The sequence below is a fragment of the Lepisma saccharinum genome, chromosome 5 (assembly GCF_977018435.1).
Source record: "Lepisma saccharinum chromosome 5, izLepSacc3.1, whole genome shotgun sequence".
Classification (NCBI taxonomy): domain Eukaryota; kingdom Metazoa; phylum Arthropoda; class Insecta; order Zygentoma; family Lepismatidae; genus Lepisma; species Lepisma saccharinum.
The window spans coordinates 21,590,188-21,662,276 of NC_139233.1; the positions used below are offsets into that span (position 1 = coordinate 21,590,188).

At 39.3% G+C, this 72,089-nt stretch overlaps 2 protein-coding genes across 3 annotated transcripts in view; one reads left to right on the top strand and one right to left on the bottom strand.

Annotated features, from left to right (window-relative positions):
- The first annotated feature begins 13,645 nt into the window (after positions 1-13,645).
- Positions 13,646-56,348, top strand: LOC145988255 (uncharacterized). Its single transcript, XM_083123120.1, has 8 exons — positions 13,646-13,898; positions 15,670-15,858; positions 20,150-20,320; positions 27,927-28,214; positions 34,878-34,935; positions 39,847-41,588; positions 50,846-50,980; positions 56,180-56,348. The coding sequence occupies exons 1-8, from the start codon at positions 13,692-13,694 to the stop codon at positions 56,237-56,239; spliced, it is 2,850 nt and encodes a 949-aa protein (XP_082979246.1). The 5' UTR covers positions 13,646-13,691; the 3' UTR covers positions 56,240-56,348.
- Positions 56,349-62,250: 5,902 nt separating this feature from the next.
- Positions 62,251-72,089, bottom strand: part of LOC145988256 (uncharacterized) — a 22,413-nt gene continuing 12,574 nt past the window's right edge. For both annotated transcript variants that reach the window (XM_083123122.1, XM_083123123.1), the window contains exons 5-6: positions 70,953-71,111; positions 62,251-62,400 (exon numbers count right to left, since the gene is read on the bottom strand). In XM_083123122.1, coding sequence (XP_082979248.1) covers positions 62,359-62,400; positions 70,953-71,111 — 201 coding nt within the window. In that variant the 3' untranslated portion in view covers positions 62,251-62,358. The remainder of the gene's footprint in view (positions 62,401-70,952; positions 71,112-72,089) is intronic.

Genomic DNA, 72,089 nt, shown 5'->3' on the forward strand with positions numbered 1-72,089 from the left:
AGGGTGAGTAAAAAGGTCCTGACCACCCCTTATAAAATGAAAGGGAGTGTAGATTGCAGCAATTGTTCATGGTAGTAATATGTTAGGCCTAGGGGAAAACTTTTTGGTGCATGTCATTACAACGTCCGCCATCTTGGATCCAACTTAATTTCTTTAAATTGGAAGGGGGCATATGAGGTATGTTTTTGGGCTAGAATTTTACCAGGAATTCAGTGGTGAAGTTAGATTTACGAAAACTTTCATGATAAGGAAGTTATGGGCACATGAAAGTTACACAATGTGTTCAATATGCTGTCTTTCTTGTACTACGCACACGTTGAGACGGTTCTCCCATGCTATGTGGACATGGAGCAATATCTCAGGTGTGATTTGTGCACAGGCTTCCAGTATCCGTTGCTCCAAGTAACCCACATCCTGAATCTTTTCGGCATACACGATTGACTTCAAATGACCCCACTGGTAAAAATCGAGTGGGGTCAAAACTGGTGACCGGGGAAGACATTCCACTGACCCACGTCGACCAATCCATCGACCAGGGAACTGGAGGTCCAGATAGTGACGAACCTGTCGCCCATAATGAGGTGGTGCCTCATTCTGCTGAAAATATGAGGGGAAGCTGCCATCCTCCGTCAAAACTGACGGTAAAATGTGTTCTTATAACAACTGCAAGTAGCCCTCTGCATTTAAATTGTCATGAATGACGAATGGACCAATGAAGCGTGTCCCCCAGATCCCGGCCCACACCATAACCTTCCCAGCACCAACCATATTCCTCGGATCTCTCCGCAACGAGTTCTCGGAGGACCAATACCGCATGTTCTGTTCATTCACTTCCCCAGTCACATAAAAATTTGTTTCATCAGAATGTAGAATATGCAGTACAAAGTGTGTGTCCTGGAGAATGTGTGCCACAGTCCATTCACAAAACTGCATTCTCCTATCCGGGCCGTCCTCAGAGAGATGATGCTTCAACTGCAGCTTGTACGGGTGCCGCTTAAACATCTTCAACACCCTGCAAACGGAACTCTGGCCGACACCGCATTGCACAGACATTCGACGTGTGCTGCGCTGCGGAGACTTATCAAACGATGCTAGCACTGCCATAGCTGTTCCTTCATCAGTGGCAGTTCTGGGCCTACCAGATCGTGGCCTATCCTGGACTGTACCGCTCTCTTCGAACCTGGTCAATAATTGGGACACTGTAACTTGCGACACTATGTTCCGTTCGTTGAACTCACAAGCTACAGCATGGGCACTTCTGCCCCCACCACCACAACAGCTTGATGATTTGGATTCGTTTGGCCTTGGTCAATGGCATGGTTCAGCCAGCACCTGCAAATGATACGTAATTATCACTTCCATATGCCCATAACTTCCTTATCATTAATGTTTTCATAAATCTGACCTCATCACTGAATTCCTGGTGAAATTCTAGCCCAAAACCATACCCCACAAGCCCCCCTTCCCATTTAAAGAAATGAAGTTGGATCCAAGATGGCGGTCACAAAGATGGAGGATGTTGTTATGAAATGCACCAAAATGTTTCCCCCTAGGCCTAACAGGGGCGTGCCGTGACCTTTCGTGATAGGCAAGCGATGGGTGATTTTTTTGTTTCGGTTAATTATAACAATTTCAAATTTAATATAGGCCTACACACATCCTTACTTACAATAATGTGCATAATGGTGACGTATCGGGCTTGAGTGTGTGAAGTAAATCAAATCTTCGCTGCACGGTTTTTAAAGAAGGAAAACAGCCTTTCGATATAACTTTTAAATTCCAACCATGAATAAAATTATGATTTACCTGATATTTGAGGGCAACTGTAAATTAAATTACGTTCTTCTTTAACCCTGAAAATAAGAAACATCCTATTAGCATAAAGTTTCGATATTAAATAAACGGACGGATTTCGGTTTCTTACTTGGCTAGAATTATGAATCATGATTTGTCTTCAGTTGGATGCAAGCGCAGATGTGATTCTGCGAACGTTCATGTCTTTGCATTGCATTATAAAAATTGCTCAAGTTATTCACCGTAGCCTGTATAGTTCCATCAGTGGCGTGCTCAGGATTTTCGAAAGGGAGGGGTTATGTATAGGCTTGGTAGTCAGCCCTCATTTTGTGATATTTTCCTACCTTTGACGTTCTTTTTTAGGAATTCTTGGCGAAAGGGGTTTTATAACCCACAGCAACCCCCCCTTGGGCATGCCACTAAGTTCCATGATCCTAAATTTGTATTGAATAAAACGCATGGCCAACAAAATAATTTATTAAGATCATTGCTGACACATAACCACATAATATTGTTGTACCTAGATGTTTTAAACTGCCTAATGAAAACTTTCCCATCTTTCTTAGTTGGTTTGGTTATGAACAATTCAGGACACGGTCGCTCATGGTTCACAAGCTCCAACCTTTCACCTTATGTTCTCGAACTGAATGGTTTTGAAAGAAGGCCCCTAATAATCAAGTCCTTACCTGCAACACTGCAAATCGATGGCTCGTCTGGTATCTCAACCATGGCGAAATTTTCAATGTAGAATCATACTTTTACATCAGGTAGAAAAACATTACACAAAGAACAGAAAAACACAGCACAATATCACAGTAAAAAACAACACGCATCCGCAGCACCCACGCTTCTTCCATTTCACCCTACCTGCAGTTGCAGTGTTACATACCCTCCATATTTCAGCGTAACTGACTACATGACGGTTCAAGTACCGGCTGTGATTTCATTTCTTATAAATAGCACACGACTGGTGATCACTGGCTACCTTCATAATGTAATTTGTTAATTACTACAGAGTTTCAAACATGAAAATCGTACCGCGTGAGGTGGTGCTACGGACGCACAGAAAATTCTGGAAGTTAGCAATCTTGTGTCCAGTGTGGACGAATTCTTTCCAACACCCTTGCCAAAGACAGATGCGGTCTTCGGGTTGCTTGCCCTCGGTCTTTTTTCATCGTGAACGGAGATCGACAGTGACCATGCAAGAACTGCATAAGTCACTCGAAAAGCGGGGAGAAAGGCAAGCAGCCCTCTTCTTCTAACGCGGTCAATCGTGCCGCATCGCCCAGGGTCGTCAAGGGTGCAGCCGGTTTATGTTTCAAGCCAATAGAATAGGAAATAAGGGAAATTAAAATTCTGTAATGTAAATATGTTATAGTAAATAAATTCCATTCTAAGGTGTATAAAGGCATTGAAAAACACGTACTTAAGATATCAAAAGTGTTTTAATAAACAACGCAAGCGGCGCTTGCCCCGCCTTTCCTTACCGCACGCTTCTGAGGCCTAACATATTACTACCATGACCAATTGTTGCAATCTGCACTCCATTTCATTTTATAAGAGATGGTCAGGGACTTTGTAGATATTTAGTTATGTTCCAAGTTTTCCAGCTTCCTTCATCCTGGCTTATCTTTATCAAAAAATTCTAACATAAAATGAAAAGGAAATCCGCGGAACAAATATGGCTAGATACAGGGTCATATTAATGTCTCAATTGTAAGCACATATTCTGTGTTAGTATTACCTTCCTCAGGTTCGATTCCCCGTGGAGGCACATAGTGGTTCGGATCCCACTTTAAACTGTAGGTCCAGTACCGATTAGCCTCTCTGTGCATAAAGTGGACTTAAAACATCAAATCAATCAATCAATTAATTAGTATTACCTTCCTGCGTTGATTTCATCGGCATATTCATCCAGATCGATGTCATTTCACTTAGGGCTACCAAACGTCCTCTTTTACACGGACGTGTCCTCTTTTTTCGGGTCTAAAAATGGTCCGGTTGGGTTTTTAGGAAAATGTGGAAATGTCCTCTTTAGACAATTGCTTCAACTTCAAGATTCGTAACAAAATTTTATATTTGTAAATGATTGTTAATATTGTTCCGTGTTCAATTTCAAAGTAAGGAAATACAACACTTTCAGTTGCAAGTGCAAAGACAAGAAACTTTCCTTCCAGCAAAGAGTGAATATAGTTTATGTAGTTCATTATTATGTAATATTCTTCACTTCCGTGTTTTTTCATCTCTGTTAGGTCCAAACATTCTCCGAAGTTCTTAATTTTCAAATCAATTTATGTTCTTTTGAACTTATTGGCCAAGTTCCACAACCTTATAATAGTACCGGCATAGTAAATATATATGAGGCATTTGCCTGTATTGTTAGTTACACTGAAACGGTATAAAATTATTCTACAGGGGTGTGTGATCTACAGCTCACAAAATCTGTAGTAAACACACAACTTATGTTCGAAGGACTGCATCTAAAAATTTTCTCTTTTTTAGATTATGAAATCTGAAAGTGTCCTCTTCTTTAAAGTTTGTCATCTGGCAACCTTACATTACACTTAGAAGAAATTCACTTCCCAGTTGTCCCCTTCTGTTTACCTCCAGAGAGGCAGGGGCAAACCCCTCCCAGTTGACAAGTCCACCACCCTTCACTGTCCACCAGGAAACAAGCATCCCTTTAACGAAATATCTATGTTTCTATGCCATTTTAGAGTATCTTATACCGGAGTTGTTGTAGTTTCCGTGCATATTTACTTAGGCTGTTTCGCCTCTTGAGGAATTAGGCGACGAGATTGGTCAAACGTGAGGTCGCCTCTTCTGCGCCTCACAGCAAGCACTGAGAACAGTTAATCAAAGTAACATTATCGGGAGATCTACCCATACTCTTAGTCTATTTAGAAAAAAATGTTCGTATTAAGAATGTAGCTTTGACGGGTACGGTTCTATATACTCCGTCCCAGCTAACTGTGGAGCAGGCAAACGGAAAGAAGTCTCTGCGCAAGTAGTGATGCGAGACGGCTCCACCAATGAACAAGAGGGACGGAATTGCGTGGAGAGGGGGGAAGCAACTGAAGTTACCAGCCTCTACTGCTTCTCTGACTCTATCCGCGGCCTTGCTCCACAGTTAGCTGGGACAGGGTATAGCTCTTGTCTAGTCTTACGGCGGACTGCCTACATTCTGGCAAGGGAAGTGGAGAGAGGGGAATACGCTGCAGACCAACCAGACAACAGCGGTGGCGCCGAGAGTTATGACGTCTCGGAAAGAGCTGGTGCGCGGACAGGTTGCTGTGTTTCTTATCGCTCTGGATTGGTCGCTTCCCAGCTCCCCACTTCCCTTGTCAGCATGTAGGGTGCCCGCCGTAATACCAGACAAGAGCTAAGGCACTTCGGTGGTCACTGGGCAGATCTGGATGTGGAGAAGGGTCTCAGCTGAGATAAAGTTGCTTGCAAAGGATCATCATACACATACGGACAGAATTTGTTATTTGAAATGGGATAAAATCTTTAAAAACATAACCATCTGACATAACTTAGTCTAAAAGTTAAAAATGAAATTGTATGTGGAACCTTACGATGTTGTTAGGCTAAGCATGTATAACATTTTTGTGGGTGACGGGGTGGGGTGGAGGGAGGACACAATATTCATGAGTAAAGAGTATCCATGTGTGAATGTTTCGATTTGTTCATTTTCTCCAACTTGAAACACATTGAGGACGTGCTCTGAACGAAAGACCAATTGATCTGAAGTACACACCTTTTCCTCATATGCCTTCTCTTTCCACCTTACGCTACAGGGTGGTTTAAAAGAAATATGTTATCTTACTCTGTCACGGGAATGTCTGGAGCGAGAGGACGAAAACAAGTCTCTACGTAAGTAGTGACTCGAGAAGGCTCGACCAATGAACACGTGCAAGGGCACGGGATTCCGTGGAGGGGGAAATGCGACTGCTGCTACCAGCCTTTGCAACAGTATATACTGTTTTGCTCCTCCCACTCGCTTTCTCCTTTTCTCTACCGTTATGCGCGGCCTTGCTCCAGAGATTCCCGGGATATAATTCTTGCATATTTTAGTATGCATTTCTGGTAGGAACATCTATGCATTTTAAAATAACATGTAATAATCCCTTCTGGTGTTCAAAAAGTTAAATGTTAGAAATATCCCTAATTTTAACTTTTTCTTTACAGGGATAAGTGATAATGAGCAGGTTACGACGGAAGTAGCCAGAAGGGAACTACCAAAAGCTGGGAATCAAGAATTGCAGAATGGAAAGAGTGGTAAGTTGAACCGATTCAAAATGTACTCGTTCTTCAAAGACACTGTTGTGTTTTGAATGGACAGTGCTGAGATTTGAAATTCAGGTATAGATCGACCACAAGGAGAAAAACCTTGGACGGAAAGTCCCCGCACAGCTTTCCCTTCTTCCGTTCAGGTCGGGCCATAAGGAAACATGGTCCACTCTCCCCCTCCCCTCCTCGCGGGGGTACGGTGCACAGGAGTCTCGGGTCTGCGCAGGTTGTTTTGCTCGTGGTTCCACTATAGCTAGTTGTTCTCTGTTCCATGATTATATTATGGAGTGTGCGGGCGAGTTAAATATTCATAGACGTGCGCACGAAGAAGAGAGGACAATAGGGGGAAATTGCCCCCCCCCCCTAGTACTCTCTCACTTAGAAATTTAGTGTTGAGCAATCTTATCACCATTATTAATCAATGTAATGTTCTTTAAAAAATTGAGATCTGCTAAGAGGGAGAGGGTGCATATTTCCTATGTAACTGAACTCTCCAACTTCGTTCTCTAGCAAATTTCTTCAAAACACTACCTCGCACTTTATTTATTATTTGTATTCCCAGTAAGGTAAAGTTCCTCGTGCATATAGCACCGTGTCATGACTCCGGTCCCCTCCCCCCTCCCCCTCCCCCAAGGTTTACATTGAGGCTATATTGACGCGCGATTAATTATATAACAACGGGCGAAATTTTTGCCTTAACTTTGTGGGAAGGGACCAGAATTGAACTTGAGGCTTAACTTTGAGAGAGCAGAATCAAAGTTTTCTATCCCACAAAAGCAGCATCCAGGACGGTATTGATAAATAACTGTTACAGGATGTAAACGTGAGTACCACTAAGTTGAACATTTTAATAGACCTGAAAATAGGGGGGGGGGCAAGAGCCCCTATGCCTGGCAAGTTACGCCTATGCATACAACAAAATTGCGGATGCAATGTAGCTTTCCGTGGGTTCTGGTGATGACATTGTTAAAAACTCTTTGGGTTACAGGAAAGGTGCAGCAAAGTGGATGGATACCTTATGTGCTTAGTGGTGAGCACTTGACCAATCGCTTCATGCTGCTGTCGCCAACGCGACTATCGACGAATAGGGCTTTTCACCATGGCCAACTCACCCACCCTACTCACCTGATCTCGCTTGTTCGATATTTACCTATCCACTCAGGAGGAAAAAGACGCTTCGTGAAAGTATATTTACTGAACAATGCTGTGACATGGATTTAAAATAATCTCTCAGAAAATAGGGATAAAAGCAGTACTTTAAATATAATTATTTTCCTGTAGTTTACGGTTATTACAAGCATAAGAAAACAGTTTTTTCTTTGTGACGTTAAGTGTGGTGAGTAAGCCACCATCTTTAAAATTTAATGTAACAGAAAACATCAAGAGACTTTGTGAAAACAATGATGAATTTGAATTACCTGATGATATTTGGGATTCATAATTTAAAAAATTCTAAAATAAAAATAAAATAGACTGCTTTTTTCACAGTTAAGTTGCTATATTACAGCAATGTAACATTGACAACATCCATTATATAACAGATTCTTTTTGTTTAAAAATTACTAACCATTGTTATAACTGTATCTTTAGTCAAAATGAAAATAAATGTCTGATGAAAGGAGCGTGTGTTCTCCTGAAACGTCACAAAGAAAAAACTGTTTTCTTATGCTTGTAATAACCGTAAACTACAGGAAAATAATTCTATCATGCAAGCAATGCGTACATACAAGAAAAACTTTAAATATAGGTGGGCAGATGTCACAAGTGCATTCAAATCCAAGGAGAGTACTTAGAAGGATACTAAGTGATATTAACCTTGTGCATTTACTGTGTTTCGTGTGTGTATATTTTTTGAACGATCCTCGCATATTATCTTTCTTTCTTCTCAACTTGTCTCACTCTGTTTCCATTTCTGTCACTCTCTCACTCCCTTTTTATGTCTTTTCTCTTTCTATCACTCGAATTCTTCCACTGTTTTCTCCTTTCTATATTTCCTTCATCCCACACTTATATATCTCTTTCTATCTCTCTCTTTCTTCCTTCCTAATCTTAACTTCGTCTGTTTCTCTCAATCACTTTCACTCTCAATTTCATTCTCTTCTTCTCTCTTCTGATTTTTCATCATCTCTTCTCTCTTCCTTCTCCACAGCGAGGAAAAGTTTCCCAGGGCAATTAAGAAGCCTGGACATGGGTTTTCTTTGTGAGCGTCCCTTCATCAATTTCATCATATCACCATTCACCCTCATCTTCGAGTATAGCCAAAAGTTGCCACAAGAACGAAGGAAAATAAGTCAAATCATCAATTAATGATTCTAACACTGACTGATTCACGTCAATTTTCTTTATAATAAACTTGCTTTCACATTTACTTAGCAGAGATGACACAAAGACAGGATGTGACGAAGGGTGCAGATGCAGATGGAGAAAGCGAACAATCCGGTGCAGACACTGAATCGGGAGCAGAAGACAGTGACAATGAGAGTGAACGTGGTGGAAGGAAGAGGAGCTTCCTCTCGTTTTTGTGGGGATTGTTTGTCAGGAAATAGAAGATGTAGTATAAATAGAGAACATTTCGCAGAATATTTTGTTGTAAGTAGGAAGGTGGAAAAAATATGCTATTAAAGAATGACATTTTCCTGGGAAAACGCTATTTTTTATAAATTTAACTTCAGAACACAGGCGCAAATTCATTTTAATTCAGTTTACATTGCCTTCGTTGGCCATGTAAACTACAAGCCAACGTAGTCAACAAGTAAATTACGTGTAGATAACACGCCTAGGCGTAAACTCCTAGTCTACCCCATTTCACTGGTTATTGAAACAGACACATCTGGGTTTTCAATTGGATTGGTAGAACCAACATATGTCTGAGGCTGTACAAGCAGGGAAGATTTACCATTAGGTTATCTTAAGCTATAATCTAGGCGGGACACAAGTTCACGGACACTGAAGGAGCAGAAGTGACCAAAGCATCGACTGAATGCAAGTCTCTATGGCAGACTGCAAAGGTCACGAAACAGTGCTTGAATATAAACAGTTGTTCCTCGGAGAAACGAATGTAAACATTTTGTATGCCAACAACTGAAAATTAGCGTCGTCGCATTGTAATCAAAGGGTCATGGGTTCGTTCTCGGTGGAGGCACATCGTGGTTCGTATCACTCTGTAGGTCCAGTCCTGATTAACCTTTCTCAGACAACTGAAAGTCAAATACAGGGATATTACCGGTTTAAATCAACAATATTTTTTTTCAGTTCGGGGCCATTGTGGCTACCGTAATGTAGTGTCGGTGTCTTTTCTTTTGGTGAGTGTGCGGTTATAGTGTTGTGTGAAAGTGAAGTACCATGTTAACAAATACAACTGTTAATAATGATGATGATGATGATGTCGGTGGGGCCCAAAACAAAGGGTAACCTATAGAGGGTTTAAATCCCCTCCGTGTACAGTGGGATCCACTAGTATTGCTCGGCAAATTGTCCACGAATGTTTTAATTAATTTTTCTCTTACATCATATGTGTTTTTAAGCGATGGATTTTTATGTATGCTGGTGCAGAAATTGTTTTGAGTTTTCCTTTAATTCTTGAAGCTCTTATTGGGTCAAATAAAGTGCACGAACATGATGATGGACAATTTTCACGGTAATACTCATGGAACCGACTGTACAAGAGCACTTCTACGCAGCCACCTTATGTTGTGGCTACAGAGGTTAGTGTAAGTTTTTAAAGCTGCCAGTAAACGAAGGATGAAGTCACACAGCATTTGCCCCTTAAGTGTGAGCACTCCAACATGAGGCAATATGTAGCGTACTACTCTGATTTGATAGTTGTATAGAAAATACTGACATTAAAAATATAAGTGCAATACATCAGTAAATACGAGGGAGGTACAGGATGAATTCAGGGGGTGGCCCGTTAGAAACCCCTCCGGAAATTTAAAAAAAAACCTCCCCGAAAATTTCAATAACCTGGCAGAGCATTCGGACAATATCTAAGAAATGTGTCATGTTCACTTTCATTAACTTAAATTTAACGTAAAACGTACTTTTGGCTATTTTTCGTATTAATAAGAATTGATTCAGCTCTCTTTATTGTTAAAAGTGCAAATGACTTAATAAATAATTATTAATAGATAAAAAATCAATAAATTTAAAATATTTCGTTGCATATCAGAAGTAAGAAAATTTCTTTAAAATTTTAGTATTGTTTTAGCAGTATTATAATTTGATGACATATTCCCTCCGTGATGTTTGATTTTGATAAAAATAAGCGGGTTTCTTGTGGCGTCTTGGTGCGCACAGCCGTGATGTTTGCGACCAATTTTGTTTGTCGTGTGCAAGGAATTATCGTGAAATAACGTGAGTTTCTGTTTGAAACATCGACTACTACACAACGTACCATCGTAAACAACTAAACATGGTTCAAATCTTCCGCCTGCCCACTTGAATTCCGTATGTTTACAAGAACTGACCTCCAGCATGGCTGCTTGAAGCCACAATTCAGCAGTTTTTGACGTAGGTGGAACATGCCTTAGTTGGACTCAACACTGTTTAGATAACTGATTGAAGGCAAGAAGTCATTTCCCCGGGCGAAAACATTTAAGCCGAATACTAATTATCACACATTGACCATGACATCAGGTGAAGTAGGTTACGGGATCGACTTCTGACCTGAGCATCATCAATTCTTAACTCATCATTCATCTCTACCGTCGCGATTTGCCAAAAGTGGCGGAAAATCGACTGAAGAAGCTATGTTAGTGCACGAAGAACGAGCGAAGACTCCTAAAAAAACAGGTAGGAAAGCGATTTGGTTAGAAAATGAACCAATCAACTTTTCTCGGCGAATACAAAATCATTCATATTTTTAATTTTCATAAACGGGAGAATGAATTAAAAGGAAAGAAAAGCAAGAAACGTAATTGATGAAAATGGTTTTAATATTGAATTAGAATACATAATAGTCACCTTTAAAACTACAGGCTTGGGCACATAAAGGCAAGGAGACAGTTGCCTCACACCCTCAGTGTAGAGATCTTATGGGCATTATTAAACAATCTTACGCCAGCTTTAGACGAAAGCATTTCCTTTGGCATTTTTGCTAGCATTAATGCTATATAAATGCTTCCAAAAATTTTATAGCAGATAGCACTTTTACACGCAAACATTTCATGTAACTTTTAGGCTAGCTTTTGCGATTACAATGTATAACATATACAGCATGAAAGGCAAGTCGAGTTACACCATCTATGCTGAGTGTACTGTGTTTACATTTGAAACAACCAAAATATTCTTCCATACGTGTACAGTAAACGTTGGAAAGTATGTATTTAAGCACCGCCATTGTCTTGTACCTAATAACGTTTTATACGAAAAGTTATTCCTCTCGGTTGAATAGTTATCGGCTTTTAAAATTGTGAAGTGATACATTGTTTACATCTCACGCGGCCGCCATTACAACTGTGCACGTGACCTGGAGGTCGCTTCTGATTGGTTACGCTACGAAAAATGCTACGGACCGAGCCTATCCTTGAGAAATGGCATGAAATATTCCATGGCATCAGAAATGCCATAACATTTTACACTTTACACGGTAGAATTTTGGTCATGGCGTAAATGCTAAGGAAAATGCTTTCGTCTAAAGCGGGCCTTACACTTTTGAAAGAAAAATGAAGTGTTTTCTAGACGATAAAAGATCTAAGGAATAATGGGGCTAGGGGGGAGGGAGTTCATTATTTCCTATGAAATTGAATTGTCCTACTTCTCCTCTCTGCTCGAGTAGATGATACGTGGCAAAATAAAGTCCAGTTCAAATCAAAAGAGGAATCATTTGAAGTACATAAACTTTACCTCCTTGACTCACTCATATGTAAGTTTCAGTCGGTAAACTGTCAAATCCTGTAAATGCCGTGGACAGGCTTTTTTACATGAAGACCAAAAGAAGAAGATTGATTGCTTGGGTTTATTTTACTTCACTCTTGGCCACTTTTGGCTAATGGAGGAGATGATGATGAGTGATGATAGGATGAAATTGATGAAAGGACACTCACAATGTATGTCCATGTCCAAACCGGGATTCGAACACCTGGGGTTGTAGCGCACTGTGCTAAACCCTCCGCCGCGGATAATGAACATCTCAGGCTTATTTCTGCTAAGTTCAGTGTGTCCGAGATTGACCTACGTGCGAAGTCCGACTTGATGTAAACAGCTCTGCAAGTGAAAATCCATTTGCTGGGAAATGTCATAGTTGGTTGAGTGATTCTGATACTGCAACTTCCATTTCCACATTAGAGGTATGATTTAATTTCCGTTACTTATCGTCGAATTTCTGCCAGTTTTGGCTAATCGCGAAGATGAGTGATGATATAATGAAATTGATGAAGGCACACTCAGGAAGAACATCCATGCCCAGGCCTGGATTCGAGCCCGCCACCACCCATTCGAGGCCACTGTGCTGACCACTCCGCCACAGAGATCTGTTGCATGAGGGGTAATATACATATAATTACGCTTAAAGTTACAGTAATGAGATTTTCGGTGGATCCGGACACACGCTATATACGTCCTGTTTCGTTCCCATCAATACAATAAAACAGATGGAATGAGGTTTTCATTATCCCGACTGAACTTTCATCAAGGCTTTCGCCTCCCCCCCTTCTCTCTTTCTCCCCGAAAGTTGACCGAAGTTTAAAACTAGTGACAACTGGAGGCAGAGAAAGCAGGGAAGCAGAGCCTTGTGAATGATAGCGCACGCTTGCCTTCAAACTTAACTTACTACACGGACAATTTTAGTAGTGAATTTGTTAATATTGGTATCAATTGAAGATTATACTCAACTCTTGTTGGGATAATTTTTCAGATTATCATTCATCACGAAAATACAGTGCCAAAAATATAAAGTAAATTTTAAAATTTACATGTTTTACAGTTTGTCTTACTCAAAACCCATGGATGTATTAAAGACATCAAGAGGACCAAATTTGTAGAGCGTAATATGTAGATAGAAACTAACAAAGAACGTACCAATATGTCAACTGGTTTCAGAGATGCGCTCGTTTTCCTAAAACACTACATATTGAAAGTTGAGGACCTTCGGGTGAGGGGTCTAATAACAATAAAATTCAGTTCTCCCCCCCATCAATTACTTCCGACATAAGATCCGTTAAACCCAAGACATTTTAAAAAACAATCCGCTCTTTGGGTGGAATCACAAGTGCGGAATCTATCGAAATTCCACATTTAATGTCATTACTCGTGAACCAATGCTCATTCATTTCCATTTATGGACCGTTCTGTATGTATCAACCTTGAACATTTGCCACGAATTAAACAAATCTGAAGTTGCGAATTGCACACTGCTAGGAATCCATAGGCAAAGAAAAGAAAAGTTCTGTCAGAAAAAGTTAAGTAGTTTTCTCTTATCGTGCAAGATGAAAGTTGCTATTTCATAAAACTTGGCATATCTTGTCACTTTGCATAACAGAGACTGTACATAGTCGCAGAGAATGAAAATAGTTCGATGTTCTGCAAGTGGGCAAATAGTGGATAACAAGTAGGTGTTCTTCTTCGACATTCGACATAAAAGTAAACAAGCTTTTTCTTGTGTCAAAATGCCGAAGAAAGATAGTAGTAAGAAGCCGAGAAAGAGCCGCAAAAGTCGAGAACAACCTTCGGTAAAGAAGAGTAAGAAGTCAGCTGTTAAAGTTGTTAAAGTTGTTCAAACTCCTAAACGTAAAAGAGAAGTAGTTGAATCAAAGAAATTTTGGACAACGAGATTTGATTTGGCAGCAGCTATAATTCTTGATGGACTTCTCATTGTAAGTTTACTTTTTTCGATTCCACAGCTAAGTGTTCTTTCTAATAGTCTTAATACATAATGAAATTGATTGTTTTCAAGCAACGCATATGTGGAGGGAAGGATACATGCGGGGTGCGTCGGGGGCAGTATTGAAACAATTTATCAAGACTTGCATTTGTATCATGTGTGTATGGCATAAATATGTTCAATTTCCCATTGTACTAAAAAGGACGATAGCTTATCATAATTTTATTACTGGTCACTTCATCGACACGCAATTGTTTATACGTATACAGTATATTTCACTGTTTATTTGCTTCTCGTTATGTTATATCGCTGCGGGAAAATATTGCAAATATCAGGTTAGTTATGATTCTGCGTGTGTGTGTGTATGTATGTATATATACATATATATGTAGATTATGCATTCAAGTTATCAAATCTTCATTTTCAGGCTCTTTGTTAATATGAATTTCAAACTAGTTTTCTTCCAAACACTTTTTGGATTAGTCAACTGTTTTCGAAGAATGTGTTGAATTGACGGTCAACCATTGGGAGTAGAAAATAGAAAGGAGTTGATACATTATCTTTTTGGAATCAGAATAGAACCATTTCAGCCTACTATGCAAAGAAATGTGATATGAGTTGAGCGTTCATTCGAATACGGTGGCTCATTTAAAAATAAGGGTTTCCTACGCCCTGTCTCGGGATCTGCCGCGCATGACGGCAGAGAAGGGGAGAAAGCGAGTGGGCGAAGCAAAGTCGTGCGCGCTAAAGCAAAATGTAGTAGCTGCAGCCGCATTTTCACCTCCACGTACTCACGCGCTCATTGGTCGAGCCCTCTCGAGTCATTCCTTGCGCAGACAATTTGTTTCCGTTCTCTCGCTCCTGAGATACCCTGGACAGAGTGTACACAAGTTGCTGAAATTCAAGAGACCTATCAAGCAAGTTGCAATTCGATCATATGTGTTCTAGCTCGTGTCAAAGTAAGACAATATGCAGAATTGTAGTCATTCTTTCAAATTTTGACAGGGTCAGTTCAATTTGTGCACAACCTGTATCCAGTGATCACCGGCGGCGCCAGGATTAATCATCAAGGGGTGCTGAGGGTGTGCGATGTTGAAAATAAAGAAAACATGAAACATGCATGCATGCTTTAGCAACCATACCAATCAACTTTCTTCTATGAAAATATGCCAATCAAGCTGAAGACTGATTCATTCAACTTTTACAAAAGTTTGAAACTTGCTTCATTTTTGTTTGCTTTGTCCACAACAACCACACGCTTTGTAATTGAGAACGAACAAAGCTTGTTTAGGCAGGCCAATAACATGTGTTAAGAATATTTTTTTAACAACGGTAATAGCGAAAGAAAGACAACAGCCACTGACAATTGTAGACACTGCCCCCAGTAGACGAAAGTGATTTTTTTTTCAGATTAGATTCAATCAATGGTTTGTCTGTTGTAAACAATATCAGCGGTCTCACTTCAACACTAAACATTCTGCGCTCAATATGACATGGTTTTAGTAAGTCTGAACGTAATATGAGAATGCAAGAATTAATAATGTTTTGGTTTGAAAGTACCTTTTGAAAAGGGGGTGCGGAAGAAAATTGAGGAGGTGTGCAAGCAGCCCTTTGCACACCCCCCGGCGCCGCCCCTGCCAGTGATAGTCTTATCGCAAAATAGAAACTCAGTTTTGGATCAATTCAAGTAAAATAAAAAACATTATAATTGACTATCAGCCAATTGTAGACTGTAATTACCTAATTACTTTTCTTCCTTTCAGTTATTCGGATTTGTTTATTTTGCGTTAGCTGCTTACTGCCAGACTGAGCATGGAAATGAACTGCAGACCCTTAGTATTGGCATCTCCTACGTCTTTAAATTTCTGGTAATAACTGGCCTGCTGCTATTAGTAACCGGGTGTATTATTGGCTCTGCACTCTACTCTACAAACTTAGTAATGCTACAGATTGTGAGTACAAAAACAGATTTTTTCTTAAATTTGGGAAACAAGCAACAAAAATATTTTAATTTAATTGCAAATTAATATAGAACAATTCCACACGTAACAGACGGCCCTTCAGAAGCAGTTTCATTGATATTTTATTTCTTTGTGTGTGATTCATGAAACCTGAAATGAAAAAATATAACCCAAGAAATTTTCAAGTAGTAATCTTTCTCCTTGCATAGCAAATTTCTTCAAATGTAGTCTGCCAGCAATATATAAAAATAAATTGGAAGGTAACAAACTCACACAATTGGCAACCTATGAATCTGGATTTTCTGAATCGAAATTAGTGGAATGATTACTTGATGAGGCATTTATTTTTAAAGATAAATTTTAGAGTTTAGAAACACATGTATTTTACATTAGCAATCTTTAAGATGTTCTCCTTTATAAAAAATGTACAGCACATTGCTGTTCACTGATATACAGGGTGTTTCTAAAGGTCGTTTACAACGCTTGGGAGGTGATTCCTCACACGAAAACAAGCAAAAAGTCTAAGTTCCATTTTTACGACTGAGGCTTCGTTTCCGAGATAGGAGCCTCGCAAAAGGTGACAAAGTGAACGTCACACCAGGCTGGGACGAATACTATAACAGATAGAGAGGCGGTTCCAAGGGAATCATAAAGGAATCGTATGTGCTCAGTCCGGAAGTCACTATGAAAAGTTCACTGCACGCATGCGCAATGGAGTCCTCAAAGGAATTGGGGATTTCCAGCAAGAACAATGCATGGAAAAGGTATGTAACGCAGCAAGAAGGACCGTGACAATGAGAAATGCGTTCAAGACAACACATCCCGACCTCAAACATCAAAACATGAGCACCGAACACAAAATCCGAAAAGTTGAGCACGGTTGCATACCCCAGTTACACGCGAGGAATGAACGAATCATGTCATGTGGCATACGAGAGACACATTACTCCACCAGGAGGAGGGAAAGAAAAACACATTATCAGATGATTGCGACAACGTGTATTTTTACACGCGACAACTACGTAATATCCCCCCCCACACACACACACAACAAACAACAAATGCTACAATGTCTTATGCACAGACAGTGCGTGTCACTGTACACCAACTGAAGATGTCACTTTCACCACACAAAGGGGGTGGGTGTTCTCACTGGTATTTGCCGAGGGCAATAATCACAGACGGTTTTCAAAATGTCTGCCGTTTACTTCTACGCAGAGATGACAGCGACGAATCAAGGATTGTCGAGTACGAGCAAACAAGCCAGGTGTATCTGCTACCGTCGCGGCGGCAACGTTGATGCGAGCAACGAGGTCCTCAGCTGATGTGACAGGTGTGTCGTATACGAGGGTTTTCATTTCTCCCCAGAAGAAAAAATCGAGAGGGTTGAGATCTGGCGACCTCGGTGGCCAAGGCACAGGCTCATCCCTACCAATGAACCTATTGCGAAACACGTCATGCAGGAAATGTCGTACATTACAATCGAAATGAGCTGGTGCACCATCGTGTTGGTACCACATTTCTTGCCGCAGTGCCAAGGGTACGGTCTCCCACAGTTCAGGCAGAATCTCACTAAGAAATGCATGATACGTGCGACCATTCAGGCGAACAGGGAGAATGTATGGTCTAATTAAATGATCATGTACTATCCCGCACCACACATTCACTGAAAACCTGTGCTGGTGATGGGCCACAAAAAGTGCATGTGGGTTGTCAAAGTCCCATACATGACTGTTTATACTATTGAAGACATCCATCCTGGTGAAAATGGCTTCGTCTGTCCACAATACGTTTGCCCCGAAGTGAGGGTTTGTGTCCAGCTGATGCAACAACCATTGGCAAAACTCCATACGAGGGCGAAAGTCACGAGGTAACAGTTCTTGTACTTTCTGCAGTTTAAAAGGGTGCATTCCTTCCTCTCACAACACTCGCCAAACATTCACATGAGACGTGTTTCGTGCCCGAGCGAGCACTCGCGTACTGGTGCCAGGATGTTCTGCGACCGCTGTTAACACATCTTCTGCAAACTGATGTGTGCGTACACTTCGGGGTCTTCCAACTTCTTGCCGCGGTGGTAACACTGACCCTGTTTCACGCAGTCGACTGTCCACTACCTGAAAGAAGGTGTGAGACGGTAAACGTCTATGTGGAAAGCGTTCTCCATAAAGACGCCTTGCCTCACGGCCATTACCACGTTCCTCCCCATACATGAGATGCATGTCTGCTAGCTGCTGGGTCGTATACGCAGCCATCTGTGTAATAGGTAGCTGGAACTGGAATGTTATTGTTTTTGTTTAACACTGGCACACTGCACAAATTGGCCGTATCACCGTACGAACACCACAGACCAATTGTTGCGATACTTGACTTGCCCACTCCACCACGTCAACTTCTTTCAATACAACATACTAGTACTCTTCAATGCGTATGACAACCTAGAGCGAACTGCTGATCATATCCCAGCACCTGCAACACGACTGGAACGACTGCCGGAGAGAACCAACCCTTCGAGCTCCTCTCGCGGGAAGAGCAGTCATGAAGGTCAAACGTAGACTACGAGAGCCAGACTTGCCTGTGCAGCGCTTCCAAAACTGGTCTCTTTTACGTCACAATGATCGCGTGCGAACACTTTTGGTATTGCTCCCCAACCCCTTTGTGTGGTGAAAGTGACATCTTCAGTTGGTGTACAGTGACACGCACTGTCTGTGCATAAGACATTGTAGCATTTGTTGTTTGTTGTGTGTGGGGGGGGGGGATATTACGTAGTTGTCGCGTGTAAAAATACACGTTGTCGCAATCATCTGATAATGTGTTTTTCTTTCCCTCCTCCTGGTGGAGTAATGTGTCTCTCGTATGCCACATGACATGATTCGTTCATTCCTCGCGTGTAACTGGGGTATGCAACCGTGCTCAACTTTTCGGATTTTGTGTTCGGTGCTCATGTTTTGATGTTTGAGGTCGGGATGTGTTGTCTTGAACGCATTTCTCATTGTCACGGTCCTTCTTGCTGCGTTACATACCTTTTCCATGCATTGTTCTTGCTGGAAATCCCCAATTCCTTTGAGGACTCCATTGCGCATGCGTGCAGTGAACTTTTCATAGTGACTTCCGGACTGAGCACATACGATTCCTTTATGATTCCCTTGGAACCGCCTCTCTATCTGTTATAGTATTCGTCCCAGCCTGGTGTGACGTTCACTTTGTCACCTTTTGCGAGGCTCCTATCTCGGAAACGAAGCCTCAGTCGTAAAAATGGAACTTAGACTTTTTGCTTGTTTTCTGTGAGGAATCACCTCCCAAGCGTTGTAAACGACCTTTAGAAACACCCTGTATAATTTTGACCATCAAGGTTGGCATTTTTCTGGGATTGCTGTGTAAGAATAGTTGTAATCATACACTATGACTCTTGCCTGTCGCACAGTAGACTTGAGGAGATACTCGCCACTGGAGTAGTGGTAACGCTGTGTCTTCAAAAGAGTCCGCTAAGCTGTCACATTGTCCTCAAGATGAAAGGTCAACACAGAAAATTTCAAGCTCTTATCTTCGATCTTCCACACAAACGACCTGAGTTGAAACGTTGTGCACTTACGTGTTCGCATGTAAAGAAAAGATGACTTGATGTGAGCAATATATTTTACGGTTGTTATTTGTGTACAATCTGTATAACAATGTTGTGGACTTGGGAGACAAATTTAAAGTATTCTTATGCATATTATCTTCGCGTTCCAATAATATTACTGTCTTGATTATAGTGCAGATAGCTAATCGAATGCCTGAACTTTCCTGACATAACATGCACATGAAGGTCGGTCTCAAGAGTACACTCATTATGCATGTAAGGAGTGACGTTCAATAGACTTATATGACGTAAACTTTGAACAACTAGTCTCAACTTTCTTCCTCTGTACATATGTAGATTCTGACTTATCAACCTCCTGTAACAGATGACGAAAATTCCGCCTTGAACTTGAATACAGTGAATACTTGAGTGTCCCTTCATCAATTTCGTCAGATCACCTCTCATCCTCATCGTCGTGATTAGCCAAAAGTGGAAGAAAAGCGACGCTAAATAACAAGAATCAAACCTTCTGGAAAAGACATGCTGCTCAGGGTTGCAGACATTCCATGCATGCCAGTCCGCAAACTGTTGGCAACTTGTAGCATCAGAACGACCCTAGCATGATGATGCTTTGTAATTATCCAATTAATAATATTGGATCAACCTGTATATATTTAACTTCGGAAATCAAAATGAAGCGTTAAGAATTTTTTCTTTATTTAGGGCATTGGATGCTTGGCGTTCATTTTCATACTCGAACTTGTGATTGGAGGAATGGCTATTAACTACAAACTAAGTATTACAACACACGAAGAGACGATGTACCGCGAAATGAAGGCAAGATTCACTGACATAGAGACCAATCAAGTGGCCTGGGGTGCAATGGAAAGGAAGGTATGAATACGTTTCTAAGATCATTAGAATATATCCGCCAGTTTCATTGCAGACAGAGCCGGCCCTATTTGGGTTTGGAGCCTAAGGGATACTATATACACGGGGCCTATAACCAAAATTTATCTGTGGTCTGAAACAGAGATTTTTCCCCCTTAGCTCGAACTACGGGCGTGCTGTAGGATCACAAATTAAACATTATTAAAGAGATAAAAAAGAAAAGGTAAAAAAATTAAACATTATTACAAGTAATAAATAATTAATTTATATATTTTGTATTATCATCTAGTTGGTTGATTTGGTGTTTTAAGACTACTTTATGCACAGTAAGCCTAATCGGGTCTTGACCTAGAGTTTAAAGTGGGATCCGAACTACTATGTGCCTTCACCGGGTATCAAATCCGGGATCCCTTGATTACAAAACGATGACACTACCACTGCGCCCATATTATTATATAGATCAATAAGAAGGTTAAATCAAATAATTATGGGAGGTTAATAAAAGTTTTTAAATTAATAGAGGAAGGGGGACAAATATGGAATACCATTTTGTTTTTGACCATTCAATGGCACATTTTTTGAAGAATGTATGTGAGAAACTAGCCTCTTCTTCCTTAATTAGTTCTTTAATAGAATATAAGGTTTAGACTACGTAACATTATAGTAAGTATTTGCAAATAACATTTTCCTAAAAGTTGACATGATTGCTCCAAAAGAAAATGGGGTACAAATATGGAATACTGGCAACATTGTGCAGAAAATGAACATATAAACACTATAAACACAATTGTAGTGAAAACATGAAATAAATGAACACTGTAAAGTCACAAATATGAGAAAGTTTCTGACCTGTACATGTCTGTATCACTATGATTATGAGGGCACTATTTACCTACTTACAAAAATCGCAAATGTAAAGTCCATGATCATATCATGCACATTCAGTATTAACCCACATATCACACATTTCGCATTTAACCCATTCTTCTCCACGCTTATCATCAGAAAATTGTCCAGAACAGAAGAGACATTCAGCACCATCACTACTTGGTGTTCTGGCATCTGACATACTGAGATCAGAAGAGTCATCTCGCACGCTGAATACGCCGTCGCTGTCCGAGTCTAATGACTCGCAGTCTTTTGGTAATGGTGATTTCCCCTTTTTCCATTGTTTTTAACAGGCTTTTTCTTCTTAACAGCGGTGGACATTTCAATGGAAGTCTTATATGGTGATGAAGTCAGGATATGAGAGGTCCCTGCTTTCCTTCCCCTACTTCCTTGCCTCTTCTTACTTGCAGGAACAGGTGAGATGTCCCATGGGGCGGCCACTTCACTTCTAGCAGAAGGTCCTGCTCCATCTTCGGGTTTGGATCCAGATGCAAGTCCATTGCCAGCTACTGTCTCTAGGGTGGCGTCATGTGTGGTGGAATTAGTTGTGTTCTTGTTGTGGTCTCCTTGACTACATGCAAGGAAATCTGCATCTGTAAAAACATTAGGATTCACTGGGTACAGTCCTGTCACACGAAACCCATTCACAGCAATCTCACCGGTCTGTCATTTGAGGTATGCCTTACCAAAGAGTTCGGTGATGGCCATGTTTGTCAGTGGCCGAGCATTCAGCCTCATCCAAATACGCACTTCCTCGCTGTAGTACGCTTTCAAGGGACTCATGAATGTCCTGTCCAAGGGATGCATCTTGGAGTGCGGAGGTAGACATAACATGCCCACGTTGTTGTCACGAGCAAAATTTATGACATCCAAATTTCTCGAATGGGTGTAATGTCCATCTAAAATGAGGAGAACTGACGACTCGCCTGATGGTTGTACCTTCTCTATGAAATGATTGAACCACATGGTAAGCAGTTACTATGTATCCACCCTGAGGGAAGGCACGCAGCAATGGATCCTGGTGGAGCTCTCCTCATTAGCTGGCTGTTCATGTTTTTTCGAGAGAAAATTATCATTGGAGGTACAAAGATCCCACTTGCACTCATGCATGTTACAATTGTAACAAGTGATCCCCGCTCTGCAGAACTGATCGCTCCTATTTGTCGTTTCCCTTTTCAAAGCAACGACATGTGCTACCTTACTCTGCACAACACTCAGGCCAGTCTCATCAACATTGAAGATTCTGTCTGGTGGATAATTCTTCTTCTCCATCTCTTCTGAAAGAAGAGAAAATAACCTTATAACGTTCTCTCGACTGAAGCCGTTGGCTCGATGGAAAGATGTAGGTGTAGGCTTCCGGAAAGAAAACCTGTGTCTGTGCCTCGTCATAAAAAGACGCAGCCATCCTCTTCCTTCTCTGTTTCCCAGGAAAGGATTGGGAACGCCATTCCTTGCAGCTAACTGAAATGCCATATATTGTAAGTTTCTTCGCGTTAAGCCAAAAAACTTACTTTCCATTTCCATTTTCATTGCATATTGAAGCAATTGCTCTTCAAGATGCGGTGGCAAAACTGTCTTCCGACCGAGTTTCGCTTTTGTCGCTTCATGTGCTGGTAATTCGGATTTAACCAGCCTAAATAATGTAGACCGTGGAACTCCGAATGTTGTCGATGCTTGGAGGAAGCCCATCCTCTTCTCTCGCACCTCTTGAATAGCTTTCTGCATTGCAGTATCATCCCATTGCTTTCTACGTGGTGACATCTTTTGGGATTTGGTTAATGTCAAAACTATTTTGAGTTACATGGAAAATCATCGATCTGGTTAACAATAAACGATAGGCATGTGCAGTCAACGGTGTTGCGTACAGTAGGATTGGCAATGAAGCCAGTTGTAGTGCGCTGCGCGAAGGACTGTAAATCATTCTTTTGGCTAACAATAAACACACTCACAAGAAACAAACATACCAATCCGCTTTTCTTCCAGCGGATAGAGAAGACACTATTTTTGCCATGAAATCCTATGTACCGTTTGAGGTACTGGAATTTCTAATACAATTGACAATGTACGATGCAAATCCGATTCACTTAGAGCCATGTGATTCGTTTGAGAAACTTTTAGGAACAACAAACTCATTGCTTCCACGTTAATAATTTTTATACATAAATGGGGTATAAATATGTAATACTACTATTCCATATTTGAGCCACTGTTACCTTCGAGATCGAGGGCCAAAAGTGTATTCAAACTCACCTCAACATTATACGCAAAATGCCAGAATAAAGCCTGATTGATATGCTGCAAAACTGTATACCATGTATTTTCATTCTGTGTACTAATTAGAAGCCCAAGGTAAAAAGGTACTTACCTCCAAACTTTTCACTTTGGGCGGGAACCACAACAATCGTTCTAACGTGCCCTGTTCAACCTCAAGATGCAAACTATAGCTCTTTTCAGTTCTTACGGCGTGCGTTCTAGAAGCTGGCAGGGGAAGTGAGGAGCGGGGAACATGCCGCTGACCAACCCGAGAACAGACCACCTAGCGGTGGAGCCGAGAGTTACGCAGTCACGGGAGGAAGCTGCCGCGCTAACTTCATTCTGCACGTTGCTGTGTTGCCAATTCACCGCGTTTCTGATGGTGTTTTGCCCCAGTGTTGATTCCTGTTTGTTATGAGCGGAATGTAGGAATAACATGCGTGGGAGTAATTGTTGTCGCGTCGTGTATTGCCTAACCGCACTGTTTCTTCGATAAACGTGTATGTGGCATGTGATGTGACATTTATTTGTACTCTCGTTGTTCCATTGGGAGCTTTGTGTTTATCAACGCAGTAAGTATCGTACGATGGCGAGCAGGAAGGAGTTAGTTCGTAGCCAAGGCAGGAAAATAATCAGTAGGGTCCATGAATATTTTCAAAAGGAAGCAGAAAACAGTGGTCCCTTGCTAAGTGTGCACAAAGTGCAACAGAAAGTGTCGGAAGATTGTGGAGTGAGTAAGCGAACTGTGCAGCGTATCGTTAGGGAAGGCAAAGGCAAAGATAGTCTTGAGGCTTCGGGTTCCACGTAATGTGAATCACCGCGCAAACGAATCAAAAGGAACAGTATCACAAAGGCAATCGACGGTTGCGATAAATATATAATAAGAAGAATTATCCTCGGGTATTATGTAAAGGGTGAATATCAAACACTGAACAAGTTTTCGTTGATTTGCATACATTAATAAGCTTTCAGTGGGGAGTTTCGTCGTTGTGGAGGATACTGAAGTCTATGGGGTTCAAGTACAAAAAGAGCAACGACGATAGACGATTTATGATGGAGAGAACCGATATAGTTACAGCCAGTGTAACGTTTTTGCGAAAAATGAATCATCTAAAAAATAAGGAACCTTTGTCCTATATAGGTATTTTATTTACATGAAACGTACATACATCAGAATTACGCTCCAACGAAAATCTGGCAAAATAAAGAGGGTACAGGGGGTTTAAAAGTGCCCGTGGGTAAAGGTAGGCGCATTATTGTTTGTCACGTAGGTTCCGGTCACACTGGTTTTCTACAGGAATGTAAATTAGTTTTCAGTGGTTTTTGCAGTTTTTAGATGCGCTTGACGAAAGGAACATCAAAGACGCAGTGATTGTAATGGACAATGCTAGCTACCATTCGGTACAGTTGGAAAGAATTCCTACAACGTATACACTTGATATCATACACTTATCGGTATTCTACTGACCACAAGATGGGGATAATATGCATTCTCAGGCCATACGCGAGCAATGGGACGTCGGTATTTCATGGTTCTTTCGATTTCAACTTACCTACTCTGGCAACGTTGCAGTCTCTCTCTCTAACCGGCCTGTCTCGTTGCGCTGGATAGGTCGTTTCCCCGCTCTCCACTTCCGCTGCCAGCTTCTAGAGCGCACGCCGTAACAACTGAAAAGAGCTATAACTGTCAAGGTGCTTAGAGATTAGGTAAAGCCATCCGAAGATTGCCGATCTTGCACGAACGCGTGACGTCACCGGAGAAGCAGTGAGCTCGGCTGAGGCAGACGGCCCCAAGCATTTATATGGGAGATTCAGAGGCGTTCCTGCCCCCCCCCCCCCCCTGTAGTGTGGTCACTGCCTATAGCTATGCTGGAGAAGAATGCACCAATTAATACGCTATTAAATAAAACAGATACTTTTAAAACTTTTAATCAAATTATTTGTGAACTATGATTTAAATTTAGAGAGCACATACCTGTTTAATTTAATTTGGATGAGTTAACTTCTGAAGCCTGCCATTTCCGGTGTAACTGCACTGCCCTTTGAGCCCTAGCTGCTGCGTTCAGGTGGCGGAACGAGCAGGATACTAATTAAAACAAATATATATATAAAAACAACGTGTTGAAGCTATTGACGGCGCCAAAGAAAAGACAGAAGAGAAACGTGGAGAGTGCAGTGATATTTTACGGGAAGCAGTCACGTTTATTACACCCTTACATTTACATACAATATTAAAAAGTTCTGCTTTTAGATCTCGACAATGCCTTTTTTCACAAAAATGGGCAATCCCGCATTTTTTTTTATCAATCAAGCTGTGATATTTTACATTTCTTCCGTTAGTTTTCACAGCTTTCCATAGCATTTAGGCATGATTTCAGTTGACAAGAACAAAATAATCTTATTTCAAAACATAGAGCAAAAAGAAATCCAACGCGCTTAAGTTAAAACTCCCTTACATTGGAAGCCTGGAGAGAACAAAACAGGGGTTCCTTCGTAACACGATTTCTTGAAAACCATTTTACACATTTGAATCAACTTTGTGATAAATTGATTAGAAAGGATGACTCTTAACAGTAAAAGTTGTAACTTTTCCCCTGCTACTATATTTTAGAAGATATTCGTTGTCAAATATCAAAATATTAGCATAAGGAACCAGCCTTTTCCGTGCCGAGCTTTTCGACAAAGACTTAATGCATCCAAAGACAACTGCGCATACGATCTGCGCCGCCGAACGAGCACCCCGTGCTAACTGCTTCCTGTGGTGGTGAGGGACACTGCCCAACATTTCACGTAGTTCTTGCTAGAGTGCAGCACTTACCAGGCGAGATATAATGGTATTCCATATTTGTACTCCTATTTCATATTTGTCCCTCTTCCCCTATTAATTTTCATTTCCGATGTGTCACTGGTGCCACGTTCGTTATACAAATAAAAATTATACAAAACTTGATATGTTCAAGACATATAAAACTGTCAATTTTTAATCATATCCAATAACATTCTGTATCACAATGCTCTTTTGGTTTTATTGCATGTAGTGAATTTCCATTGTTGCATATAAAATTATATTTTTACTTGATGATTTCATTCTATAAACGAATGTTGTATATTAACTGTTTTTGATTGAAATTTTTGAACACGATTATCATGTATTACTTTTAGAATATGATTCTAATAATTTTGGATACTTTTCAATTATGTCAAAACAATCCACGAAGTCAGGAAAATCAAATTCGTTCCTTATTTGGAAACACCAGCATCCTATAAGCTTGTAATATACCACACACAAACAACTATTGTTATCTGGTACGGGCCACCCTGAAAGTGAGTGCCCCAGTTGGCCCTCCCTAGGGCCGGCTCTGGTTCCAGGGTTAGAGTGGAGGGGTCTGAAGTAAAGACGTGCACAGTTCGTCTGATATGTTGTAGTCGTATGGTTTCCCAGACGTCTTCCCTTTTCTAGTCCATGTTCTATGGTTTAATGTTATGTCCGGTGTAAAAAGATAAAACATATCCTACATTTAAGATATTCCACAGTCTGCGCTAAGAAAATGCGTGTTTCATTTGAAGAAGCATTTCCAGAAAAATTGGCTCCTCGGAGACGTATCCTAAAACCTTCATCAGTCAGAAATGCAGGTTAAAATGAGACCGCAAAAATTTCCAGGAAATCCAACATTTCTTGCAAAAGAAACACTACAACCGCACCCAGTCCCTTCACACAAAAACTGACGATATGGCGACGTAAGATCTATTCTTTACACTTACTGCCACTTATTGAACTTTGGGGCATTTCTTATATTGCACAATAAATAGTTATTTCTTTCTTCAATAATTTATTATTTAACATTCTCTACCACAATGTTATTTGCCTATACAATATTAAGTAGCCTCCCATTCCCATATTAGGGTACTTTTTTGTTTGTCAAAGTTTTGTTACTTCTTTCTTCTTGGCCACAGAACACATCAGCATTAATTGTTTTATTCTGTCCGAGCAATTCGTAGTGCAGTTTGCCGTACCGCACATTAAAGTAGTACTTTTCAACTATCATTCTCCCATTCTGGGAACTTTTTGAATGCACCTCATGCAACTAGCATGCCAACTAAACTTTAGTATAGTTGTTCTGGCTTGTGTCTTGTATAGCTAAACTTTATTTTATGATTTTATTCCCAATTCAGGATTTCCCAACTCATGAACTATTGAAATTCCAATGAAAACAGCTCCATCCCAGGAACTGCTCTTTACCAGTTCGATATTTCGGTGAAATTTCTTCCCAACTCAGGAAGTCGTACTAATTGCCTTGAGGAAGGATGAGTTGGCCTTTGAAATAGTTGGCGGTTCCTGAATTAGGAACGTTCGACTTGAAAATAACAGTTCCTGAATTGCGAACTATCGTCATAGTTCCTGAATTGGGACCCCTGAGTCGGGACATTATCATTCGTTGCTACACTTCACCATTTTTAAATCTTCCAGAACAAATGTTGTGGACTGGATGGTCCCAGGGACTACAAGCTCTTTGGTGTGTTTGAGGTATCAACTATAAGCTGGTTTCTCCGTAAGTATTTCGAACATTTGGACGAATTATTCAACACCTTGATGGACAGGCTAAAATCCATAATAAATACAGGTATGCCTGAAACCTGCTTCCCCGAAGGAAGTCATGAAAGCTACAAAAGAGGGTGTTTTGGAGTAGCGAAAAGAGTCGTTGCGAACCTTGTCACCGCAGTCATCATCTTGGCCTTTGCTGTAATGGCTTTGGTGGTAAGTTGTTTCGTTACTTTCCTGTCTTTAGAGTTAACAGGTTACTAGAATAATACGTTAGTGACATGTGAGTAAAGGCCGATTCACAGGGAACTGGGTTTCCTACTGGAATGATCTATTTGACGCTGGCTACCAAGTTAGAAATAATGGCTACTAAGCTGGCTGCCTGACTGGTTTTGGCGAGTAGATCGTGTTCTAATTGCAACTTGCTTCTCTGCTCGATGCCTTGAAAACCACCAATCAGTCATGTGAAAATAGCCTGTGAGTTAGGTTGTTGTTTTTATTGTTGGTTGCACGATTTCTTTGTTTGTTGCTCGACAAAAAATAGCAGAAATGATGTGCATTCGTGTTTATTAGTATTTAGGAATTTATCCATGGTAATGAGATTTGTACACGCAGATGTGATTAGTCGATAATGAAAATCTTTATTATTAGAGCCCAACACATATATTTCTGCCGTGCGATGCGCGACACAACTCAAGAAGCAGTGTTGCTAATGGAGCAGATAGAAAAAAAATCGCTGCAGTGCGCCGATGCACAGCTGTTACGTACAACAAGAAAATTAGAGAATTCAGGTCTATCTAACGTTGAGTTTTAAACGTCATTCATTATAGCAGGACTAGGATTAATATGCACTAACAAGTGGTTTTGTATGTAGCTACATACATATGGACTAAAAATCTGCAAAATATGGACTAACACATACATGAAATTACCAAAAATGCTGCAAAGAAGACTTCTTCATAGTGATTCCTTATTTGAGTGATTTCAAACAAAATAATTTATTATTTTCCATTGCATTAATGCACTGGTGGCGTTCTAACTGTTCACTCCCAAAACCCGTCTACACTGTACGGAACTGCAATGACAGATAATACACGACCGACACTACCACTGCTTTGCAGTGGCGTATGCTGGTTCTAACGAGGGGGTAATCTCCGACCCTTGATCATCAAACTCCAAAAGTTTCCGTTCATTTTATATCAGGATCCATATGGGATTTAGGAATATTTTGTGGGAATGTTTGTCTTATTGTGGCGACCACAATCAATTAATTCTCATTATTGCAGTTTAATATACGTGTAGAATTTCAAATAATAAAACAAGACAGTATTATAAAGCAAAATAAAAAAAACTGTGAAATATAAAATGAAAGACATGCACTAGTGAAATAGAAACCCTCATTATTAATTTAAGTGCAAAATTCAACTTACCCCAGGACCCGATTACTTGTAGTTGAACTCCAGTTTTCTTATTTGAGAGGTGAACTTCCCAATAACGACTTCATGAAATGGAAAGGTGGGGTTGTTCCGAAGATTACGTAGCAACTCCTTTTCAATTGATAGCAGAGCAAGTCCACTTAACCTGTCCTGTCCTTGGGTTGATCTGCAGAGTGATTTTATTCTTTTGAGTGCCGAAAAAGAACGTTCAACAGAAGCTGTAGTGGATGGTATAGTGAGAATGAGTGTTGCCAACTTATATACTTCTGGCAAGGCAACAGTTAGTTTGTTCTTTACCATATTAGAAACTATCTCGTAAATTGGCTTCCCAGTAAAATTGAGATCTTGAGATGCATAGAGAACGGTGAGTTCATTTTTCAGCCTCACAGAATCAAAGTGTGCACCATATTTTTCCAATACAGACATGAAAGCTCTTTCTGGAAAGTTACTCTTAAACACTGGGAACTGAAATTAATCCAAGAGGGAAACAAAGTGCAATGTATGAAAATCGCCAAATCTATCATAAAGTTGGCCATGTAATGTGTCGATCACTTCATTAAACAATCCTCCACCTGGCTATGTGCCTGATGTGTTTGTTCCTTATATGTTTTAGTCGTTCATCTTCATCACTATTAATCTAAAAAAGTGGAATAGAAACTTAAATTAACTAAAATATATATAATTTATTTATATCTTTTCCTTTAATAAATATTCAGTTCCGTGAAGGAAGTACTCTCGCTGCTTTTGAAGATTAGAGAGAAGAAACAATCACTATTTTTTGCAAATACAAGAATGGGGGGGAGTCAGCTTATAGGTGCATTAATTGCTTAAGTTTTGAATTTTAATTTAGTTTGCTTCATCTTCAATATTTAAGCTTTTTCCTTTTGATAAATTTCTATGTAACAGACATCAGCAAGACAGAAGTAAATGTATAGTGAAATTTAGCGTAGAATTGGTTTGCCTATGTTATTCATATTTTCCTGTTCTTCGAACTTTACCGGGTATGTTTTCCCTATTTCCCTTACAGAAGGCAATTTGTGAACCCAAAATTCCCGTTCCTAAAAAATGTCCCTGCCATAAAAAAAAACAAAAAAAAAAACTCAGTTTCTATGTTTAGCGACGACATAGCCTTCGCCTTCGGGAGAGAATTGTGGAGGAGGGTTGTAGGAGGTCAATGGTCGCCAGCGGAGGGAAAGGCAAACTCTAGGGGTTGAGACCGGTGGACTCTCACCAGAAGGAGCTTACCCTGGCCACGGAATCGCCGCGCCTGAGAAGCAGAGTTTCCTCCCCCCTCTTTTCTTTCTCTTCCCTCCTCGCCAAGGGTTGTAAAGGAAGCGGGTGGAATGACGTCAGGGTGAGATTCCCTAACGTCATTCCACCGGCTGGAGAAAGGTTCCCGGACATTCAGCGGCAAACGGTTGGAAGCATTCGCGGCGCGCTGGAAGCAAAGAAATGTATGCATCGAAATTGGTTTGGAAAAATATTGCGAAGAAATGTATATATTTTTTTTTAAAAAAAAGTAAGAAATACAGCCGGGTCATCTGCGATTACCTAGATGACCCAGAGTATACGCCGCTGCTGCTTTGAGAACTAATATAACATGCGAACGTGTTAAACCGCGAAAATTGGACCACAACACTCCTCCTCAAGCTGTATTATTGCCTCTCTGTAATCGGCGACAATCGGTTGCCTTTGTTGTACATTTACAAACAATGCCGGCTTCCACAACAATAACAAGTACATATACTGCCATTAGACCAAGGACGGCGACAGGGGTGGGCACGGGTGGGCAAGCGCCCACCCAAAAATTCCTGTGCCCACCCGGTTGCCCACCCAATCAAATTCAATAAGTACATATACTCGGGGATATATGAATGATTAAATATTTAAGTGTAACCTGGCGTTCATAACATGTATATTTTACTTGTAAATATTATCTATGCTGGAAATGTTCACATATGATCAACCCATAAAAAGCCATTTTGTCATTGTTGAAACAAAAACTGTGATCAAATTAATACTTCCATGTTTAAAAGCAGCTAGTAGGCTTAGGAGGCTCAAAATTATGCAGGGTATGATCAAGATTAAATCAGAATTGAGGGTGAACTTGAGGGCTGCAGCTCCGGGCCTCCACTACGTATATATATATGGTATATATATATATATATATATATATTCCAGCCTGGCTATGGTTAAAATAATCTCCAAAGAAACAAATCTAAACATCATCTTAGCGTTACTTCCACCAGCAACACAATAAATTATTTCGACTTTTTAATTAATATTAGAATAATATAATCAAGAAGACTTAGTTAGATGGGCAGGCCATGTGATACGACTGGCAGAGGAAAGAATAGTTTACAGGATTCTTGGGAAACCTGATTGTAAGGGACCAGTAGGATGGCTAAGACGAGGATGGAGGGATAACGTTGAGATGGACCTAAAATAAATCGGTAAGGATGGGAAAGATTGGATTGATCTTGTCCAGGATAAGGACAGATGGAAGGCTTGTGTTGCTGCAGCCATAAACCTTCGGGTTTAAGTATGCTATAGAGCAGGCATGTCCAACGCGTCGATCGCGGGGCGTTTGTTGGTCGATCGCAGTTATATATTGTAATTATACGAATATACGTTATTTGAATTCAACTTCTATAATGTATAATGGCTGAGTAGGTACAAATTTTTGCAAAGATTAACGATTAATAGTAGCTCACTGCCTGTTGTGACAATAAAAAGTAGATCACTGCTTGATTGGAGTTGGACATGCCTGCTATAGAGTATAATATAATTTTAATTAGCTCTGCATTGAAATTCCAGAAGTGTCCTTTTTTTTTCTTTACAATTTTTATATACCTGTCATTCTCAAATATCAATATGTTATACGAAATTTCAACTTTATATTCGTTCTACTGTAATGCACAGTTTTTTCTGCTATGTATAAATATAAATTTTACGTGTGTGTGTATAGATATGTTTTACATTGGCCTGCCTCTTTGCTCGCTCCATCTGCCGGTTGAGGAACGCGTTCTTCGGCACCCTTGTTCGGCTACAGGAATGCTTTTTATTGCGAAATCCACTTTTCCCAATTTCACGGGTACGGGGGGAATTCGTTCTAAATATCGGCATGCACCGTTATCCCACCCCAATCATGCGCTAGCCTCTCCCGGTCTTCAACCAAATTCTGTTTTTTGTATTAAAAAAAGGAGGCTAAGTCCTTCGTTACTGACGACATGTCACAACGTAGGACCGACGCCTGATCTCTCCTTGACCCTAAGCGCCGGTGGGCATCGTTTTGCCTTCTCCTGTCCAGAAATGTATAGGGAAGCCTTGATTCATTGCTTTCCGCACTTGCATCCAAGGAGGGGTCTGTTTTTTTGCCGAAAGGTGCCATGCCAGTGTTGCCAACCACGTTTCGCTTGCCCACAGCAGCGATCGCAAAGCCCCTTAGAAATCCACCATCTGCATATCCAAATTATACTCCATATTCCGTATTGAAAACGTTCCTTCAATCACAATCGGCATAAGTTCAATGTATAAGAGTATTAATATTGTATTTAGCGGTATTTCGGCTTGTTAATGAGAACCATGTATTTGTTATTAAAGGGGGGACTTTGATATTGTATTAAGATGTGTGTGTTATTTTATTGATAAAGGGGGAACATTTATGTTCAATAAAACAGTGCATTTGGGGGTGATATTTAATTAATATAACTGCACAAAACATGGAAATGAAATAGTGGAGATGAAGATTTTGTTCATCGGTGTGTGCGTGTTTGCGTGGAGGAGTCCCTAGACGGCAGCACCGGACAGTAAGAAAATCTTTGGGGCCCCGGCGAGCAACAGCCCCAGGGCCGCTTTCAGCAGTACCACGGATCCAAGTGTGTCTATTGGTCCCCATTCAGATTCGGTGGTCATTCCAAAGGAGGGGATGACGTCAAAATATGTGGCAACCCCGGAATCGAAGGTAACGGTAGGAGGACAATGATTGAGAGAGAGCGGGACAGTTGACTTAGAACTGCGGTGAGATAGAGAATTTAGTTTCTGGACACTTGATGTACTACCGCGAAGTTATACTGAAGTAGATCCGGGTGATATCACTTTGGTGATATAAAGAAGTACGTTTCCGAGTTGGCTAGGAACTGTCGGTGGACTGTGATACCGTACGGCCGTATAACCCCGCGCACTGACCGCAGTCGTAGTGTCGTTGCCCGGGCTTCCTTTCCCATGCTGTCGGGACTCGACCCGAGGACCCCACCGTCACCCTGTGACCCTGCACACGGACCAGCGCTGGACGGAGGACGATATACATACATCGGCCGGACAAAGGTAGGATTGTGGCCACAAAAGATTTGTAAAAGGTGCTGAGGGCAGTCAAGTTGTTTATTTCCGTGAAACGATAGAGAAGACCCAGCATACGCATCGAACCTCTTGTGACTGTAGAGATGTGCTCAGAAAAGGAAAGTTTCTCGTCAAAATGATTGTCATATTTAGAAACATGAACTAAAGTTAATTGGGACAAAGATATTCGAAACAGATGCTGTTAACATTTTGTGTATTTTTAGCGTTCCCAGTAAGGTAATATTTGTTGAGAACACGTGCTACGTTAACTGGATTTCAACTGCAACTTGTGGGGAAGTGGTAAAACCACACCAGATGAATCTTTGATGACTCAGCAAAAATTCATTTGAAACTACCCTCCTTTGGAAGGCAATACTCCCTTATTCTGACCCAGGATTTTGTTTCAAAGGAGTGCTTCATATGTCTCATTGGAAAGTTGATAATATATACCGGTAATGTATATTTATGTGTGTGTGCGAATGAAAAAGGCAAAAAAAGAAGCCATCACCATATTTCTTAGCTGCTTTCATACATTAATGAAACGTCTTTATTAATTATTTCCCTCAAAAACTGAAATATCATAGCTTAGCTTCATCTACACGTAGAATTTATTTTGAATATATTACTCTACAAGCATGTTGTAGCATGACTGATACATACCATTGCATGTGACGTCCCTTAATTATTTTTTCAGCTTCTTCCGCTGGTTGAATTGGGAGGTGGGGCTGCAGCTACAACAACCCCTCTCTTGGGTGAGCCCTCGGTTCTGCCACACATTGTTAAACATCGGTTGTAGACAATTTGCATCTAAAAATTAACTATTTGTATTCATATTTTATATATTTACTTTGACTAATCGCGAAGATGAAGATGAGTCATAAGATGAAATTGATGAAGGGACACTCATAATGAGCACCCATGCTCAGGCCGGGATTTGAACCTGGCACTTGAGTAACGAAATCAAAAGTCGACCACTGAAATTGTTATTAACGATATAGCGTCTGCAATGATTATTCACCGCTACCATTTTGTGTTTAATGATATATTTCACCCTGTGTGCAGTATCCTGTATTTTGAGTTTCCTCACTAATTTCCCTTATTTCAGGTATTGCTCTTCATCCTTCTCTTCTGTTTTGTAACCGGGAATGATGACATGGCAGAAGGTAAGCCGAATTAATTCTACAGGGTGTTCACAAAAAAAAGCAATACTTTCAATTTGGCTATGTTCTGCATGACTCTAATGATCGATTTTGATGCTGAAAAATTCCCCACAGCTGAGAGTTTATATCGTGGCATCTGTTTTCCATGTAGTGCCATCTGATCTACTATAGAGATAAAAACGAATCAAAATAGTGTATGTAGGTGGAAACACTTGTTAGACTTAATCTTCCTGTTAACCAGCCTCAAATCTGAATAGTAGCATAAGAACCATTGCAATATTTATGGTGTCAAATATCATTTTGATGACTTCGACGGTGCGTGCTTTCTTCCTCAAAAGGTAATGTTCAACTCCACGTTGAAAGATACAAGGCAACGGTTCAAGTCATCAGCGTTTTCTCAAAGGCAACAGGTCCTGTTGCGATATCCCTGACAGACAACTCAACACAGGTAAAAGAGCGAAACCAGGGCTGGATCAATATCTCAGTTGGTACAGCATTGGCACGGAATGCCAGTGACCCTGGCCTGCATTTTTCAATTAAATTTCTACCTTCTAGCTTTTGTTTTGAGTCCACATTGTGAACAGAAAGGCGAATCGGGACTGGACCTACTGTTTCAAGTGGGATCCCAATCACTGTTGAATATGCTGCCACCGGGTATCAAACCCGGGACACCTTGATTACAAGGCGATGACTGTACCACTACGCCAAGTTGTTCCACATGAAAACATGTGTCATGTCGAAGTATTGAGTAGTTTGAAAGTGTTACATAATTTATGAAGAGCCTGTAGCATGCTTTATTGTGTACTTAATAACATGGTTGATAGTATGCCATATCAACATGCTGAGAGTTTATTGAACATGATCTGAGTTACATTTCAATTTGCGTATTTAAGTGCATGAACAAATATCATGGGTTTGTGACAAGTAGCTTTGTATGTATAAATTGTTATTTATGGATATTATCTTCCAGACACACTGAACACCTTGCAGCATCTTACCTACCATAACAAATACGTTATTATAAATTTCAGATTTGTAATAATTTAGTTACTATAACTAGTATTTGTTTATAAAATTGGTTTTAGATAATTCTGCAGTGTACAATCATGGAAAAATAAACTTCCCCCAATACCAGTAGTCTTTTGGGAGACTTTCTTTCCAAGAATGTACATATTGACTGATTGATTTGTTGTTTAAGTCCACTTTATGCACAGTAAGGCTAATCGGGACTGGACCTACAGTTTAAAGTGGGATCCGAACCACTATGTGCCTCCACCGGGTATCGAACACAGGACCCCTTGATTACAAGGCGACGACGCTACCACTACGCCATCGGGGAGGCACGCGAATGTACATGTGATGAATATTTAAAACCATTCACTAAGTAGAACAACAATAAAAAGTAGGGGGGAAAGCTAGGAATTTACACATGTCAGAGCTATTTTGAGACAGTTATAATAAGGGTTATCGGTGTAGAGAGTCGTAACGTAGATATATTGAAGTACTCATCTAGGATTCCCTCGTGTGTGTGTGTTTGTGTGTGTGTGTAGCAATACCTCTGACATTACACACACACACACACAGACATACATACAACATACATTATACAATATATATATACATACATTTATAACACCATTAAGCCTTATTTCCATCGTATGAAAAACTCAATATGCTGACCAAGGTAGAAATTTATTATATTTTAAAACATAAACTAAACATAACGTCTCAACCTTCTAGCAAGGTCTTCTTCAGACTCTGTACCAAGTACAAATGAAACAAGGTACAAAACAGGAATATATATGTACACAAAAATCACTCCCCTCCAGACACAAGATTATTAGAAAGTTGTTTCTGGAACATTCCAGCAGGTGGCCTTCCCTTTTCAACTGTACTTTCACCTGACAAGCGATTTAGCTAAACATTTCCCTTCATCTGGAAAGTGTTTGGACTCTTTATCTCACTCTCTCTGTCCTTTCTTTCTTTATTCCCCTTCCTTCTTTTCTCCTCTTTCGCTCTTATCCTTTCCACTCTTTCTAACACCATCTTCCATTCTTTGTTTATCTTGAGTCCCCCATTCCAGTTCAGTGCGTCTTCTTCTCCTTTCTTCTCTATTTCTTGGCCTCCTTCCATTTTCTCACTAGTTCTCTCTTCTCCCTTCCTATCTGCTTAACCTCATCCCACTCTATGTCATGTCCTGTTTCTATCGTGACATGACATGACATGACATTGAAGAAGCAGTGCTCCAAATAAAAGAATAACCAGAAAGAGACAAGATTAGAAGGAGTACAGCAGCCATACTGAAAAAAAATGGAAAAGCTGCGAAAAGTAGATAATTTGAGTCAAAAAGAAAGGGAAGGCATGAAGAAAATCAAGACAAGAAGCGATGTAGTGGTAGAGCAGGCAGATAAAGGAGGAGCCATTCTGGTGATGGAAAGAGAATGGTACGAGAGGAAGTATGAAAACCTAAAAGAGAACGAAAATTTGAGGAACAGAAGAAGAACAAACTATAAGAGAAAGGGACATACAAGACTGTAGGAGGAGAGGATTCAAGAAGTGAATAAAGGAGACAGGAAGACTGCCAACATTGAAATGCTTTCCAAAGATACAGAAAGAGGAGATAAAGTTGAGACCAGAAATGGACTGCAGAAACAATATTTTGGAACCCTTGGAAAATAAATTAAAGAAAGTTATTGAAGTGTTAATAAGACAGCAAGAAAGCTGTGGGGAACAGTGAACAAGTGGTGGACCTCATAAGAACGAGATGAAGACGACAATGTTTAGCTTAGACGTGAAAAGTATGTTCCCAAGCATAAAGAGGGGGCACGTTTTGGACATTGTTAAAAAGAGTATGGGACAAGAAATTATAGGAGAATGGGATAGTGAAAGGGTAGTGAAGGCGCTGGAAACCATTTGGAATAACGGTTACAGTAAAATGGGGACAAAATAATGTTAATGACTGAAGGACTGAATATATTCTCTAGCCTAAGCCCATTATTGGCTGAATTGGTTGAGAAAAGGAGGTGACAAAATAATTCTGTTTTGCAGATATGTGGATGATTATTTTGGCATATGGAAAGGAACGAAGAGGCAGCTCCACATATTTGCCAAAGAAATACAAGATGAAGAAAGATGGATATTGTTGGAACTCGAAATAGGAGAAAACAAGATAAGCTACCTAGATATATTGATGGACAGGAAGATAGGAAATGAAATTGAAACCGCTTGCCATCAGAAGAAGTGTGCAGCAGGGGTATTCTGCCACAAAAGAAGTGATGTAAATGAGATGACAAAAATAAATTTTATAAAGAATATGGAGAAAAGAATCAAGAAAATATGCACGAAAGAATGCGAAAAAGAAGGCAAAATAAATAGCCTATTAAAACAGCTGGGAAAGAATGGCTACGAGAAGGAGGATAGACTGGACATAAACAGAAGAAGGAAGAAAAGTGGCAGGGGAGAAGAGGAAGAGAAAGAAAAAGAGAGGTGGTTTGGAATAATGAGTATGGGGAAGACCACAGAAAAGATATGCAAAGTGCTTAGGAAAGCGGGCATTAAAACTTACAGGATGGGAGGGCGAAGCATCTTAAAAATAGCGAAAAATGCAAACAAAAAAAGGAAAACGAGAAGAGGAAGAGAAAGAGGAAGGGATTATCTACGAAGTGAAGTGTAAGGAATGTCAGAGTGTGTACATAGGAGAAACGAAAAAGAGGCTGAAAGACAAGTTGAAACAATATAGGGATAATGTACGACTTAAGGGAGAGAGAAATGCGATATTTAAACATACGAGAGAAACAGGACATGAAATAGAGTGGGATGAGGCTAAGCAGATAGGAAGGGAGAAGAAAGTACTAGTGAGAAAATGGAAGGAGGCCATGCAAATAGAGAAGAAAGGAGAAGAGGACACACTGAACTGGAATGGGGGCCTCAAGATAAACAAAGAATGGAAGGAGGTATTAGAAAGAGTGGAAAGGATAAGAGCGAAAGAGGAGAAAAGAAGGAAGGGGAATGAAGAAAGAAAGGACAAAGAGAGTGAGATAAAGAGTCCAAACACTTTCCAGATGAAAGGAAATATTTAGCTAACTCGCCTGTCAGGTGAAAGTACAGATGACAAGGGAAGGCCACCTGCTGGAATGTTCCAGAAACAACTTTCTAATAATCTTGTGTCTAGAGGGGAGTGATTTATGTGTATATATATCTTCCTGTTTTGTACCTTGTTTCATTTGTACTTGGTACAGAGTCTGAAGAAAACCTTGCTAGAAGGTTGATGAAGGTTTATGTTTTAAAATATAATGAATTTCTACTTTGGTCAGCATATTGAGTTTTTCATACATACATGTATGTATGTATTGTGTGTAATGGTGTGTGTGTGTGTGTGTGTGTGTGTGTGTGGGTGTGTGTGTGTGTGTATAACGGTGTATTGCAGGTACAGTTAGTCAGTTCCAAACCCCTAAATATACAACTGCGCTTGCTGAATTACACCTTCAACATCGCAATTGTTATTTATAAACAAATAACTCAGTTGTAGAGTCTTGTTTGCTTTTATATTTTTTCTGGCTGTTGTCTGCCTACAATTATGTTTTTGGTATTAGGAAGGATGCTTCCATTCAGTTTTTAAAAGTTATTTATACTCGAAGAACCTCATTGTTAACAATTTTTGAAATTGATGCTTATTTTCCTTATTCTCTTCCTCAATATCAACATTACAATGTTTTCATCAAAGTTCAATATTGATGAATGTCATTGCTAAATCCCCCCAGGACCTTCGATTAACGCGTGAACAAAGGTTTGGACCGTACATGTACTTGAAATTTCCATACATGTACGGTCAGAACCCAAAGGTTTGCAACAATGATGAAATCCAATCATTCCAAAATCAATAATAGAATTTCTAATACCTGCTTATATTTTCAGACGTAGATGAGGCGATGCTCAGGAGGAGAATCAGTAATGCTAAGAACTGGCTCAAGGCAATGCACAAAGAACTAAATTTATCGGAAGAACAAGTGCGGGTTATGGTAGTGATCAATCAGATGAAAAGGCTGGACTCGATAGGGATGTTGAAAATCCTCAGGGACTTCCTGGGAATCGAAGACGAAGATTTGCTAATGGAGATACTGAAGCAAATAAATTCTGCGGACACAGAATTGCAAAAGATTGAGATTCTGAGGAGTTACTGGGTGAAGTACAGTGTACCTAACATCTTAGGCATGGTCTTAAAAATGTTGGAAAAGGCTGAGGAATATGGAACTATAGAAGTGTTGACGAGATACATGCAGGTTGAAGAATCAACATATCGAAGAATAGGTAAGGAATTCAGATCTACGCCCCACTCCAAGTGGAAGCCGCTTCTTAGAAGACACCTCGGTCCAGGGTTGGACGAGAAGGCAATCATTGACAATTTGAAGGATGCTGAGCCAATTGGAATGAGGGAGATTCTTCGAAAGTTCCTTAAAGTGGATGATGATGATGAGCTGGTGGAACTGGTGAAGAAACTGATGAAGAATCATGATCCTGCAAAGTGGAAAGAAATCCTGACAAATTACCTCCTAAGCAAAGAATATTTCGATTCGCAAGCAAAGACAGTCATTGCTAAGTTCGACGACGCTGATACAATTGGCTTCAAAGAGGTTCTGAAGCAAGCCTTAGGAGTGGACGACGACGAACTTCTGGATGAAATCATCAAGAAATTACGAAGTGCCAAAAGCGACAAAGAAAGGGACGCTCTCTTGAAGAAATACATTAAGGACCGAGATAAACTTGTAAAGCAGGTGGAGGAAAAGCGGGCAAGGCTGGAAGCGGAAAGGAAGAAGAAAGATATGGAGGAAAGAAAGAGACGAGAAGAAGAGGAAAGAAAGCGAAGAGAAGAGGAAAGAATGAGAATAGAAGAGGAAAGAAGGAAACAAGAGGAGGAGAGAAGAAGACAAGAAGAAGAAAAAAGAAGGCAAGAAGAGGAGAAAAGAAGGCAAGAGGAGGAAAGAAGAAGACAAGAAGAGGAGAAACGTAAAAGAGAAGAGGAGGAGAGGATGAGAAAAGAGGAGGAAAAGCGCAAACAAATAGAAGAGGAAATAAAAAAGCTTGCAGAACAAGAACGGAAAAAACGGGAGGAAGAGGAACGAAAGAGACGAGAAGAAGAAGATAGGAGAAGGAAGGAAGAAGAGCGCAAAAGGCAGGAGGAAGAACGAAAAAGGCAAGAAGAAGAACGTAAAAGATTAGAAGAGGAAAAGAGAAAACGTGAAGAGGAAGAAAAGAAACGAAAAGAGGAAGAAGAAAGACGAAGAAAAGAAGAGGAAGAAAGGATAAAGCGAGAGGAAGAAGAGGAGAGAAGAAGACGGGCAGAAGAGGAAAAACTAAGGAAAGAAGAGGAAAGAAAGAGGAAAGCCGAAGAGGAGAAAAGGAAGAAGGAAGAAGAGGAAGAGCTGCAGATGAAAATGCTGCAAGAATATCTTGAAATGCAAGAACGAGGAACGCCTAAAGGTATCCTTAAGGAACTGCAGAAGGCAGGATCCGAGGCAGAGCAACTGGAGATTCTGAAACACTGGTTCGAAATTGAAGACGAAGAACAGCTAAGAGAAATCTTGAAGACCATGCTGAAACTGGACGAGAAGACGACATTAGATTTTGTCAGATTTCAACTGGACAATGCAGATAAAAGGGTAAGTGACCTTCTTTTATTTTTAAGTAGTGATTTGGAATAGGATGTAAATATGGATTAAGAATTATGAATGTTGCCTCTCATGCAAGAATCGGGTAATTTGGTGGCCTCTTTAGTATTTATCAGCAGTTTATAAACTTCAAAAACATTACAATTATGAATTTTATGAAAATTATGGGATTTTCTTCGAATATCAGCTAGGTCAGTTTCGAATATACTTCATTCTCATCTTCAAGGATTAAAGTACAGCGCCTTGAATAACGTAGTGTGGAAAACGGCATTGTTCGGGGCTCTCTGGCTGGTTCCACTCTAAAATGATACCGCTAGAGGTGCTGGTGTCCGTACAGCTGCATGTCATTCGTCTGATTATAATGGAAGTAAATGGAGTTTTCGCTGCAACGTCTGATTCTTTTACATGAAGCATTTCTATGAATGTGATAATTGCTATGATATTTGGTACAGTGGTCGCGAAGATAATAACGAACATTCTAGACAGTCGACCACGTCATGTTATCGTTATACTTTCATTAATAATACGGGAGAAAAAATACGGGTGGAATGCTCTTGGTAACTAAATTTTAGTGTATGAATTAGGTTCATTATTATTACCATCATCATTTCTTTTAAAGATCTACACACTGTAGCATTTGTATTTTGGATATTTACTGTCTCTTTTCTTCCGCTTTAAACTAATCGCGGCGATGATGATAATGATGATTGCATGAAACGACAAGGGGAACCCCACAAAACTTCCTTAGTGCCATCGACATGAGTGTAAGGAAACTTTCAGACCAATGGGACAAGCGACATGGCATGTTCACACTGATGCGACTAGTGACACAGATACTTCCAGACTGTAAAATAGCATTCATTGCTCACAAGGGTCCAAACAGCAAAAGACACGTTCATATGGCGTATTCGCGTGCTACTTGTTACTTCGGTCTGAAAGCTCCTTAAGGAAGGGTACTCAGACCGAATCGACGCGCCACAAGGGGAGTTCCCAACTAAGTGACAAGCAACATGGTGCCTTCAGTGTATTAGCAAGCGTTTGCTGCTAATTTTGCGAACAACAGATCTAGGCGACACGATAAGCCACACGTGTCGCTTTATCGCTTGTGAGTCGCTCAAACTGGGCCATTTCCTCAATAGCTTGCAACATGTTGCCGTGGTTTGTCTTTCGCGTATGCGCCATACAATGAGTGTCTTGCTTTAGTGAGATTGCGCACCAAAGCGACAAGCGGCACGCGACACTTATCGCTTGAGGATTTCACCAACCGAACGCTGGCCTGTGCTTCCCGTCATGCCGCTACGATGTGAAATGTTGCTATTGATTGGCTCCTTTCCAAGCAACATGTGTCACTTCGGTATGAAATTTGCCTTGGACCGAACGACCCGTGTCGCTTTGATGTGAAATGTCCGTATCGTTTGTTGCGTGTCGCTTTGGTCTAAAATCTCTTTAAGGAAACGATGCAGTCAGAGCTTGTGTCCCTACGGTTCGAAAGGCTGCATTGATTGATTACCGACTGCTCGCTTCCAAGCGACACTTGTGGTTTGTCGTCTCGGTATGAAATATCTCTCAGGATACTATTTATATTCTAATAACACAGAAAAATAAACTCTAGTACACAATCCAACACCTGACATCCGGAATCACATTGCGATGTTTCTTCTTGGTTACTTATGCTATTTATTTATTAAATAATTTTACTTTTCTTTCTAAATTAATGCCATTTCGTGACTGCAAATAACTCCACAAATATAACTATTTCCATCAATTCACGTACCGCCTTTCAAAACAAACAAATCTACACAATATATTCCAAAAACTAACTAAGCCGCTTTACTCTCATAAGAAAATTAGCAGCCGTACTGATCGCACTGCCATCTATGTTGTCATCCGTCTCGGGAACCAGTTTCTTGGGTCGTTTTCTACACTACGTTATTCAAGGCTCTGTAATTAAAGTTTCAATTGGGTCACTTCAATTTACTTTATGCTCAGCCAGAAAAGCTTAAAGAATTATAAAAATTTTAATGTTTTGAATGGGATATTACAGCATTGGCGTATCAAGGGTGTAATGTCTACTATCAGATAGCTGTACGTGGAACGTGGCAATACTGCAGACAATGAATCGCAGCGCCCGCCGGCAGTTTCCGCCATGGAATCCAATAGTGTGACGTCGCAAGCAGACGACAAGCTAGATCTGAGGCTTCACAACGAGAGAACGTGTTTTCTTCCTATTCAATTCAGTGTTATTATCCTTCGGAAGGGGTAGCTTTAATTATTGCGACAGCAGTTATGAAACAAAATTATGCTGTGATCGTACATCAATGTAAAGATGAGATTTCGGAGAATACGTCTATATACAGGGTGGCGCGGAGCCGACTGACACATTTGATATGCTCATAGATGATGGAAAAAAAGAAGGAGAATAAGGAAACCCGTATGTAATGGTGCATTGAAGTATGCAATTTTATTACTAACTATTTTTTGAAAATTACATCAGACAGGTGGCCTCCTTCGGCATCAATGCATTGTTGCAGACGAGACGTACACACGTCTCCGTAGTTCCTCATCAATAGCCGTTACTTCCTCAACAATGGCTTCTTTCAGTTGTTGAAGAGTCGTGATATGCCTTCTGAACACACGGTCTTTCAAGAATCCCCTGAGAAAAAAAGTCTGACAAAAAGATCGGGTGACCGAGCTGGCCATGCAATCTCTCCACTTCGAGAGATAACACACCGTTGTGGACTACGTTCAAATGCTTCCCTCACTTTCTGCAAGTTCTCGGGCGAACGCACTGTTGTTGGAGCTCCAAGTTTCACATCCAATACACTGCAAGTTTCTTCAAATTTCTTCACCCAAACCAATATGGTATTCCGAGACGGTACGTTACCATGTCGGCTAAAAATGAATTGTTTTCTGAACAATCGCTGCACTTTAACCACTGACTTCGTTTCGTAATAACTACGAACACAGAAAACGCGATATTCAACGCTCCAACTTTCCATCATGACTGTTGCTGTGTTTTTATGAAATGGCGTCCTATCCTCTTCTCATCCCCCCCGGAATCTACTTCAAACTATCGCGCATGCGTAATATATTCAACTTTCAAATGTGTCAGTCGGCTCCGCGCCACCCTGTATAACATATACCTTACATTGACGTCCACAAGATTTTTTCCAGGGAGGGGCAAGGAAGGTATTTTTTTCCATGGGGGGGGCAAAGAAGTCACATTTTCCCCCAAAAGTGTGTAGTTCCCTAAAAAAACATTGCTTAAATTTGAATTTATGGTGTTAATGCAATAATTAACACATATTATTGTGACTAAAATGAAATGATATGTGTAAAATACATAATTTTTGGTTGACTTTCATTTTCCAGGAGGGGGCCACGGCCACCCCCCACCTTGCCCCCCCTTCCTTCCGGACGCCCAGGATACCTTACAGATGAAAATGTAAAGAACAAATGGAGTAGGAAATCGAGTAAAGCGAATGCTCCAAAAGAAATCTCAGCCAATGGGCGCCGTCGGTTCAATCGCCTGAGGCTACTGGTTTTCCATCATCCATGGCGGCAGCGTGGCCGACTTGAGATCGGGTGAGTTCGGGTCGGGTTCGGCTGTGCTCGGAACTGAAATGTTATGAAAATGCATGATTTTCTTACTCCGGTTATTCTTTACCTTATTCTCTGTAAGGTATGTGTGATATATAGTCGTATTCTCTGAAATCTCATCTTCACATTGATGTACGATACGCATCATAATTGTGTTTCATAACTGCTGTCGCAATAATTAAAGCTACCCCTTCCGAAGGAAAATAACATTGAATTCAATAGGAAGAAAACACGTTCTCTCGTTGTGAAGCCTCAGTTCTAGCTCGTCGTATGCTTGTGACGTCACCACTAATGGACTCCATTCAACGGACATCGCTGTGTGCCGGGTTGCCACGTTACGCCAACAGCTTTACTCCGCTGAATAAAAATCTGTATATAATCGGTTTCGCAATTTGAATTGACAATGATAATGCATTTTAAAGACAGATGCAAATAGCTTCAAAACAAGACTAATATTGTATTTGTAGGACTACCCAATACCAAGAGAAAGTTGTTTGGCAATATTGAAAATATATTTTTCTTTAGAAATTTTGGAAACCTGAAAATTAATAATTGTGTTTAAAACCTTTCTGCCTGCACCCTACTATAATATCATAACGATTGGACAACCCGTTTTTTTTTTTTATTTACAGAATTTCAAACATAGCGATCGATAGCAAAACTAAAAAAAATAACGATCCTTTTTCTGTTCGCACGGCGATAAAAAATAGAAGGCATACTGAAAAAAAACATTTCCTAGCATATGTAGATTAACGCAGAATTGAATAAGCTAAATTTTGATGTAACTCGTTTTTATGTAGGTCTACTGGTTAATTTTTAATTGGAGTCTAAACTCGAGTATTTATAATTTCTAATCCGATAGTAGTATACGTTATTAGTTAAGACAAATTATGGTTTGCAATCATATAAGTTTTGTTAATCAGTTGTCAGCCTGACTCTGTAACCGACTGGCTTAGTACAATATGCTCTAATGTTCGGGGCTAAGGCACGTATTTATTCCACCAACAATTAGCCATTTATCCTCATCATGGCCGTAGGCAGGAAAAAATTTCGGGGGGAGGTTCATTCATAATTGTTCCCAGGACGTCGCCAGAAATTTCAATAATAGAAATAATAATAATAATTGTACAATAATAATTAAAATTTCATAATAATAAAACCATTTTATTCCATAATAATAAAACCATTTTATTCCATAATAATAATACTAATAATTATTATTATATTATTGTTATATCCTTAAGGGTGCTTACTCAATCCAGCAGATGAGTGAATATCCAGCAGATGAGTGAATATCCAGCATAAGTTTCTTTTTGTATTTTTTACGTTTCATACAGTGTGTACTGAAATGCACAATTATTTTACTTAATCATTAAACTTTAGATACCTTCAAGAAAAAAACTTTAAAAGTTAGATGGAAATTTTAGTTAATTAATTAAAGTTTTTGTTGTTTGACTTTAAAAATAAAGTTTTGGAATTTTGAAAAGTGTGGAACCAGTTATTCTCTTTAAAAGCTTAGCCTTGTGCATGGATTGCAACCTCTATCGCGAACGTAATGCGCTACGAATCTGGAGGTACTAGGTTTGAACTCCTATTAAGGGGGATTTATTTTCGACTTTATCGGACGGGGAATTTATAAGCTGGAAAGGGAATTTTGGGACAATCATAAGGGAATCTTCAGTCTATATTCCTTGTGACGCAGGAACAACACTGGAAAGATGACATCAGATGTGATAATGAAGGGGTCGCCGGCGGGCTCTAATTCCGAGAATAAATCCTATTTCACTCAACTTTCAGAATTCCAAATGTATGAATATTCTAGCTCGATCGTTTCAACATTGTCTCCTTGTATTTTTGTGATGCTTCGAAAAAAAAATTGAAAATTTGTTACAGATTTTGGTTTCTGAACATCCATTAATCCAACATGTCAGAAGTTTCGGGGGGGGGTTGAACCCTAGAAATCCCCTCTAAATACGGCCATGATCCTCATCGTCGCGAATAACAACACGTCGTAAAACAAACAACTGAACATAAATACTCACCAGGTAATAATTATTTTTGGCGGACCAGAACTTACTTCTGCCTTCACTTATTTGCCTGTGTTCCTCAGGAAATGAAATGAGACAAAGAGAAGGCGATAGAATCAAATACTCCCATTTCGTTATGTCTGCTAAAAATTTAATTGAATTTCGTATTTTCCATGATGAGAATGTTCTTTTGTCTCGTGGTCATGCACACAGCATCATAACTTTGTCCCTTAAGTGCCTGAATATTTTTTATTTAATTAATTATTTTTATCTGTAATTAAGTTTATACACAATCATGTCTTCGCTAGCATGCAATGTTAATCGGATATTATCCATTGTCTAGTGCTTTTACCTATGTGGAGTTGCTATGGAGCAAGCGCACTCGTCTGGTACCCCTTGAATATCTGGTTACGCTGACGGTACTATTGAAGTTAACATGAAGCGGCAAAGTGTTTTTTTTTTCCAAAGGAAATAAGGTGCCAGTTGTGTAGAGTACGGTTTCACACAATTTGATCGGGAACAAATTTATTGAGTCGAGTATCATTCTGTAGTTTCCAAAGACTCGAGAGAAAAATCTTTTGATTCAAGCTATATGGAAAAAGGATCGATACCCGACTCAGCACTGTCTTTGGACGACTTGCATTTTGTTACAAGCATGTGTATCGTTTATGTGAGTGTGGTTTTATGGTGAGAAATACGTCTCTTAGGCAGATATGAGACAGAACCGACAAGCGACAGCGCTGCTCCCAATGGAACTGAACCAAGCACCATGGCGGAACAGATCCATGCGACCCAAGGCCTGGCAAGCGGCTTTTGGTCAGTGCATTGAGTTCCCACCGGAGCACCATTTGCCATTAAGTTAAGCTTGAGCCACATACTAATAGAACTGTCTAGAAATTGGCAAAAAATGCAGGCTCGACCAGCACTCGAACCCGTGTCTCTGGCATACCGTACCATTGCTCTACCAACATTTTTGTATTAAAAAAGGAATACCCCTATTCGGTGGTATCCCCCGTCATTCACACTTTTTCTCAACATTCGTACATATCAGTTTTTTCTCTATTCTCTGTTTTTTCTCATTTTACGGACAAGACAAACATATATGTACTAACCGGGATTCGAACCTGGGACCCCTGGCTTCGTACCAACAGCTATCGCGCCGGTCTGGCTTCGCCTGATTAGAGCAATGGCAGAGAATGCCTGAGATCCGGGTTCGAGTCCTGGTCGCGCCCGCACCTTTCCATGAAATTTCTGCATAGACTGGGTTGGCATGTTTAAAACAAAGGTGTTTAAATCAACGGCTTTGTTTGCTTACAAATGTTTAAAACATTTAAAACAAAGTGTTTTAAACATGTTTTTATGTACAGGGTGTTCCAAAATGAATATCGGAGTTTTAATCAAATGTATATTCTATTACATATACAATACAGAAATGAAACATACCTTAAAAGGAATGGTAACTCAAACAGTTTTTTATCACAAGTGTTCAATGTGGGATCCCCTTGTGACACGGCACACATCTAGTCTGTAGGTAATTTCTTCCCACACTGAAGCTAGCATGTCTGGTGTAACAGACTCCACAGCTGCATCAATCCTGCGTCGCAATTCAGGGAGGTCGGCAGGTAGCGGTGGCACGTATACACTATCCTTTACATACCCCCACAAAAAATAATCGCAGGGGGTGAGGTCGGGAGATCTTGGGGGCCATTGCAGAAGAGCCACGTCATTCTCACAATGACGACCGATCCATCGTTGGAGGAAAAACAGCATTCAACCAATTCCGTACTTCACGATGGAAGTGAGGGGTTGCCCCGTCTTGTTGCCAGATGATGTTCCTGTTTTGCTCACGATCCAGTTGAGTGTAGAACCATTGCTGGAGCATGTCCAAATAAACAGTACCAGTGATAGTGTTTTCCACAAAGAAGAGAGGTCCATACACTTGTTCTTTGGATAGATCACAAAAGACATTCACTTTTGGCGAATCCCTCATGTGCTGCACTGTTTGGTGTGGATTTTCAGACCCCCAAATACGCACATTATGCGTATTCACTCGTCCACTAAGATGAAATGAGGCTTCATCACTAAGGATCACACGTGTAAGAAAATCATCTTCCATGTCCAGCACATTTTCGCAGAAGTTGGCACGGACCACATTATCTTCAGGCTTTAGGGCCTGTAACAGATGTAGACGGTACGGCCTCATGTGCAGTCTCTTTCGTAACACCCTTCAAACAGTCGTGGACGGCATTGACAGTTCTCGACTCGCCCGTCTTACAGATTTCCTGGGACTCCGACCGAAACTTGCTCTGACCTGTTCCACTTGCTCATTTGGTAGACGTGGTCTTCCGGAGCTCTTCCCTTTGCACAGGCATCCCGTATTCTTAAATTGGTTGTACCATCTTTGGATGTTGTTATCCGATGGGGGATCACATCCATACTCCCGCCGAAAAGCACGTTGCACTCCAATTGCTGAGTTACACCTTGCGAATTGCAAGACACAGAAGGCTTTACGCTCAGGAGTCATCTCCATCTTTACTACTAGCGCCGTGCTGCGGCGGAGTTACGAAACATCACCTGCGAATGCGAAGTAGAAACAAAAACTGTTTTGAGTTACCCTTCCTTTTAAGGTATGTTTCATTTCTGTAATGTATATGTAATAGAAGATACACTTCATTGAAACGGCGATATTCATTTTGGAACACCTTGTATGTGTGTGTGTGTGTGTGTGTGTGTGTGTGTGTGTGTGTGTGTGTGTGTGTGTGTGTGTGTGTGTGTGTGTGTGTGTGTGTATATATATATATATATATATATATATATATATATATATATATATATATATGTTTAAAACACATTTTGATGCTTGATGTTTAAAAGTCTGTGGTTATTTGCGGGATTTTTACCTTTGTTTTTAATTCATTCCATGTTATTTTGTTTTCTCTGCACACAAATTTGTTCAATGAATAATATATAATATATTCAATTAACAAAGAAACTTGTAGTAATCCGCTTTAAAACACCTGGCTATGTTTTTATTGCAAATGTTTCAAACATTTTTAAACTTCAATATTGTATGGATGAAACAGTATTGTTCCTCACTTAATACAATGCACATAGTTGTTAATGTCAAAATTTTGTTGCATTTGCGAAAAAATGTATTTCGAAAAACACTGTAGTCGTGTACTCAGAGTGGGGCCTAGCAACTGTGCATTAGTTGAAGATTCTTGAATAGCCTAAATGCGAGATTTAAGAAAAATAAGTATTTTAAGAAGTTAATTAAGCGTTTACTTTATAACTAGGAACATAGTCCTTTCTTGGATTATTAACAGATTCCTTATTAATTATTATTCTTAGAAAAATAAGTCGTCTTGGCATTATGTTTTAAACGTTTTATTTGTTTAAAACATATTTTCTTCGGTTCTTGATTAAAACACTGTTTAAAACATTAAAAACATGTTTAAAACATTAAAAACTCGTTTAAAACAAAAAGAACTGTTTGTTTTGTTTTTCTCGAAAGAAAAACACAAATTTTGCCAAACCTGTGCTCGCCTAAATTTAATGTAATAGGACTGTCGCATGTAATTTTATATTTACAATTAACCCTTGTTTGTATTTCTTTAACAGCGAAGGAGGATACCTTACAATCCGAATTTCTTCGAACTTGAGAAGCACGATATTTTCACAACCACTCCCCAAGCCTTGGCCATGGAAGAAAGGGAGAAAGAAAGACAGAGAAAGAAACAAGAAAAAATACAAAAGGTAAGTGCACAATGATTTGTTAATTTTAAGAAAAAAGTACAGACAAAAACTGATATAAAATGCCAGTAGAGTATCCAAATATAATTTACTAGAAATGACAACATTCTATTGTAACGAAGTGAAGTAGATTAACGTAGATGGCCACGAAAATACACGAGGGTTGTTCAGAAAGTAAGTTCCATTGTGTTGTTAATCAACGGACACATGGTTTTCACAAATTTATTGTGATAAAAATCGTTACATCGTAAGCTACTTCTCGATATGGTCACCAGTATTCAGAGGCGCAACCACGAATTTTTGTCTGGGCGGGGGGCAAGTACCAGGATAAACGTACCAACAACAATAATAATAATGTTATAATAATAATAATTATTATTATTATTATTAATATTATTATTATTTAGTGGTAGTATCAAAGACATTATTATCCTCATAAATTACGCAAAAAGGGGGTAGAAGTCGGTGCTAAGGCATTTCTTTGGAACAAACGATTTGAAATATTTTTTCGACACCGTCAATTTCCCAACAGATAATAATGGAAACCAAGCAAACTGTATTTTTGAATAGCAGAAAATTAATGATAATAGCATTCTGAAGATAATTCTTATTGTAAATATAACATGTATAACTTTCATGTAAAACATGTTTCACACATATGCAATGTGAAACGACACAAAATAAGGAAATACATATGCAACAAGCTAACACGAAATTGTGTACGTATTCAAAGGTTATGAAATACATATATACAACATATACATTACATAAGACAAACATATTGCGAGCGAAGCGAGCAATAACATTTTTAGATCCAATTTTTGTAATTGAATACAATATTGATTTAATAGGTCGCAAATAATTTCACTGGCCGCCTTTACAACTTTTTTTCATTTAGATCGCACGGCATCAATGGCCGACTTCCGCCCCTCCCCCCCCTCCCAGCTGAACTTGACGAGACTGAGAAAAGCAGGTATTGCGAGCGAAGCGAGGAAGAACATTTTACGAAATGTATTTTTATTTGCATATAATTTGAAATCGAGGGAGGTTATTGCTCTTCTGCAACCCCCCTGCAGGTGCCCTTGGCCGTCAATGTTTGTCCCCCCCTAGAATTGACTTCCTTCGAAGGTTGGGAGGACAATGCCCCACTGCCCCCTGTGGTTGCGCCACTTCCACTATTGTTAAGGCATTTAGAAAGCAGGAAACAAGCCTCGTACAAATATACTGCTTCATTCTTCTTTCACTCTGGGCACGTCGTTGAACATGCACAATTACGCAGTGATGACGTATGGACATGCTCCAGTGTACAATCTGGTCATATTTCTGTATTGTTTACGTATTATCTCCAAATACTTTTAATCGCGATTGTACATGAAATAAAATTTCACATTCAAGTTTTGAAGAACCAAAAGGATTATGTAACTCACACACATGCATAAAGCTATTCACGTACAACTATTATAAGAATAAAATAGGAGTTTATTTTTTTTAGTTCTGCAAAGGGGCTAAAAATCCACATCACTGCTATTTACAAACATATCCCCCCCCCAAAAAAAAACACTCTTGAGTGTGGTCTCCAATTGCAAGGGCGTAACTAGGCTGGGGCAACCGGGGTGGTGCACCAGGGCCCCAGAGGTAAAGGGTCCCGAAAGACAGGAGAACTGTAATGGATTTTCCTGGCTTATGTTTTTGTTAGACTGGCCCACTGCAAGCAGATTATAGTGACGTGAGGCCAAAAGCTGGTGGTTTCGTATAAGTTCACTCTGTAATTATGCCAATATTTCCCATTATGCTAAGCAAAGAAAACCAGCGGGGTAAAATTATGGAGGTTTGAACATAATTAAGTAAGAATTGCAACTCTGGCCGGAAAATCGGTGTACATACAAAAAAGAACCCAACAACTTGCACCTCAAAATTGCATTAGTCATAATTTAAATTTAGTTCTTAATGGAGTAGAAGGTACATGAACCCGGAAAAGAGCCCTGTTTTTTTGTAACGGATGTAATTTTCTTGGTAACAGTATTCTGCGATGGCAAGAGTTCAAATCTTGAACAAGAAATAAGCCGAACTCATCTCTGAAAACACTTAATCCAACACAACGGGCAGGAAGATAAGAAGTTGTGTATGCACTTAAAGAGAGACTGTTTGAAAGTTTTGAAATTTCTTTCTTTTGTAATATTAACAAGCAGGAAGCCAAATAAAAAAAGGGGGGTTATTGGCATTAAGGGAAACATTGAGTCTTACAATTTCATTATACGAGTATTGTTGACTGTTCAATGTAAAGTCTTGGTGCAGATGAGTATCACTTCTAAGTCTTAATATGGCTGCATATGATATCTTACAGAACGCTCCCTTAGAAATGACTGATCTTTGGTGTTCATTTGATTCACATGTTGAAATGATAAAAATATGTGCCATGTAGAGGAATTTCAAGTGAGTCCTCTGACAGAAGAATCAAAAAGATAAAGAAGCACTTTGACGAACTCTGTCCAAAGACTTGCCAACAAAGAGAGCTGGTTCGACGTATCAATATTTTACCCGATGATAGACACAATTTGCTCACAACTGAACAATCGTTTTAAAGGCATGAAAGCAGTTGTAGACATACAGAAAGTGATACAACCTTCCAGTGGCGTGCCCAGGATTTTCGAAAAGGGGTCGGGGTGCGTACCTATACTTTTTTCAGTATCCGGTCCTCATTTTACCATCTTTTCCTGCCTTACATTTTTTTTAGGAATACCGGGCCAAAGGGGAGGGGGTTATGACGCCCCACCAACCCCTTCCTTAGGCACGTCACTGCAACCTTCATTTTGTCAAGATCTATAGACACTGAGCTTCGAAAAGAACCTGAAAAATGGCAAGAACATTTCCAAACATTTATTTTAGAAGTTCTTTCAAACACAAGATAAAGAACATTAATGATGTGAAAGAGTTTGCTCATCTCCTTGTGATACACCATAGTTTAATGACTTTCAGTTATCCTGATGTGTGCGCTGCTTGTTTCACGTAAAGTCACGGGCAATAAAAATGAGACACCTACATCCTGAAATACTGGCTTCCCTGCAATGCACTATGCGTGTTGCCCAATTCAACAGCAATCAGCCGAATTCAATAGCAACTTTCGAATAGAAAGTCCTGATATCGCCTAGAGTTAGGTAACACACATAATGCATTGCAAGGAAGCCAGTATTTCAGAATCTAGGTGTATCACTTTTATTGACGGTGACTGTACCTTACTGTTTCTCTCACAGTAGCAAAGGCAGAGAAATCGTTTTCTAAATTTATAATATAAACATCTTTTTATCCAGTACAATGAGTCAGGAACATTCTAGTGGTCTGGCTTTACTTTCAACGGAAATTTCAGAACCGAAACATTCAAGTTTAACAACGTAATCGGTGCTATTGCAGTACATGAAGAAAAGATTAATCTATAATGCAAAATTGTAGTTAATGATTAATCTTAATTTGTTAATGAGTAAAGAATGTATTTCCAGTATCTATTTTATTAGTTATTTTGTACTATTCGTCTCTAGCATTTACCACAAACAAACACCTTTAATCGCAATAGAGAGAAGTATATTTGTTAAAATTATGCATTTTTGTATTCCTAGATCCAGTCACCTAATATAGGCAGTAAGTGGGGGGAGGCGATAGAATAGTCTGCCCCAAGGCCCCAACGAGTCTCATAATTTCCCTGCCCAATTTTTGTGAGAATTTCAAATTGCAGTGACGTATATTTTTCAAGCTGGAAGCCAGAGGATGAAGTTGGAAGTTTTATTTTTTTACTTTCCGAATGAACACACACAGCAATGCTAACAAGCAACTTAAACACGTGCTTCTATCGTGAAATGACATCCAAGCTATAATCAATTTTGCTCTAAGTGTATTGTTGCTCTGTAACAATGTATTTCTATCGCAATAACAACGTTCCATGTCATTAACTGAAGAAGAATCTTTTCCACATATTTCTGTAAAGATATTTCGTTGTAATAACGGCTGTAGTTTCGAAAAGAACGATAGTATGAACATTGAATTTCAACAATCACCATTGTAAAGTATGACGTCATAATTCCACCAGACAGCCCCGTTCGGCGAGCCAGACAACTGCAAGATGCATCTGAGAGGAAACACGTGACTACCAACTTCCGGCTTAAGATCATCTTAGCTGAATCGCCGGTCGACAAAAAAAAGTCACACGCTGTCTGTGGATGAAACTAGTCAATGCAACAACTAGCATACAAGCTGCAAAGGGGAAAATTACGGAGAATAAATATATTTAGGAAAGAATGAAAAAAAGTTGCTACTATTCTCTGAAAGGGGGTAAATATTTGTATATCATCTTTGGTCATACGATTAATTGTATTTAAGTAATTACATTTGGAGTTCATTTTCATATTCAGCTTCATAATATTCCGAGTTCAATCAAAATATTTGTTCTGAATAGAAAACAAAATGTTACCACGTTAGGTCTCATTATGGATATATATACTTAGCATTCATTAAAGTAGATTGTATTGTTCAAATCTTGTGTCGAAGTCACGCCCTTCGTTCTTTGAAGCAGGCGAGATATTCAGTGAACGTGGTCTCAATGAACAATGAACTTCTCTCACTTCAAACCAATATCTCAACATTTCCAAAGTATCATTTATTTATCTTGAGTACAAAGAATGTTGTCAGACATCGCCAAGTATAACTATAGCCATCTCCGCAATAACATTATCCCAAATCGCATATATCTCCACGGACGCCACCATCTTGCAAGATCTTGTGCAGACGAAAGAAGTCAACTTTTCCTTAACTTCTTCCGGCTGGAAGATGGCTGATTGGCCGGACGCTTTCACTCCGTAAGACGTGACGTCAGCTTCCGCCCGCCGAACGCTAAACGTGCAAGATTTTCAAGGCGACTCGAAGTTGTCTGGCCCGCCGAACAGGGCTATCAACGTGGCAAGTACAGTGTTGCCAAATACAAGTTCTTGAGCAACTCTTTCATATTATGTAGGTGGGTTTCATATCATTGCTTCCGGCCTGAGGGCGGACATAATTACAATAATTTTGAATTACCCTGTCATGAAATTTTCTGCTTCTCCTCCTGCAGTCGCCATTCTTCCGCCCCTATAATTTGTGACTAAATTTTTATTTACGAAAACAAAGCATAGCTATATAGTTCTAATAATAGTTTCCTCCATTATTCCTAAATTTTAGATGCTAGAAGAGGAACAGGCCAAGAAGAATATTAGGCGCAAAAGTAAAATGAAAAAATAGACTATAGAAGATAGCTCGAAAGGTGGAAGATACACGCGAAGATTAACTGTAATCAACCCGATTACTTCAGAAGTGAAACCAGTTAAAGAAAATAAATATGTTATTGTTTCTATAAGATATGTGATATTTTTCAATAAATTACGGTTTAGTAGCACGTGACTAGATTTCTTAAAACAATAGCAGATTACAATAATATGAACGTATGAGGGTGTTTAATTACAATTACTTGGCCCAAGGGTAACTAAGTTACAGTTACTCATTTGAGGTCTGTGATGAACGTCAATTGTAGTTATTAATTTGAGAAAGTAACTCAGTTACAGTTACTCATTTCAGAAAGTAACTGTAACTGTAACAGTTCTTCATTTGAGAAATGAATTGAGTTAAAGTTACTCAATTTAGTTACCTATTTGAGAAAGTACGTCAAAGTAATTATACAGTTGTACGTTTGAGAAGGTAATAGAGTTACAGTTACTCCCTTAAGAATTTACAGTTACTAACTAACTAACTAACTAACTCTCTAGCCTTCTTAAACCCGAAGGTTCATGGCTGCAGCAACACAGGCCTTCCATCTGTCCCTATCTTGAGCAAGATCTATATACTCTTTCCCATCCCTACCGATTTCCTTTAGGTCCATCTCAACGTTGTCCCTCCATCTTCGTCTTGGCCTTCCTACAGGTCTCTTACCATCTGGTTTCCCAACAAGAATCCTGTAAACTCCTCTTTCCTCTCCCATTCGTGCCACATGGCCTGCCCACCTAAGTCTTCTTGATTTCATTATTCTAATAATATCTGGACATGAGTACAAATTATGTAGTTCTAAATTATGTAACCTTCTCCACTCACCTGTCTCCTCATCCCTTCTAGGTCCAAAGATTTTCCTAAGGATCTTATTTTCAAATACTATCAATTTATGTTCCTCTTTCAATGTAAGGGACCAAGTTTCACACCCATATAATACTACAGGCAAAATTACTGTTTTGTATATTTTAACTTTTAGTTTCTTAGATATTAAACGAGAACATAAAAGTTTATGAAGAGAGAAGTAACATGCATTTCCTGAATTGAGCCTACTTTTTATTTCCTCTTTAATAGAATTTTCATTTGTTAATATTACTCCTAAGTATTTGAATTTGGAAACTGGTTCAAACGAGTTGTTATCAATAATTAGATTTTGATTATTACCTAACACTTGGTTTCGCCCTGTAAGCATATATTTAGTTTTCTCTTTGTTAACTTCCAAACCTATCTCTTTAGCAGTTTTGAAAAATATTTTAGCATTATTCTTAATTGTATTCACATCATCCCCCAGTAAGTCTACATCATCTGCATATGCTAACAACTGAGTCACACCATTTAATTTTAGTCCTTCTTTAGTTTCTCTTACCTTCCTTACAGCATATTCTAAGGCAAAATTAAAGAGCAATGGAGATAATGCATCTCCTTGTTTTAACCCATCATGAATTGTAAATTTGTCAGACACATTATTACCCACACGAATTTTACTTTCTGTTTCACTGGTGCATATTTTTATCATACTAACAAGCTTCTTAGGTATTCCAAACTCTACTAATATATTATATAATTTATCTCTTTTGACCGAATCATATGCTTTTTTGAAATCAATGAATAGCTGATGGACATTTTGATTATATTCCCACTTTTTTTCAAGTGTCTGTCTGATGTGAAAAATTTGATCTGTAGTTGATCTGTTACGTTTAAATCCACATTGATAATCACCTATAATTTCATTAGCATATGGGGTTAGTCTTGTTAAAAGAATGTTAGACAATATTTTGTATGTTGTTGAGAGTAGAGAAATTCCACGGTAATTATTGCAGTTCATTTTATCACCTTTTTTAAACACAGGAACAATTATGGATTCTTTCCACTGTTGAGGGATTTCTTCTTTATTCCATATTAAACAAATTAATTTATGAATTTGACATATTAATGAATTTCCACCATATTTAATTAACTCAGCTGGTATTAAATCAATGCCAGGTGCTTTGTTATTCTTTAGCCTTTTAATAGCATCTTTAACTTCAGTCAAGTTAGGTTCTGGAACTAAAGGTTCTGCTGTGTGTACTTCATTTACTTCTGATTTATCTCCTACATGGACATTTAAAAGGTCATTAAAGTAGTTCTTCCATCTATTTAGAATATCGCTTGGGTCAGCTAGAAAATCACCGTCTTTATCTTTTATCAAGTTTACTTTAGGTTGCCACCCCTTTCTAAATTCATTTACACCTTTATATAAATCTCTGATATTTTTATTTTTGCTGTTTATTTCAATTTCGTTAATTTTGCTTTTCAAGTAATCTCTTTTTTTACTTCTAAACGTGCGGTTAACTTCTCGCTTTATTCTATTATAATTGCTTAGATTTGTATCATCAGAGTTATTTAACCATCTAAGTCTAGCCTGATTTCTTATTTCTATTAGATTATGACATTCATTATCAAACCATGGCTTACTTTTTCTCGGTTTATGGTATCCTATACTTTCTTTAGCTGCTGAATCTATTGCATTACGTATGTGCTCCCAATTCTTATTTACGTCTGTTTCATTTATATTTTCATCATCATTTAAATCCTGCAAAACATCAAATCTATTTGACAGTTTAATTTGGTAATCTTTCTTAATTCTTTCATCAGTAAACTTTCCTGTATCAAATTTTATAACTTTTAGATTTTGTTGCTTATGATTTATCACTGAGAGTCTTTGTCTTAATTTAGCAATTACTAAATAATGGTCACTGGCACAGTCAGCACCTCTATGTGTACGAACGTCAATTATACTAGTATGCCTTCTCTTATCAATGAGAATATGATCTATCTGATTATGAGTTTTACCATCTGGAGAAGACCAGGTATATTTATGGATATCTTTATGTTTAAAAGTGGTACTTTTCACAATTAAATTCTTTGAGGTTGCAAAAGTAATCAATCTTATACCATTATCATTACTTAATTCATGAACACTTTCTTTACCAATCGTGGGTTTAAATGTCTCTTCTTTGCCAATCTGTGCATTACAGTCACCTAACAGAATTTTCATATCATACTGAGAAAATTTATCAAAGACCTGTTCTAACTCTGTATAAAAATCATCTTTAGTATTATCATCTTTAGCTTCCGTTGGTGCATGTATGTTTATTAAAATAATTTTACACCACCTACCCTGTAAAACTGCATATGATATCCTATCATTAATAAATTCTACTGTTTTAAGAGCCGAGATAATTCTATTATTTATGAAAAAGCCTGTTCCAAAATTATGATTTTCAGTACCACCATAGAAAAAAGTATAATTTTTAGTTTTACAATTCCCTTCTCCTGGCCACCTAACTTCCTGGACAGCTACTACATCTAATTTATACTTCCCTATCTCATTAACTGTACACTGAAATGCCCCAGGCCGGTAAAGGCTCAGAACATTCCAGGTGCCTAATTTAATATCCTTATTCCTAACGTAGATCTTATCCTTAGTCCAGGGACCTCCCAAAGTAGTCCCCACCCGGAGATCCGAACGGGGGACTATTTTACCTCCGGAATATTTTACCTTGGGAACATCCATGGCCTTATATTTCTGTTTCTTGACATGTCTTTTTACAGTGCAGAGTTGTCAACTCTACGCCTAACCCCCAATATGAATGGAGGAACTACTACACAAGACAAGCACAAACATATTAGACAGCACAATTACTACACAAGACGAACACAAACACATTAGACAGCATAACTACTACACAAGACACACACAAACACATCACAACTATAACACAATATAAACCAAAAAATAACAAAAAAAGGAAAATAAATCAAATTTACAGTTACTCGTTTGAGAATTTACAGTTACTTGTTTGAGAATGCAACCCACAGTTTCTCGTTTCAGAATGTGGTTCATTTCAGTTACAAAAGTAACTGACTTCTTTTTACAGTTACTTTATTCTAGATAAGCCTAACTCGTATATGCAAGAATTTCAAGCTGGCTGTTCTTTACTTTTCACTGCAATAAATTACCATTAAATTTAATGTAATTATTAATAACTTCACATGTATATGTTTAAATACGGGGTGCTCGGAAATTCCCCTTACAAACTCCTAGGGCAAGTAGACAGGACTGAGTAGACAATATTTGGAATAGGAACCCATGTCCGGAAACGTACCGTTTCCGTGCCAAAACCATGACAATTTGTCGGATTTGCCTGTGTTGGTATGCAACCGGGTAGGCAGTACATGACGTCAGAAGATCACCTTATAACCTAAAGTGACATCATTTATTACAACCATGTCAAATGAGGTGTTACGTAAGGTACAGAAGTGAATGACGTGTGACTCAGTCCATAATAGAAACCAATTTATTTGGTAACAATGCCAAGCGAACAAAAAGAAACCTACTATTCATTGATCAACACCTGTGTCGACAGTGGAACGCAACAATTTGTAGACGTCACGTGCCATCAGGTGATCTTCTGACGTCAAATACTGCCTACCAGGTTGCATACCAACACAGGCACATCCGACACATTGTCATGGTTGTAGCACAGAAACGGTACGTTTCCGGATATGGGTTCCTATTCCAAATATTGTCTACTCAGTCCCCTCTACTTGCCCTAGGAGTTTGTAAGGGGAATTTCCGAGCACCCTGTATACATTATATAAAAATGGATGTATGTATGTGTGTATGTTTGTACCGGCATAACTTTCGAACGCCTAGAGCGATTTCAACCAAACTTGGTACACATATCACTTGCAACTTGGAAAGAAATACTGTGGGGGTAAGACACCCCTGGATGTGAGGATGGTAAGCGGTGACATGTAAAATTAATCGAAAACGACCGATATTAGTGTAGAATGCATAGTTTTCGGGGTCGCTAAGATGGATAGTGACACTCCCAATGCCGTTCAACTCAAAGACACTCCTGAAGCTCCTAGGGGGGGGGGTGGAAAGGGGGTGACATGTAAAAATAATCGAAAACGAGCGGTATTAGTGTAGAATCCATAGTTTTCAGGGTCGCTAAGATGATTAGTGACACTCCCAATGCCGTTCAACTCCAAGACACCCTGACACCCCAAGGGGTGGGGGTGGGAAAAGGTGACATTTAAAAATAATCGAAGACGATCGATATTAGTGTGGAATCCATAATTTTCGGAGTCACAAAGATGAATAGTGACACTCCCAATGCCGTTCAACTCCAAGTTAATTTTGCACTATAGTTAGAATTCATTATTATCCTTTCTAATAGAATATTTGGATAAATAAATATCCGAGCAACGCCGGGCAATCAGCTAGTGTTTAAATATATAATATAGACGTAATGAACCTCAAAGAAAATTAAAATAACTTTATTTTACCAAATCATATCTAGGTGTCCCGTTTTATTGCGTGCGACTGTACAAACTCATAGCGTAATCGACCAACAGATATGGTGGCAAGTTGAATTTGTGTTGTGGTGTTGAAACGTATAAACTCTACGCTAAGGAAATGACAAACTTGGATTTGCCATTATTCATTCTTAAACTAGAAAAAGCAAAGGGCTTATAATTGTAATAGACGGTAACGGAAGCAAATTTAATTAAATACTATTCTAACAGAATAATCAAAATACAAAATGCGTTGCAAATAAATTGTTTCATGAGTTTTCAAAATCCCCAGATCACAAAACGTAAACATTTAAATTAAAAATTGCACGTAACGTTCAATATTTTAAGCGAGATGTGTAAAATTAATAACAAAATAGAATAATTACTAATTTAATTAATATTTACTGTATGAAATGTAAAATAAAAAGAAAACAATCCGTTGTGCCGGTTAACCAGTAATCACTGATCTGTTGGATCCAGTAGAGATGTCCCCGACGAGCATATAATTGTTATTTGATTATTATTTCTAGTATACAGTTGTATATCATCTGCTTGACTACCCACTATACAAAAAATTCTGGCGCACACACTAGAACAACAAACAGGAGAAAGATAGAATGTTCACATGAGAAAATAACACATATTTTATTTTGCACCTACATTACAAGTCAAAATCACATTATAGAAATATCGCCCTCAATTTCGTCCTTACATTCTATCCAGTAATAGTTGTTTTCATGTTTCTCTTCGGAACATTATTTCTTCTTAGGTTTCAGCTTCTCTTGTTCCTCCAAAAACTGAAAATAGAAAAAGAAAATTAGGGAAATGTACTGTCGGTCCACAAGGTAGAAGCGGTCTCGACGAAAGAGCGCATGCGCAAACTGGACGAGTTCATTGGCAAAATAGGGGTGATGGCTGCAAGTGAAATGTAGGCTGGAAGGAACTTTCGGTAGTCTTCGTTTATCTTCGATGCTAGCTGCAGCAGCCATCACAAACACAAAGAGCGAGTCGTAATAAATGATCCAACACATGCAAAGCAATAGTGTAGTTTGGAGTATCTTTCTACCGGCTCCCCTTTCACGTTTGGACTCGTCCACTAGAGTTAGACGCTAAGTAAGTATACATATAGTTGAGAAAGTAGCGCAGTCTTCCCTCCCGAAGCTGAAAAAAGAGGGTCGTGGGCGGTCCCAACCCTGACGTCCCTCACAGGACAGGGGTGACTCTGTCACTGACCTTTCCGCTTGTTATAGGATCTGCATTTGTGCGAGAGAGTGTGAAAGTGCCTTGTTTTTCCTTTTTCTGTAGCTTGTGTGATAGTGGAGAATTTTTTTTTTTGCAACAACAATAACATTTAAGGAAGATGCCGTGCAATTGTGCTGTTGCTTTGTGCCCGAACAACGCAAGAAATACTGTAGGTGTAAGCTACTTTTCGTTCCCAAAGGATCCGATTACGTGCAAGATATGGGTTTCAAAGTGTAAGAGGTTAGATCCTGTTAACGCCAAAACAGCGACAGTGTGCTCATCGCATTTTCTGGATGCTGATTACGAACGGAACTTAAAAGCAGAACTGCTGAGCATTGTCTGTAGACCGCAACTTAATAAAAACGCTGTACCAAGTTTAAATTTGCCTGGTTGTGTGGTGAATTGTAGTAGTGTGCAACAGCCAAATGACATAATTGATCGAAGTGGACGTGCCAATAAACGCCAGATTAGAAAGCGAGCATTGGAAAAACTTGAAGAGTTGTCTCCTCGCAAAAGAATTTGCATGGCACATAATTCAGAGACTTTGAGTACTGGAAATATATCCAATCTGCAACAAGATAGTGAGTTCGAAACGCTGAAGAACAAATAAAGAAACTGCAGACACTACATGATGAAAGTGCTAAGAAAGTAAACAAAGTAAAGAAACAATGCAATCGTTTATTACATAAAGTGAAGAATTTACAAATTAGCAATAAAAGTTTGAGGCAACAGTTAGTAAAACTTCACAAATCAAAGCAATCTGCTTTCAATGTGTCTAAGAAAGTAAGGGAAATTCTTCGACCAGTGTTTTCCTCCAACCAAATCGAATGTCTTCTTAGCCACAAAAGCAGACCGGAACTGTGGTCGAGAAGTGATATTGTAAGTGCATTAGCACTTAGGCATGTGTCAAGAAAAGCTTACACCTACATGAGGAAAAATATGAAAATCCCTCTTCCAAGCATTTCCACTGTGCGTCACTGGACAAAAAGTTTCAAGTGTAGACCAGGCCTTCTGAAAAGTGTTATTGATGTTATGAAGAGTTATGGAGAATCACTTCAACCACACCAAAAGTGCTGCGTATTATGCTTCGACGAAATGAATATATACTCCAAAGTTGCGTACGATGCTGAGAGTGACACTGTCATGGGACCGTTCAAGAATGCACAGGTAAATAATTTATTACTTTACTTACAAGTAGAATTAACAAGTTATTTATATAATGTTAGAACGTAACAGAAGTCAAATTCTAGCATAACGAATGAGCAAGTAATCATTTTCATTCATTCATCATTGAGAGCCTTTCCGATGGCGCAGTTCTGGAGTCGTCACCTTTCAATCAAGTGGTCCCTGGTTTGATTCCCGGTGGAGGCACATAGTGGTTAGGATCCCACTTTAAACTGTAGGTCCAGTCCCGATTAGCCTTACTGTGCATAAAGTGGACTTAAAACACCAAATCAATCCAAATCATTCATCATTGACTGCGGAGTTTTTCCGCTGCAACCTTCATCTTTTTCTATCTTGCGTTAGCGTGTGCGCGCGTGTGTATTCTTACTGTGTTGGAAATGTGAAAAGATATAAGGTAAAATATGAATAAAATTGCTAGGGTGTGTTCACCAAAACTCAGCGTTAATTTTTTGACTGAAGTTTTTCTAATAGAAGTAAACTACTTTAAAGTCCTTAAAAAAGTGTTACATAGCATAATTAAGAATGAAAAATACATATTAAAATTTGGAAAGACACATCTCGATAGACTGTGTTATCAGGATGAAGTACTAAATTTATTAGTAGTTCATAATGAGATTATTATCAAGTATTAATACCGTAATTATTGCTCGAAACTCAACATTTTAATGACAAGATTTTAGAAAGTTTTTTTTTTTTTTACAGGTCATTCTGGTTCGCGGGTTGTACGCCCCATGGAAACAAACTGTATACTACAACTTCGACACACAAATGACTAAGGAGATCTTATATTTAGTAATATCAGCAGTGCAAAGTGCGGGCTATGAAGTTGTTGCGTGTGTTTCCGACTTGGGAGGTGGAAATATAAGGGTTTGGCGAGAATTAGGTGTCGCCTCGAGTCATCCTTCGTTTGTGAATCCGAATGATAAGGAATGGAACATTTGGGTATTTGCAGATACTCCACACATGCTTAAATTGCTAAGAAACCATTTTATTGATAAAGGTTTAGTCTTGCCATCGCAGAATGTCGTAACAAAAAAAGTCATACAGTCAGTGTTAGATAAAAATGAAAGTGAACTTCATTTGCCTTTATCGATAACGGATGCACACATTCATGCGCGCCGACTACGTGGGTGCTCCGGGGCTCGAGCACCCACATAAATAATCTTGTGGGTGCGCCGCACTCACAAGATTTTTAGTTTGATAAAAACAAAATAAAATAAATATTTCTCACTTGCCAGTATCAAAAAATAATAAGCAATTAAAACATTGAGATGGAAGTTAAAATTTCTAACCTCTAAAACATAATTGTTTCAAATGTGTTTGTGCAAAGGCAACCAAGCAACACATTCCCCCCTTCCTTGCTTGTCTCTGGCCAAGTCAAAGGCAGTCCCCACAATAACAATGGAAGTATATTGTATTGTGAATAGAATCCCGTCTTTTCGGCTTGCTTTGATGTTTCCTTACAAGTGACACACTACAATACGCCCACTCCATTCGTAAACAATTGTTTTAAAATAACTACTTGCCGATATTGAGCACTAATAAAGAATAAACCGAAACACAAGGAAGCTGATTGTGTTTCGGTTTACCTCAATAGTTGATTTTTTCTTCTTTTGTTTGCTTCAATCAGATAAGAAGGGCGTGGTTTACGATTTCAGTGAAGTTGTTTTCATGTAATCTGGATTGTTATCGTTTTGTTTGTTCTCCGAGAGACAATGGCTTGGAAGGACGCGGGAGCTTAGATTGTAGACTAGGAAGTTCTCATTTTCAGAAAAAAGGGGTGTTACCGTGTTAATAGTTAGTACAAAGAAGAGGGTCTACTGACCGGATGCGTGGTGCAGAAGCTCTTCGCCGGGCAAAAAATTTCGCAATTTTCAAACGTGGCACGGGACGCGTGTGGAAAGCTGAAACACAATATTGAGTATTGCTTCTTTACGTATTTTCGAATACGTTTGTCGTCGTCATCACAGGTGGATATTACTGAACATAGTGAAACGCATGTTCATCTCTTATATCAACACATAAATTAGGAGATATGAAAAATGCACGCAAGGCGATTTTAAAGATAATAACGTCCCTCCAATTTTTAAGTCAGCAAGGAATAGCAATTCGGGGTCACACCGATGAAGCATCAAATATTCATCAGTTGCTGCTGCTTAGAGCAGAAGATGCTCCTGAGTTGAAATCTTGGCTGCAGCGAACTACATATAAGTGGGTTTCTCACGATATATTGAATGAAATTATCTCTTTATTATCCAGCGATGTACAGCAAAATATTGTGAAATCTATTAAGGCGGCACAATATTTTTCTCTTATTGTAGATGAGACTTCCGACATATCAGTGAAGGAACAAATATCCATATGCTTCAGATTTGTCGATGAAAATCTTCAAGTTGAAGAAGTGTTTATGGGCTTCTATGAAGTAGCTTCAACAAGTTCTAGGACATTGTTTGAAGTCGTCCAGGATGTCATAAGACGTTTATCTCTCGACATAAAATACTGTCGTGGTCAATGTTATGATGGCGCGAGTAATGTCAGTGGACATTTAACAGGATTACAAAGTAGGATTACTCAGTTGGAGCCGAGAGCTATATTTGTTCATTGTTTCGGCGCATAATTTGAATTTGGTAGTGCAAGATGCGATGCAAGGTATCAGTTATGTGCGAGACTTTCTGGTGATTCTTAATTACAGATCTAACCGCCATTGATATGCACCCACAGAAATTTTGGAAAGTCGGCGCCCTTGCACACATTTGCGTATCAGGTCGCGAGAGACAAAGAGTATTCTATGCCGCTCAGTTATTTTCTAGAAGGACAAGCAGTGCTATATGTTATTTATTCCCAAATGAAGTTGAAAGTGCAGAATTTTTCGCATTAATTAACAACTGGTTTGACATAATGAATTCATATGTTAAAGAGAATTTTGATGTTAAATTAAAAAGTGCTTTTGGAGTGCATCTTGGACATCAAACCAAGGTGTTAAATGAAATGAAGCAGGTCATCGAAAGTGTTCGCGTGAAAGGACATGGAAAATTGTTGCCTTTTCAGCAAGGAATGATACAATCTATCAACGCATTATTTGGGCTCTATCAGGATATGAAACAGAAACACAATATGAATTTTTTACTGACTGCAAGGTTGAATCAGGATGTAATTGAAAATCTTTTCTCGCGTCTTCGTGGCATGGGAGGTTTCTATGATCACCCTCTCCCTACAGAATTTAAAAACCGACTTAGGCTGCTGTTGTTAGGAGTGAATATAGGACAACTTCCCCTAAAAATGCCAACCAGGGATGAGTGCGAGAATGATGAATTACACAGTAGGACATACAATAGTGTTTTTAGTACGATGGTGTCTGACCTTTTACTTGACAAAGAGGAAGGCGAATCAAAGACGAAGGATAACACCGATGGCAGCGAACTCCAGTTTCCAACAGAGTGCAGTGACAACGAAGCCCACGACTGTTCCAAGGAAGGTTTATATTATATCGCAGGTTTCATTGCGCAAAAGTGTCGGCATTTAGATAAAGATTTGGGTTCTCGTACAGACAGTCTTCCTCCCGTTCGTCAAAAAGAGAAAAAATGGGTTGACATAGTGTCGCGTGGTGGACTGTATAAACCTACTGAAGAATTTTTCCAAATCATTGAACAAATGGAAAATGCATTTTGTTTATACAATCCTCCTGGTGATTTAAGCAGGGAATGTGGAGTAATGAAAGCAATGAGGAAATTATTACTTTTCAGGTTTGCTATGATAAAGAAGGAAATTATAGATTTATTTGTCAAAACTCGGACATACATTCGTATCAGGCATTTAAATTCGAAAATTATACACAATCGAAGTCTGCTCAAGAAAGGTAAAAAATGGTTGTTATCTAATTAATGCCAACCTGTAGTCAGGCATGACTAACTTTGGAGCGGGAACTTGTGATCTAATTTACATTAATGTATATTTGACTTTGAGAACAAATGAGAAACAAGTACTCAATATTTTGTGTGTGTTGACGCTTCACGGGATATAAAAAGCCATCTATCCAGACTCTGAAATGAAGCGTGAACAGAGTGTGAAGTGAAATAACAATAGTGTTTGGATTATTTATGTTTGCTACATGTGCGCAGTGCAGTGTGTGTGCTTTTTGTGTATTTCCTGGCGTTTTGTTAATGCTTCTTTCCTGGACATGGTAAGTCACATTTATCAATTAATTTTAACTTGTGCATGGTAGTATATTTTCTTTCATTTGTATTTACATTTTGGTATTTTGATATTGTAATGTCTCGGCCCCAGTGATTTATTCACTAACTTCGCCCTAACACTCCACACAGTTTTTAAAAAAGGACAACTTTGTGGTTATTTTGGCTCTAAGTATACCTTTTCACCCCCATAAACAGGAACTTACACCCCTAAAAGAGAAAATTCTGAATAGACCTCTGCTCCACCCCCGAGCCGGCTTTCCCGCTTTTCATTATATGTTAATTATATTGATAGTTAACCTTCGGCGACACAGTTTACTAGATATAGTCTGCTCTATACATATACATTTACTTACACACACACGCTAGCACGCTAGAACATTCAATCGATTTTTAAGACAAATTTATTTCCAAAAACACGGAAGAAGTATATATGAATTCCTATGCCGTTGCTTGTGCTCGTCTTTGACATGTCCTGTGTCTGACGTCATCCGTGGACGTTTACGAATGGTTCCGAACTTTTCCGAACGCCAGACTGCACCTCCCTGGTTAGACGCGTGTTCTATGGTCAACATTATATTAGAATGTGTGCCGTTCGTGAACGAACTGGTTACGAAAGAACCGGTTATATTGATGAACAGTTCCGAAACTGAACAGGTTTCATAACGAATCAGTTTATTTGGCCTAAAGCATTTCATTCAGAGCGGTGATTATGATTTACTTTAAACCAAATTTAGGGGTTCGTCGACTAGATCTTATGGGAATAAAAGAATGGAAAATAACCTGCTTTGTGAATATGGCACTCTTTTAACTTTGGTTAATTTGGGCTTAGTTCATTTTTTCTAATATTACTTTTGAGCTAATGGTAATTTAATTACTGTGTAAAGCAGCTGCATAGAGCAGCAGCAAGTAAATTAATGTTATTAAACGATATTGTGGTTCATACCACAAATTAGTTCTCTAGCATAAGTAACTATTATACTTAGTTACAATTTGAAGTTAGTTACTGATTACATCTTTGTGAATGTTATAAACTAAACGATTTTCAATAATGTAAGCTGTGTGCCAACATATATTACTCGTATATTGAAATAATAAATGTAAAGACTTATTGTGCTTTTATAGTTTCAGTTCCTGCGTGCATTGTAGGAGTGCCTACTAAATATATTGCCCAACTTCAAGGGGTTCTGGCCAATTGCGAAATGTCGCACTGCACACTTGAAATTTTGTCCTATTCTGCACGTTTCATGGCGATACTTGTCGGGAGGTTTGGAAGCTATCGATACATAACAAGATAACAATTATTCCATAATAATTTTCTGAGCCTCCTGGTGACGTAGTGGTAACGTCGCCGCCTTGTAATCAAGGGGTTCCGGGTTAGATACCCGATGGAGGCCCATAGTGGTTCGGATCCCACTTTAAACTGTAGGTCCAGTCCCGATTAGCCTCTGTGTGCATAAAGTGGAAGCTCAATAACAATTTATTTTCTAACGTTTTTTTTTAATCGAAGGTTACGGCCCATCACGAAAAAAAAATCCTGGCTACACCCTGTCTAAACACCAGCCTCGTTCTCGTCTTAAGGCTCGAAATAATGGAACTAGGTCTAAAAATGTAAGCATGATACAAATTAAAACACGCTAAAATCATAATTTGAAATGGTCTGTCTAGGTCTGGTCCCAAGATGCAAATTCCTGCCTTGTTCTTGGTTTTGTCTCAACTTTCAACCCCCTTCCCCTTCTTGTCTCGTTCTCATCTCAGTTACAATTTTTCTAGACAATTACTTATACGTTAAACAACATAGCTTCTATATCTCCGACAGTCACCCTCATGTCTGAATTACTCGCGCATTAGCAGCAAGTTTCAGTTTGGTGAGATAGTTTAATTCAATACAGTCAAATACGAGACTGATGTCTCTGACAATTAGTCTCGGTCTGGTCTCGAATTTCGAGACGAGACCGATGCCGGTAATCGAATCCTGAACCTTTGTGGCAGGATTGTCAGCTACCCAACGCGATTGGCAATAAGGGTCTATTTCACTCTCCAGCGAAAAATGACATTCGTATTGAACTCGGAAGCTGATATCATATAGAATCTCGTGTATACGCGGTTTTGGCATACGAGAGGTTAGACCTTAGTAACTTAGTCATTGTCCGCAGAAACTGCTCTGACGTCACACATATGTCTGCTGTGCACGCTACTCTAGCACCAAACCTAACCTACCTAACCTACTCACATGTTCATTCCTCCTATTATATGCTTATGGGATTAGGTTAGGTAGGATTAATTTGATTAGGTTCGATGCTCTTAGTATATATACACATATATTCAAATAGCTAAAGTTTTCGCCAACTGCTTGTGTTGTGGGATATATGCATTAACCTCTATTCCGTTATCGTCTGTCAACCAGGTGTTGAAAGAGTTAATTTCTGAGTGCAAGAATGGTATTTGTAGTAATTGTGTTCCTTTTTAAAAAGTGAGATATGCCATTCATGTGGTCTCCTTAATTACACAAATACATAAAGTTCAAGTAAGCTACACCAACCAATTGAAAACAGAGTAGAGCACCTGCTGGCCACACTGCCAGGGAACGATGCAGTGAGTGAACTCTGGTAAAAACTCTACGATTTTTGAACATTCAACGTTCGCACGATATCTAGCGGTTGAGATTAACATCTTTTGCAATGGAGGCATGTCGTTAAGTATAACTATGCAGGAGCATGCACGTCACGTACCTTTAAAACTCTCTCCTCCTTCAGAATCGAAGGATCTATATCGGGTTCTTCTGCAGCTTCCCCCTTCTTCTTCCGCGGTTTTCTTTCACGATCTGTAGTTTTCATTTTAGTTAATCCTGTTGGTCGCACCATGGATCCTCTGGCACTTTCATCAACGCGCTGAAAAGAAATTAATATATGAGGGTTGATCAGAAAGTAAGGTGCAGTACGGTATAATAAATATTGTCTATTTTACAATACTAGGATACGTGGCACATATACAGAAGGTTCCAACGTTAACCTGTGCCTAGCTTCCGCGTCTTTCGGCTCCAGATGGCGCAGTGTTAACCTTGCCGCTTTGTAATCAAAGGGAATCTGGTTTGGTCCACGCTGTGAATATTATACAGTGATTCCGATCTCGCTTTAAATTGTAATTTTATTCCCGCTTAAGCTATCTGCACGGAGACTCACAAAGATTTATGCCATCATTGGGAATAGTTTTTGATCACACTTGTATTTATCGGCTTTCTCTCTGCTTTCGTTATTCCAGAATCCATTTTGTTGACTTAAAAAGGCCAAGCAACAACGTAAGAAGTGCTAATAACCAGTAGCATCACTCTGTATGTATAATACGTACTTGCAGTACTTTACAGGTGAGTCAAAAGTCAGGTTACATAGCGATTTATAGTACATCTTCAATGTTGCACCTTGAACATCAATGCATTTGCGCACGCGACGTTCCCAGTTCTCCAGAACTTTTTACATATCGTCCGGCATAACCGTGTCTACACATTCCACACTGCGTTCCTTAAAAAGCTGGATGTTCTGAATCTTAACCGAGTAGACGAGCGCCTTTAAATGACCCCATAAAAAAAAAAATCATTCATGGCAGGTCTGGAGACCGCGGTGGCCACTCAACGGGACCATAGGGACCGATCCATGCACCAGGAAACTGGTCATTCGACCATTCACTAAGACTAAGGTAACTGAAAAACTTTAAACTTCTTATATAACCTGACTTTTGACTCACCCTGTACTTCTGTTTCCTGAGATTTAGAAAATATTATATCTATTTACTTCGCCCTAGTGGAAATCATATAAAGGTAAAGTTCCCCGTGCATATGGCACCGTGCCATGAAGTCACATTTAGGGGATGTG

Bases quoted from the DNA above. Each gene is read 5' to 3' on its own strand.
- LOC145988255 (XM_083123120.1), top strand. From the start codon at position 13,692: ATGCCGAAGAAAGATAGTAGTAAGAAGCCGAGAAAGAGCCGCAAAAGT. The intron at 34,936-39,846 runs GTAAGCCGAATT...TTATATTTTCAG, and splicing joins GAATGATGACATGGCAGAAG to ACGTAGATGAGGCGATGCTC. The intron at 41,589-50,845 runs GTAAGTGACCTT...TTTCTTTAACAG, and splicing joins TGGACAATGCAGATAAAAGG to CGAAGGAGGATACCTTACAA.